At 39.1% G+C, this 72089-nt stretch overlaps 3 protein-coding genes and 1 non-coding gene across 7 annotated transcripts in view; 2 read left to right on the top strand and 2 right to left on the bottom strand.

Annotated features, from left to right (window-relative positions):
• CTNNA3 (catenin alpha 3) overlaps positions 1 to 18911 on the bottom strand; it is a 480821-nt gene extending 461910 nt beyond the window's left edge. For 2 of the 3 annotated variants that reach the window (XM_074924432.1, XM_074924434.1), the window contains exons 1-3: positions 14048 to 14151; positions 8766 to 8872; positions 1262 to 1454 (exon numbers count right to left, since the gene is read on the bottom strand). In XM_074924432.1, the coding sequence (XP_074780533.1) occupies positions 1262 to 1454; positions 8766 to 8872; positions 14048 to 14072 (325 nt within the window). In that variant the 5' untranslated portion in view covers positions 14073 to 14151. Of the gene's footprint in view, positions 1 to 1261; positions 1455 to 8765; positions 8873 to 14047; positions 14152 to 18784 lie in introns of those variants that run through there. The other variant, XM_074924433.1, reaches the window with a different exon arrangement.
• Positions 18912 to 28605: 9694 nt separating this feature from the next.
• Positions 28606 to 28687, top strand: TRNAS-UGA (transfer RNA serine (anticodon UGA)). The gene has a single exon. It is a non-coding gene; the product is annotated as a tRNA-Ser (tRNA).
• Positions 28688 to 35357: 6670 nt separating this feature from the next.
• On the bottom strand, positions 35358 to 47476 carry DNAJC12 (DnaJ heat shock protein family (Hsp40) member C12). Its single transcript, XM_074924427.1, has 5 exons — positions 45361 to 47476; positions 42217 to 42295; positions 39734 to 39873; positions 38332 to 38533; positions 35358 to 36502 (listed from the first exon to the last, which is right to left on the bottom strand). Exons 1-5 carry the CDS (start codon positions 45442 to 45444, stop codon positions 36408 to 36410), a joined length of 600 nt encoding a protein of 199 aa, XP_074780528.1. The 5' UTR covers positions 45445 to 47476; the 3' UTR covers positions 35358 to 36407.
• Positions 47477 to 50115: 2639 nt separating this feature from the next.
• SIRT1 (sirtuin 1) lies at positions 50116 to 71568 on the top strand. 2 transcript variants are annotated; one of them, XM_074924426.1, is made up of 9 exons: positions 50116 to 50563; positions 53201 to 53319; positions 54488 to 54729; positions 56057 to 56209; positions 58822 to 58969; positions 62194 to 62273; positions 66480 to 66666; positions 68032 to 68589; positions 69476 to 71568. In XM_074924426.1, the coding sequence occupies exons 1-9, from the start codon at positions 50130 to 50132 to the stop codon at positions 69796 to 69798; spliced, it is 2244 nt and encodes a 747-aa protein (XP_074780527.1). In that variant the 5' UTR covers positions 50116 to 50129; the 3' UTR covers positions 69799 to 71568. The 2 variants fall into 2 exon arrangements, with proteins under 2 accessions (XP_074780527.1, XP_074780526.1); XM_074924425.1 differs by having other exon boundaries at positions 50116 to 50613; positions 53203 to 53319.
• The last annotated feature ends 521 nt before the right edge of the window (positions 71569 to 72089 follow it).

The following is a 72089-nucleotide window of genomic DNA, read 5'->3' as shown; positions in this document are numbered from 1 at the left end:
AAAAAAACAAACAAAAAATCCTGATCAAGTTGCAACTTTAGTTAAGGCAGGGTGATATAAGGACCGGGTTTAAACGGCTAACACACAGTCCTTCAGGCACCAGGTTATCACGTGGCATATCACCACACTGTTCAAGACTGAAAACACAACTGAAGCCCACTTTGCCCCTTGATAAAACCAAGCCTGGTTGCTAGCTCGTTCGATAGCATGGCATGACAATAACTTATGGTACAGACCACTGTTCTTTGCTTAATTGTTCCCACAAAGCCCGGGAAGGCTTTCATCATCCCCTCTTCATCTGATTCCAGGCAACCCTCAGGAACCGTTTGTTTACAAAATTCATGGAGTACTGATGAAAGGACATAATTCTCAAATGACCAAGCACTAAAAGCATTACTCTTCTGTTCCTTTTTTTTTTTTTTTTTTTTTGTCTGAAACCTTCTCCTGAATCAATTTTCAAGGTTGATTTCTTCAGGAACATATTTTGGATGTCTGTCATCTGGTTTATTACTATCTGAGCCTGGTCTTCATATTCACCCAAAAGGCCCTGATTATCTGTGGGGACAGTAAAAAATCAACACAGAAGCAAAGTGGCTTAAAACAGCAGTCTCAGCAGATCATAAAACTGAGTCCTATTCTGGAGTCTGGTTGGAAATGTGGAGAAAGGTCCTGAGGAAATGAAATATGGCAAAACTCAAAATTGAGCTGCTCTATCAAGAGGAAATGACTCGTACAGTAGGTTAAAAATCCATCTTTCTACTGAAGTCTCAAAACGTACCTCCAAATGGGACTATTACACCTTCTCAAATTAAGTCCTTACTACTGCACGAAAGAGGGAAGACTTCTGTTTTTAAAATTTGTAACTAAAAGGCTTTAATCCCAGATTCAGGTAAGAAGTTATTTTCAAGACGAGCATTAAAGCATGCATTATTTTAAACTTGTGCTTAATAGCCACTATAATTAACAAAAGGCATCCCATCTTCACTGAAAAAAAAAACCAAAACAAAACAAAACACCAAAAAACCCACCAAAAAACCAAAAACCCCTCCACTGATGGAAGTGCTTTTCTCCAATGGGACTCAGCTTGCACACTTTACCTCCTTAAAAGTGATACCTGAAAACAGACAATTAGACAACTCAAAGTTCAGATATTTGCACATCAAAACATATTTCTCATGGATATCCTAGCTTCATTTTGATACCAGTGTTACATGGTTAAACTAATTCCTTATGGTGCCTAAATTATTTGTCATATACTTACTCTCTTTCTGGACATCAGCGAGTGCTGCGTGAAGTTCCTCTTTAAACACAATTGCTTCCTTAGCAATTTTTTCCCCCTTGTCCAACAGATTCCATGTGGCTTCTTCCACAGAAGCCAGCAAGACACGAGCTCTTTTGGAACGGCCCTTTTTCTTACTAGAAGGATTCTGTGGACAGTTCACTAGTGTTGTAACCTACATTTAAAAGAAAGAAAGAAGACAATAGTGGTATAAATTCTATAATAAGTGCAATTATATTTTAATTAATTTTTTTTTAAATCAGATTAATATGGTTGAGAATAAGCAATGAGATTCCCCTTGCTTTAGAGACACAGGCAAGCTCAGCACGCATACTGGGAGAGTGGGCAAAACTACAGAATCAAATTTGACAGATAATTTTACTTAATATGCCTCATCTTTGTATTCTTCTTTCTGTGTGATCAAAGTAAAATCAGTAGAAATCTCACTGTCATTTTAAATGTGATGCAAACTCCTGACACTGCTTATTTTAAAATTTCCTCATGATAAAAAAAAATTAAAAAATTACAATGCTATCCAAGGAGGTTTCAGCCGAGGCAGAAATTATAATCATTGTTGAATTTGCCCATACTTCTGGCTTAAATCTCCCAAGTTATCTCAGACACAAACACCCAAAATGAGTATAGACACATTTCAAAATGTTTGTTCTCCTTACAAAGGAGGAGCGCAGAGGTCAGAACTCAGCACCTCAGAATCCTCAGGGGGACCCTCAACATTGAAATTGTACATCATTTTACCCAGAATGTAGGTTTACTGCGGCTTTGCCCAAACTATGTTTTTTAACAATGCACTTCAACATCCATAAAGAACTTATTTTTATATAACATCCCACTCCACATTCCTCATCATCTGAGCACAGCCTCCACACTCCAACAGAATGTTTCTAACAGACTGTGCTCTAAGGCATTGCTTGAGCTGTCACACTAAGGAAAGACTCCTAAAAGATTTTAAAAGAGAAGTGTTATGTAGAGCCTTTGAAACATACTTTATTTTCATTAAGTTCACTGGTGTTTTTTAATTCTCCTTCTGTTCTGTTCTCTGTGCCAGAGCACGGATAACATAATATTAAGTACAGATCTAGTCTTGGAGCTCAATGAACACATTTTAGATGTCTATAATTGCTTCATTTTATTACATGGCATTCCGATCATCAACAATATTGTAGAAGCAAAGCAAAAGCTGTGTATGAATTTCTCAGTCTAGCAGGCAAACATAGCTAAGGGCTGCAGTACAGCCTGCGGCTTGAGCTGGTCTGTGGAAAAGGGCTCCACTGGTGAGGAGGTGTGAGCTCGCTGTGCCCCAGCTCACCCCCGGGTCGTGCTCAGGAACTCACACACTTCAGCGCTCTTCATGAATCAGTACTTTTAAAAGTAACTGACAAACATCCTCTGGGAAGCATTTCTACGAACACATCTTTGAAAGACAACAGCGCTGACCCCTACGTCTTTCATGTGGAATTTGGGGGGAAAAAAGCACCAGCCACTTGACATGGACTACTCTGGCACGTCACAGGGGAGACAGCAGCATAAATAACTCTGGCTCGGATTGTTAAAGAGGGCTTGGGTGTTTTTCTGACTGTGGCTCAAAGAAAGTAAATTAAATTATTTATTGCACATAAATCAGCCAGCTGGTAGAGAATGCACTGGGAATAAAAATCTTTAGTTCTTTTCTTTTTACAAACCCTCTAACGTTAGTTCCAGAGCATTTAATGCCGTTTCAATGATCATATTTTTGAGAGTGAGTTAAAGTGATTATAAACTGATAGTTCCAACAAGAAAGGCATAAAACACTGTTTAAAAAAATTAGAAGTTGCCCCAAAAACCTATCAAGTAAAAGACATTTTATTTAATCACCATTCCCAGAAAATAATATATTTTATTTCTCAGATTTTTTCTGTAGTCTCTTTTTAATATAAAATACGATTCTATTTACTGTTCATTCATAGGTTTTGGAGGAGGAGGAAAGGAAACAAAACAAATGGAAAAGGAAGAAAAATAATCATTCTTGCAGGTGAAAACTCTTGACTGTAAAACATCCTTCAGCAGCAGCATCTCTGTCAGGAAATATCAGAAGCAGCTTCTAATCTCAAATATGAGTCAAAATTTGATAGGTAGTTCTTGGCTCACGGAGATTAAGGAATGTAGAAACACTACCCTTGAATCCTCTAACAGAGAATCCCAATGAGGAATGCAAAAAGCTTTATGCAGATCGTGCACAGAAAGAATGGAACTACACAGTAGTAATATGATGTGTCCTTTTGCTTGTACTGTAGGGACAGGATACACAGCCAAAATTATATCATTATAAGAAGAAAAAACAAAACCAAAACCCAACATATCCCCATTAATCCTGCTCCTGCCCGACTGCATTTCCCAAGTATTAACATCTTCTTATTGTCATGTACAGCAGGTCTCCAGCATTCCACAGAAATCATTGACGAGAGGTTTTATTCTGTATCTCTGGTAGGAGCAACAGAATTGTGCTAGAGGCACAAGCCCATATGCCATCACAGTTGCAAAGCTGGATCACGTAGCTATTGCCTGTTATTGTCGTTATTTATTAGGCTGAAGGGGTGGGATTTTTTGGTCATGATTATCCCAAATACTGAATTCCTAAGGAACTGTGCAGCAGTCCTTCCAATGATCTATTCAGTTCCTACCAACCCTTACAGACAATCTTTTAATATCGCACTAGTTAAAAAAACAATGTCTTGGTAGCTTGAGTTTCAAAAGATTTGGTTCACCTTTGACATGAATATGAAATAATTTTAAAGAATCAATCATAAAAAATTTTTTTTTCTTAAAATTCCATTCAGTGCAATCCCTAGACATTTGAAAAAACAAGACATGAACGCAGCAATCTAACGACAGCAGCAGAACCCTCTGCTCACTGCTTCAGATCCCAGGCATTGCCCATACAAATCCATACTGGTTAATCACTTCCAGGGTGTGAAACTCAACTCGCCATACATAAAATTAAAGCCAACAGTGTATGTTTCCTGGGTGAGAAAACTTTTGTCGGTGTGGATGACAGGTGACAATAAATGCCTTTCAACTTGCCTATTTTTCATCAGTGAAGCAAAGGACTCATAAAATACGTGGATGTTTCTACACGTTCTTTAAAACTTACCCATCTTTTGCAGCCATAAATGTTCCTTAGCCCACACGTATGTATAAAAGATTAAAAGATGGAAGCAAGAGGTTTGGCAAGGAAAAGCTCTTACAAATATTTGCTTGTGTGTACATATACACATATAACATATATATTAAGCATGCATGTGTGTGTATACATAGAGTTTTTGCTACAATATCCAAATAAGTAGCAAATTTACAGTTTTGTAAATAAGACTTGCAATGACTGCAAAGGCAATTATGAAGTGTTTCCTGAATGAATTAATGAAGCTATATAAATCTCATCAAACATATATTTCAAAACTTGTACATAAATTCAAAAGGAAAAAAGTCTTATTATAGTTTGCTACAGAAGCAAATTTATACCTAGCCATAACTGTAATCACTAAATAGTATAGAAAAGAGATTAAACAGACTTCAGGCACTGAGGATGAGATAAAACAAAAGGACACTTTCCATTACATTAATTGTTATATTTTGTGAGTAAATCTAGCACAAGCATGACAAATATTAGACATCAGCTATGCAGATGAAAATACTTTATGATCTACTGATTGCTTCACACTAATTGCTCCATGACAGAGTGCAAATCTGATAAAAGCCCAGAATTAAGGGAGGATTTTTTGTCTGAGCATGTACCCAATTCACATCAAGGCAGCTGTCATCTGAATGATGTCAATTTTGACAACTATCATGTTTAATGTGCCAGATGCAGTGATAGAGAACCTTATCTAAAAGCCTTCCTTTCAAAACTAACGTCCTCAAAACATGTGGCATAAAATAAAATAAAGGCCACGGACAGAGTGAAGCTCTTCTGGTGAGGGGGCAGTTGGACAGGATTAAAGAAACTTTTTTGTAATACATAAGAAACAGAGTGCATCCCCGTGAGAGTACAGCTCATAAGGTTGGACACAGAATTACAGTAATGCAGTTATGCCACTTCCAACATCGGAGTTTCTATCTCTGCAGAGCCCTGCACAGCACTAGTTGAACTCACCGCTTTGTGTCAGGCCACTGTTTGGGATGCAAAGTGGGAAATGCTCTGAGACTGCTGCCCCTGCAATCCTCCAGACATTGTGATTTCGGGGCATTGTTTTATTCCAAGGATGGAGAACTTGCCAAGTCAGAGAGGGTTTTACACAAAACAGTGTGTCATACTGTTTTCCAAGTTTCAAAGCGATCACCGCTGTCAGCGGCAGATTCCAGGGAAGAGAGAAAATCTAGCAAAGTCATTTGCAAAGTTACTTCCACAGAGGCTGGTTTTGCCTTCACTTCCTCCCATATTGATGTCGTTAACCTAATGATTGCTCTAACACTTTGCATAACTGGCTAGGACCCATTTCTTGAGAGGCTCAAACATTTCCACTGCCTCTTTCCTACCAGAGCATTACCAGACTATTAAATAAATAAATTAGAACATAAATCTCCAAGTAAAGTTAAAGTACGTTCAAACCAGCAGCTGCTAAGTGAATGTGGCCAAAGCATAATACTATCATTGTTATCTCCAACTCTTTCTAATCATAGATCAGTTGTTGTTTATTGCCTTTCCAGCATCTCAAGCATCCCTCATCGAATATTAGTTTTAATCCCTGCTTTTGCATTTTCAACATTTTTTCTGTCTCCTTCCCACTCAAAATGCAAGTTTCCCTTCCACGGTTCTGTTACGAAACAAACAAAGCATTAAGGCTGAGAGGGGGAAAAGACAGCTAAAATCGTACTCTCTTTGAACCAAAGCATTTCCATTTTTAACAGACTCAAGCTTTTTAAAGATGTTTGAGAAAAGCTTTTTTTTAAAAAAAAAAAAAAAAAAAAGGCTTTTTTTCATTTTATTGTGGAACTATGTTTCTTTCATCCTGCAAAACTCAGGCCAAAATTTACATTTCTTCATCTCCTTTAAAAATAGTCACAGCGTTACAGCTGCCTGAGCACAGTGTGACCTCCTGGTATACAAGAGAAGGTTTTAAAATGCAGTCTATCAAGACATCTATTCCTACTACTCTGAAACTTATTTTATAATCCATCCACATATGATGCTCCAGCTTGACGACTTCCCACAAACCACTGAACTGTTAACTAAGGTTTTATACACTGTCAATCACACACAGGCAAAAATAAATAAATAAAGGCAGAAAAAAATGAGTGAGAGGCAGCTCAGTTAATACCACCTGGAAATGAAGTAATGATAAAAATAAAAGGTTGCTTTCTGAAGAAAGTCTAGAAGGGACAAATGTGTAAGGCAGGAAAAGAAGATAAGTCAAAAATAAGACAAGAAATTTCGAAGATGGTATGGAAAAATGAACAAAAGAAACTGGATAAGTTAAAGAGATAAGTTTAAAAGTTTCAGATGGGGAAAATACGACTTTATCTGTTAAGGAGAAAATTCTTTCAATGAATTAACTGGTTTTTAAAAGCAGCATTTGTTATAAAACACGATCATCTTTTCCTAGCTTTTAGAGCACATACAAGAACTTCTGGAATAAATAAAGGACTTTTCCAACATGAAAGTCCAGATAAACATAAGAACCATCACACCAAACTTACTCATCTTTTTATTGTCCTCATCTTTCATCACTATATTCTTTTCCCCTCCAATCATAATGCGCTGCCTCTTTATTTATAACCTGACTGTTCCTCTGCATCAGCTGGTCACCATCCTTTGGCAAGCCCAGGGAAACAGCATGCAAAACACCCAGGACAAAGAAGGAAAGATGTCATCAGAGCAGTGTGTGTGAAAAGGATTGCATTCCTGAAATAACAAAATTTACCATGTACCTCAGTGCCTGACTGCAGTCAAATGAAGCTCATGATTTGTAGAAGAAAAAAAAATTTTTTCTTTAATATCTGTCCGAGTACAATAATAATTGTTTTATTCGACATTAAAATTTTATTTATCTCTTTTTTAAAATACAAAAGTTGCAAATTGAAAAAATTGAGATAATAGAAAACTTAGTAGATATGCCCTTACCTTTTTTTGATAAGCTGTACATCCCCAATTCTTATATGTAAATAAACAGAAAAACAGCCAGCGTACAGTATTCAACCTGACTTTACTTACCAACGGTCATCCTCCTACTAACAGTTTTGTTTGCTGATTGTTAACATAAACTATTTAACAAAAAGTTATTGTCTTGTCAGAGGCCTTACTCAAAGAGCTTGGAAAGATCTTAATCAACCAACCACTGAAACTACTCCATAGCCATTATAAATACCTAACCATCTTCACAACCCGAAAAACAACAAAGTATTCTTTGTACATTACAATCGAACGAAAATTCTGAATGAAGTCACACCTTTCTGTACCTACACAAACTGCAGCCAGAGTCGTGACCGCCAGTAAACCTCCCCTCAGGCACCAGGACAAGAGTAGTGAATACAGCTGTGGCAAGTAGTTTGATCTACATCATCTTGGCAAGGTTGAAGGAGAGCGATGACCTGGCATCCTTGTGCTATGTCTAAGTGGCTAATTAAATTCAACATCTTTGTTCTAAGTACAATGAAGGGAAAATTCAAAATAGCTTGAGTTTCAAAACAGAAGATGTCCATTCTGTTCTTTACCCTGCAACATATTGCTACGGAGGCCTTTTAACGCTTTCTTAGTTATACACATTATCTGCAAAATGAGGCCAGGTCTTCAAGTAGGTCCTTTCCATTGTATTAAAAAAGACATTTCTAATCTATGTCAAATATAGACATAATGAGAGAATCTTTAACACACTAAGCACTGCATATTTAACCAGTGAATCCTTGAAATAGAACTGGACTATGCACTAAAAGTGTGCCTCCTAAAATGAAAGTTTTATCGACAAACCTGAAAGACTTTTGTAAAATCTTCAGTCTAAGTTTTCTTCAGTTGGAAGGAAAAGTATTAAAATAGGTTTATACAATATGCAACAGTTGCACTGTTCTTAGGGCAATAGAATGCCATTCTCTTCAAAATTCAGATAAAGAAACTCACATACAGATTTCAAGGCTCTTCTTTTCTACTCTGTCCACTACTTACAATATGCAACTTTTCCTGTGTTGGAAGTCCATTTGCAGTGTATTCTTGTATTCTACATTTAAACATCCACTAGATAATGCTGTACAAGACACTAGCTAGCACATGCAGCATTTGCTACAATATACTGTGTGGCATTTGCAAAAATGTAAGTGACTAAATGAATTACCAAATCTGAAAGATGACTGATCCCCCTGGGCAGTTTTTGAGCCAGAGTAAACTACAAGCACAGAAGAGCTGTGGGTATGTCTTTCATAACTGTGTCCTCAGCCAAAGTTCTTCAGCCTTAGTCCCTTCCCTCTATGGTTGTCCAATTTATTTTCTTCAGTACTAAAATACCTGAATTATCAATGGTTCCAATAGTTTCTCCACTGTAAACGTCTGGATCTGCAGATCCTGAGGATCAATTTTCAGTTTGATGTTTGGCACTTTTGTTGACATTTCACCTAGGTACAAAACAAACAAAAAAAAAATTGCAATAAGCAATTATTAGCCATGACCACAAGTCTCATTGCCCTCTGTCAGAGCTCAGAGACTGACTATGGGAATACAGACTTGGCTCCATAACAGGCTTAGGATTTCAAAAGATAAAACAATTTTTTCTGATTCCTCATTTCTAAATTGTGAAAAAAAATGCAAATACTTGCATAAACTGTAAAACAATAGATTTAAAGTACTTTAAAATAATGTAAAATCATAAAGTACATTTAAAATGTACATTTAAATCCTTGTCTTTTCTTCCAGATTTCTAAACTGACCATATATTAAAAATACACAAGTATAATTGCATTAGAATACTTTTGAATATAAATTCTCAAGTAGTCAATAAAAAGGAGCTTTGAAGTTAAAAAAAAATATATATTACATTATTGAATTTATCACAAAACAAAAACATTAATGCTATGTGCACAACGCCTGTATCTTATTCCATGTGCCAAATTACAGTGGTCATAAGAAATACTCTAATAACAAAAATATATACAGTAGCCCTTAAGGGTCCTGGCAACTAATAGCAGGAGAAAGTAAAACATTTAGTTATTTTACACCCTGTAATAACAAATATTTCTAAGTGTCAAGACAGATTAAGCCAAGAAAGCCCGTTACTGAAGTCAATAAGATGGAAGTAAAGCTAAGTAAGGTCTTTAAAGCAAATAAATCGTTCATTAGGAGCTTGATCCAAAGTCCACTGATGTTAATTTAAGGGTTTTCACTGAGTTCACTGGGCTGTGGTTCAGGCCTTTAGCTGCAGTGAAATGTGTGTGTGCCAACAAAGAATTATAACTGTGCTTTAGTAGGAATGCAACTGATTATTGTCCCAAAATAAAAGATGTTTTAAATTTTCCATTAACTTAACTTCCCATAAAACATAGCTCAGCAAAGCCCTTTTAGGCAATAAAGACTTCAAACACACAAATAATGGATACCTGTCTTTTTTAAGCAGGACTTATTACAACCATTGCTGCTGTATAATAAAGTAATAAGGTACTGCAATTGTGCAGGCTAAAGATATATATCGTCACCTTCCAGTGAACCTAGCATTGATTTAATACAGCACAGCAGGTTTAGGGTTTCCATAGCAAGTTGTGTAGAAATGGATCCAAATTGTTTATCACAGAATAGTTATCCACATTTCACTTGCAAGCAAAGATAACACGTACGGTAATTAAAGAATCAAGGTTAAAGGTAATTTAGGGGTTTCCCGTCTTTAGTAATGTTACACAAGTGACAAGTTTATTCTGTTATTACAAGCTATATTAGTCACAGCCCTAAGTTCCCACAGATTCAGCTGCATAGAGTCAGGGGATAGCATATGTAAAGAATGAATTTTTCAGTTTTAATTCTAAGTCAAAAAATAGAAAGAATAAAAACTTGAGATCAGACTAACTAAAAATTACACCTTTCCTTCCATGGAAAATGATAAGAGAACCCTAGAAATGCCAATGCAAATTATTTGGCCATATTTTACACATTTAACTTTCGGATACTTGTAACAGACCCCAAGGAAATGAGATTTGAGGCTCCCAAAATCACCAGTGACAGTGGTTCTCTTTTGTCCAATGAATCAGCAGTTTTGTAATACTCCGGTTTAACTTATCCCTCTGTTTGAAGGGAACTGAGTCCCCCATCACTCACTATTTCAGAAACAAGTGGTGGCTCCTGGTCAGGAAAAGGCTCGCAGCCCTTCTGCTACCCCAAATTGTTATGTATTTTCCCTCACGTGATGAAGTTGTAGCTATGCAAGTGCACAGAGAGCATCTCTTATTCACAAAGGCTCACTGCAGCAGTTACAAAGTGCTTTGAGATGAGTGACTCAGTATCTTCTGTTGGTTCTGTTCTACTGGGTGTAAAACACTAATTTATTCACTGAGCTCAAAACAAAACAGGCTGAAAACACAGCATAGCTGCTGAGGCTGGTGGTTAGAGCATGTTTCCATAAGGCAAAATATTTTGTTTCCAAACTTTGCTTCACTAATGTTTCCAGAATTTCAGACCAAGTTGAACCACGAGAGACAGAAGACATCAAAAGTCAATGAACTCAAGATATCTACAAGCACATTCAACACAGTAACTGTCCTGCTGAATCAGATCAACAGTCCCTCTAGCCTAATATGTTTGTTATGGTCAGGCCATCAATTCTTGATAATACACTGAATATGCAACAAAGCAAGAAATAAGGCAGGCTCTCTCCATCTGCTGTTCAGTGGAGGAATCACTAAGAGACAAATTCACAATCACCCAGAGGGCTTCGTACAACTTAGGTCATCATGAAAGTGCAAGGCCTCCTGGTTTCTTTACATTGTGTGTGTGGCATCCTTGGTGAGCTGAGCTCTGCGACAAGAGCTTATTCTTACAGCTCAGGCCAAAGACCTACCCACTCACACAGGCAAGGGTTTTTTTTACTTTTTATTTTATCTATAGTGGTTCTTACTGTTAGCACCCTTTGGTTCTTTGTGTATGGAAACTAAAAACAAAAGTTAAACCAATTTCTCAACCATATAATTATTTGGAAATACACTAAATATGTAATGATGTAGGTAAAGTCTCTAAACCTCAAGAGTGAGAGGTCTAGTACTAAATGCAGTCTCAAAGGGCCAATGGCCATTAACTGCATGGTTTTACTGAACGATGAATATTCAGACAGGTTCTGTGTCTGTAAAGTAGATTAAAATTCAAGCTTTCTTATAGCTACAGCTATATAGTTATTTCCAGCAACATTTGCCATACTCGCTAGGGAGCTATCAGTAACCTGGCTCCCACCGACATCCAGACCTGCACACAATCTCTTGAATTAAAGACAGCAAATACTACAGGAGATTCTTTTTAACCCATTAAAGTAAGCTTTCCTACAGTACTAATAACCTGCTCTAAAAGCCACAAATGTCAGTCCTGCACATCCCTGCTCTTCTCAGCTTCAATTCCAAGCTGCACTGCTATTTCATAGCTTCTCCAACTGCCTCTCCCATAATAATGAGGTTTTGGTTGGCTGTTGTGTTGGCTAATGTGCCTACCTGTCAGCATGTTGGTGCAGCCCATGAACGTACAGCAGAGAAGCACCCACCCTGCTGAAGAGCTGTTTCTGCTGTGTCCACCCCTGAATCAAAAAGCCTTTGAATTCAACAAGATACGCTCCTCCAGCTTCACAGGGATTGCATCAAACCACATCATTACACAGTCCTGAAAAGACAGACTTTTTCTTTTTTTTTAATACCATCTGCAGTTCACCGGTTCTCTAAATCTTTGGCCGTCACTTCAATTAATCTGTCTTTTATTCACATTTAAAAATTTATCTTTACACTTAATTTATCTATGTTATCTAAACGCATATCTTTACGATATTGCTGGTTCACAACCCTTATCTTTGACATTTTCACAAGTCTTTCAGTATATGGGTGCTTCCTGAAATCCATCACAACAGTTGCAAATAGATGGTGTCGACTGTGCTGTGAAATTTTTTCTGGTCAAGACATGTATCAGTTGCAAGGGGACAGGTAAGAACTGGATGGAGATAGCACTTCATGCTTCTACTGAGATTTGAAGAAATCACTAGATGATTTTCAGGTGATTTTTTCTGCAGATACACTCATGCTTTAACTCATGCACAGTGGCCTCCCCTCAGTTCCTTAACAGAATGGTGGTAGCAACTGCTTTACCCAAAATTCAGAAATGTTTGCTGCTTGCAACAAGAGCTGCTCTCTATTCTCACAGCACAACTCCAGGTCATCTACAAGGATCACATCTTCTCTAAATTATAGCAGACAAAAATGTAATTGTGGTCACTTGCTCTTACCAGAGATCACAGTGCTCCAGAATCCTACCACTGAGCAGCCTCAAACATGGGAAATGCTACAAATCCAATCCCATTTTTACAGATCAGAAAAATGTGAATCCTTCTGCTGTGACTTTCCCTTTTCTGGGTTTTGGGGTTGCTTTGGGCTTGATTTTGGGGGGGTTTTTTGACCGTAGCATATTGTTTAACATAAGCATTTTTATTCTTTGCTCGAGCCCTGGCTCAACTGGCTTTTGAACTCAACAATAGCTTTTCAGGGTCAAGCCCACAGCTTATCATTTACTGAAAGTCAATTGCAAAAATTACTGATTCTGAAAATGTCAGTTATATTCTAATGTATAAATAACCTACTTGAGGGCTCACTTGCTGATTCTAGTCTTTTTTTTTTTTTTTTAAAGTAAAATTCTAATGCTTCCTGAAACTTCCTTAAAGCAGCCAAAATATGAAAACAAGCTTGCAAGCCAAGGCAGTGAAAACTACAATATCTTAAATTATTCTGATATCCTGACTACATGTTTTTAACTTACCAAAAGAAAGGACCCTGCTCTCCTTACTGTTATTTACTGTATTAGCTAATTAGTATTTAAATAGGATGATTTTATTTTTTTCTTAATTAAGGCAAGGGTAATAGGTGACAGAAAGAAAAATATGCAGCCAGTAAAGATGATTCTGGGGTTTTCTCTGATATTTCCACTTAGAAAGTGAAGTTCTATCCTTCCAGATCATCAAAACGACAAATTTTGGTGCTTGCCTCAGGAAAAAATGAGAATCACAGTCCATCTTCTATGGTTTTAAAATGCATATGTCTACTCCAGTAGAATATGCCCTCTAATTACAGCAGGGATCTTGACTGCGAGATATTTTGGTCAAAGGCTGCTATAACCTCGCACTCGGTTATATTAACCTTTGCAGCAGGCAATTTCAGCACTGTAGCCCAGCAGCTCTTACAACACTTCAGATGTTAAGCATGTGTCACAAGATACAGTTGTGTCTCAGAACAGCCACAAAAGAAACCACCTGCACACTCCTACCAAGTGCTACAAACTTTAAGAATTTTTTGTCTTTTCAGCAGACGTGCCCAAACTGAAACTGCTGAGCCTTTTGGTGTAAGAGAAAAAGACCCTGGAAAAACAAAGTCTGTATCCATCTGCAATACAATGTGAACAGAGTACCTGCAGCTTTTTAAATAATCTGTAAGTACACTGTATACAGACATAGATTAATTAGTGTCAGAAAGCAGAGCCAAAGATATTCTGCGTAAATCAGAAAACGTTAACTTTAGAATAATCCATTTCCTGCTAGATCATTAGAAAGCCAATAGCACATCACTCACCTATCCTAGAATATAAATGGTCCATATTCAGCACTAAAGCAACTGTCTATGTAATTTCCTTGGGTTAGGAACTTCAGTACAACTGCTATGGCTCACTATTTGGCTTCTGAGGCATCTGCCAGGGACTGCCTGACAAGCTCTCCAGTGTATTTCAGGATGACTGACAGGACACAGTGGCTGCTGGAGGGGTGGCAGGGGGATGGGCATCCTTAAAGCTGTATACTAAAGCACAAATACGTCCAAAAAATTTAAAGTCCAAAAGATTTTGAGCAATTAGATGACATGAAACATGTCCTTACTGGTACTTCTGGTGCTTATTCTTGGAATTTTCAGCACAGCTACTGTTTTCCCATACATTCTGATTGTATGCCAACTTCTGTCTCGAGGCAATGACTCAGTCTCAGACTTTTGAGCTAGACAGCAAAGGGATTCATAAGGCTCTTACCCAGTAACTTGGCACCAAATTTGTTTTCTTTGGTTTTTTTTTTTTTCTATTGTATGTCACTCTACACTGAAAACCAATATATTATCCTATTGATTTCATAAAATGCACAGGCCCATTGCCTTCTAAAAAACAGGGGAGGCAACAAAAAAAATATTAAAACATAGTCTACATTAGTATTTTCAGACAGGATACACATGGACAGGACACTCAGGGACTTCCAAGACAGGAAACATTGCTGAGGATATGTAATAGAATGTATTATTTGTTTTTACTTTCAGTATTTACCACACAGCTTCATCAACTGGTGCCAACACCAGCCTGAGAATAAAATTTGTCAGTCCTTTTGCTAGAGTCAGCACAACAAGTGCAAATCAGGTTTTACAGAAGGCACAAAAACAATCACTGCGTTTTTCTTTACTCCTCTGGCTGATACATGAAATAAGGTATTGAGTATGCAGAAACGTGCCAGGTCTGTTCGCAATACAACAGCACGGACTTTTTTTGCTTGAAGACCTGCTGTACTTTGTGGGCCAGACCATGCCCTGGAATGGAGCAATGCCTCTGACCCCTGGGAAGGACCTGGCCCATTTAACACCAGGGAAAACCTATCATACACCTGCCAAATGATTTAAATTTCTACACAAAGCTGTCAGGTTACACTCTAACCACCTTGGATTTTATCACTTCATATCACTAGTAACAGGAAACATGTCTGTTAACGCAAAGACACCACAAAGGAACAAAGAGCTGGAGAACTGAAGAAAGTGGCAAGATTCAGATCCCTTAATAACATTTATCCACCGAAGGCTACTTCACTTAAACAGGCTTTCCATTTGGGTGCAGATTTGCAGTGAAGCAACTGGAAGATAATTTTTGATGCTGAGATTAAAAAAAAAAAAAAACAAACCAAACACCACTTCTTTTTACATTTCCTTTCACATCCCCCTGTGTCTACTTTCTCCCTAGAGCAACTTTTCAATCTGTTGGCCAACTTCAACCACATTTGAAAAGCAGCTAAAATTCCCAAGTGCACAAGATTTTCACCAAGTTCTTCAACACAGTTCTCAGTATAAATAGGGTCACACGTAATCCCTTATAATGAATCTGCCAAGGAAAAGAACACAGCCTAAGCCTAGTTCTTACTGGATACTGGCGAATCCACATGGCAAGGAACAGGTTGTGACTGACCTAATGGCATGAAAAGCTTTAATTAAGGTTTATGGGGGGAAAAAAAAAAAACATTTGAGATGGGGGCAAGCATTACACCTCAATGAACTTGTCTCATGTAGACTTTCTGATGTCTAGTGAGATAACAAATGAAGATTTTTCCCAGGGTTATAACATTCAGAACATGCTCTCTTTTCCTTGTTTAATAGTCATGTCTACTTTTTCTATAGTGTATTCCATCAAAGCACTTTTTCAAGCAGATGTCATCTTCCAGTATCACATAAGGAAATAGAATCACAGAGGAAAAATTATTTACTCAAGATCACACAGAATGCCAGTGATGGCATCAGGGATGGAGTGCTGGGATACAACCATCTAGTCACTGGAGTACCTTACTCACACTTTCTCTAACTGAGCCCAATAAGCCAGCTAAGAAGAGTAAAACATTTCCAAATACAATTTACGCCATAAATCTAAAGATACAATCTTATCTTCCATACTCATGTCAAGGTTACCCAGATACTAGTAATTCTTATTCTTAGTAAGGTCAGCTAACACATTCTTCTCCCTTAAACATACTATCAAAATCACTGCCTTGGCTGAAGGCAGGCACTTCCAGCCAGTTTCAATGCACTGACAAATTCTAGGAGACGTTCCAGCAGAGGTGTGAATCCTGCAGCCTGACCAGCTGCAGAACTTTTGGCTTTGCACTAACTTGACAGACTCTGCTTTTCAACCCACAGCTATCCAAAAATGTGTGTTACGGTCCTGAGCCTACAGCCAAAGCAAGTAAAATCTTCTCCACTTAAGTGTAGCCATGAAAACTTGTGAACCTGACAATGCTCTCACTATATTAGCAGCAAACTAAATAATTCCAGTGATATCAATGAAATTCTAGTGGATATACACCATAATGGATGACAGCAGAATCAAAACAATCCTGTTTGGTTTAGAAATGCTTTACCAATCTTCTCTTCACAACACTTCTTCCTGGTACATTTTTGCAAGTACTGGAGGTTTTGGTCTCAGAACTGCAGTTGTAATATTTAAGATACTGCAAAAGCATTTATTTCAAAAAATACAAAAAAAAAAAAAAAAAAAAAAGGTGGTGGTGTAACATCAGATGGCAGTATTTCATTCAAAAAGAAACGGTTATCATCAGTACTCTTCAGATCCATTTCAAATTCTTGAAGAAAAAAAATCCTTTCACATGAGTCTCTGTGCTATTTTCACAGCATGCACTTTGAGCACGGAACAAGGATCCCTCTCTATTTAAGTGGCATGCAGCTCCTACATAGATGGTTATCCTGTGCTGGTAACGATAGGTTAAGGTCTGGCTCCAAGCCCTCTCTTTTGTTATCACTTTTAAAGTGTTCCTATCTCTATTCAGAACCAGACTCTGTTTAAATAAAGTTCAAGTTGACCTTCCACTAAAAATAGGATACTGTTCAACTCATTAAAAAAAACAGCCAACAAAAAAATTCCATAATAAGCTAATAAAAGTTTATTAAACTTTATTTTTGTTAAATGCAATCCCCTCAGTTCTCCTTTTTGTTATTTGCTGAGGGTTATCTATGGCAACATTATACTACACTGTTTTGCTTAACAAATGTCTCTCTCTTACTCAGTTGCAATGAGGTAAAACAAAGTTTTTCCCTTCTCTTTGTAGACCTGCTACTCTTGCCAACAGATATTGTTGTTCCACACCCATGCATTACCCCAGGATGCTTCACCATCACGTACCATTTTAGGTAACTATTTTCAAATTGATATAAAGGTTTGTGGTTTTTTTTTTTTTTTTGTCCAGAGACGTAAATAGTGCAATTCTTCTACCCTGTTGTCTATAGACACGTATAAAACAACCTCAAAATCAAGAGTAGCACACGTGATTGATATTTCTTAAGTATATATTAACTTTGAGATATGCACGAAAATAAAAGAGAAATGCTTCTCCGAAATAGCTTCATTTTGGATGTTAGCAAGCAGCCAGTTAGCTAGCACCTACAAAAGCATGATCTATAAAACAGGTGACAGAAAAATAGTATTTAAGCAAAACCATAATCCCACTGTGCTATGCCTGTAGACATGGACAGACCTCTGACGTACAGATTAATTCTTCCAATGGGGTTCCTGGTGCTGTGTGGCACCCTCTTTCCTCCGTCAACTCAGACAACAAGTTTCAAATCAAAACATGGCTCAGAAGAGACGCTCTACTTAGTTCATACATCATTTCAGGTGAAACGGCTTCAGAAATGAAGACTAAAGACATTCCTGCCCATTTTGACCTCCCCTCTCATTCCAAGTCAAAAAGAATTTGGTTAAAGAGAAACCATTTAAAATAAAACAAACCAAAACACAACCAAACTTTGTTCCAAGGTGGATTAGTTTTCTAACATCAACCAACTCTTTAGGAATAGGAGAGAACAGCAACAATTCATTATGCATTTTTTCTAAATATCTGTCGCCAGGCCTAATTCCTTGTCGTTAGATGTCTTTTGGGCTTCACTAGCTCTGAACATAGCTCTTGTCTTTAGTAAGAGGAATCCAAACGGATTTTACATATGGAAGATTGTTTTACTGTACATAAATTTTTTTAAATATGCCAAGAGTTATACTGAATATAACAGCCCTTCGTTACCCCTCATAAAAGTGCTTTTTATATTTTAAAATAAAAAATAATTGTACAAAATTGCCTTGTACATTAATTTAGTATTTTCAACACTGAGGTGATAAATGTACATATGTATAAGCCTTCATTGCATTAGATGCAAAATCCAATAAAGTACTAGGAGGTAAATTAAACTTTTAACATAACAGCATCCATGCAACGTTTTATCCTTCCTTTTCCAATATTCCTATATGTTTTTTTCGTATTTCAGAAATACACAAACACATTGCACAACTTTGGCTACCGGCTTCAAGTGACAAGACCATGATGATTTAAAACATTCACAACATTTTAAAAATCATGTTTCAAAGATCTTTTGCTAGAAAGTTGGTTAAGAAAACCAGCTTTTTAACTCAAACTTTTGAGGCAGTTATTTCATTAAGCAGCTATAGTTCCAGTCACAGCCTCGTGTACCTTCACCAAGTGGAAAATTCCCTTAATCCCTCTTCAGTCTTACCTTTTGAATCAAGAATCTAACAAGAGAGCCTAGAAGCAGCCCTGTGAAGAACTCCTCTTGATGCAGCTTGGTTCCAGAGGCACTGACAACGAGACAGCAAATGGTTGCCTGTCATTCCTAGTCTATGAGAAACAAAACAGGAGGGGAAGGGAGTCAAAATGGGGAGGGCAGTACCCATCTGGGACCTCCTCTTAAACTGTTAGTTCCCGGCTTCACTGACAACTTGCTACTGAAAATAGCACTTACAGAGACCTCAAACTATCTTTCGGAATTTTCACCAGGAATATTTTTCTTAAGTAGGAAATGTAGGCTATAAAGGTGAGAACAGCCAAAGGTCAAAAAATTATTAGAATATTCATGAAGATCACAATGTTCTCAGAAAATTCAGCAAGAGCAACTTATGACTGTGCTGCTCCACAGGCAGCCTACCAGTGACAGAAAGCATCAACAATATAGGCCTCTAAACATCAAACTTTTAACCATGACTGTTAATACTGTATATCCTAGATTTCTGAACAAGCAAAATGCTATCAGCAGATGTGTAATTAGTAGAACTTCTAATATTGTATAACAACGTGTATGTAGAAGCTTAGTCTGAAACAAAGAGGACATTGAGCTGAAAGCTCCATGGTAAATTGACTTTAAAGGATAATCAAAGTTGCATCTGTTCTGTTAATGAGCTTTAGCTTTCCTACATTCAAGATCTTATTATTCACAATATACAAAGTATTTGATTTTACACATATAAAGAATTGCAAAGGTTTATTGCTACAATCTAATACTGAGGCTTAATAGGAATTAGAGCGGTCATTTACCCAGGGTAATCTATACATAGATTTTATGTTTAGGTACAAATGTGTGTTTCAGGGTTAAGCCAACCACTGATCAAAATGAAGATTTTCTGAGGAAGGGATTTTTTCATAATTGCCCACTATCTCATTTAAACTTTCTCACAGAGCATCTGTTAATACATTTATTAACACTAAAGGCACCTACTGGTTTTATCCAATATCATAATTCCTCTGTGTAACGACAATGACAAACATAACCTGTAAAACTCTGCAAAATCACAGTTTTAAATTACAACTATTAAATAGACTCTGTATATATTAATTTTACGGGGAAAAATCTATCAAACTGGAAAAATATGATTAAATAAATAAATAAATAAAAAGTTCAGTATTTTAAGATTTGAGTCATACAAAAGGGAAAAACTCTTTGAAGTAAATCAGGGTCTCCTACATAGGGATTTGAGCTTAGAACAGAGACAAAAGTAATACAGAATGGGAGCCAGAAGCATATTTTATTTTCATACAGGTTGTAACTGTTACTCTATTTATGGTGTTGCAGATGCATTGTGAGAGCCAGGTCTATTTAATAATCCTACTATGAGGGTATTTTGGGCACATAGAGCTGCATTTTCATATGGTCTTTAGCATACTCTGATTTTGAAAGCATATCCACTTACCTTGTTTCTGTTTTCATTAAAATGTAGTAAATGTGTGTATAAAACAGCTGCAAGTAGAAACATGGAATATGCTTTTTGTATAAAACCCAATAAATCTGGTAAAAACACATTAAGGAAAAAGGCTCCAATCCAGTTGTACACTGCACACATGCCTAAATTTAGTAGGATTATTTACTTAAGAATGCAAATAAACATTTGGCTGCACTGACACCTACAACAACGTTCAGTGATATAATCTGATAATCTTGTGACACTGAACATATAATTTCATTAAAATTTACGTAGAACTAATAGCATCTTTCTAAAAAGGATCCCTTACTGAACATATGAGAGGACTAAAGGGAGAAGCAGACTTTATCGTCCGTTAACTTTAAGAGTCACATTTGCAAGAGTTGGATGAAAGCTTCAGCACAAAATCATGTGCCTCTTTTTGTGCATGCGTGGATGTTCGGACAGGTAAAGTAATATTTAGCTGCACGAGCAGGATTTGCAAACAGTACATGTTTATTCACATACGTCCGTTGACAGATGTCATACTTCCCCCTTTTAAAATGTTGCTTCAACAAAGTTGATCAAGCATCTGCGAGCAAAGCCAGGCAGATGCACAGGGAACATAACTATCAGGAATTTTTTGTTGTTTTTCTAGATAATGTCAATAAAAAACACCTTGTGATACCAGTTGATTCTGTGGAAGCTGCCCAGCAGCTATTCTATCGCAACAAGCTTTGCCGTCACTGACAAACTGACAAACAAGGAAGAGTTCCACAAGTTCATAACCAGGGACTTGAACCATGTGGATCCTCCAGTTCTTGGCATCCTCTAGTTGCAGTTCGGTCCCAGAATAAATTCCACGTTCACAAAAATTACAGCTATCTGTAGCAGAAAAAGAAAATAACATATATTCCATGAGAACCTTTCCCCATTTCAGGACAGAGAAGGTTTTATTAGAGCTGTGTCTCAGAGACCATATTGGTACTCACTGTTCATATCTGAGGGAGACCAGAAGAGAGGAAGCCAGAGCAGGGCTCTGGCTTTAAATAGCAAAGGTGCTAAAAGTTCCTAAAAATGCTACCAACCCCCAACCAGTAATTAATGTCCTAATCTCAATAAAGGAAAGGGGTTCAATTTTTTCCATTATCCAGATAAACATCTGCAATATCCATTAAATTGCCTTTTGGTTTAAGATAGCAGCATTCCATTCAATATTTCTAATGCTAATGCATGAACACTAGATCAGATTGTGTCAAGTCTTAAGCAGTTTGGTTGACTGAAAAGTTCTCTTGCATTTTATCATGCCAGAAACAGCCTTTCAGCCATTAGCAATAGATCTTGATGCCGTAAATGTGAAGTCAAGCAAATAAAGCAAAGTGGGTAAAATACTTCACAAGCTAGCAATCCCTTAAGACAGAATTTTAGTAGACTTCTTGTCAGAATGTTTTCAACCAAACAGAAGAAAAGTGGAGCAGCATTGTACTAGCCCCAGCAAAGACCCAGGAGCCACAAAACAAGGCAGCACAACCCAGGGGAAGGGACTGACTGTGTTTGACAGCAAACAGTGAAGAGAAGCTGAACTAGGAAAGGAAGCAGGAGACATACCCATGTCCTGAAAGAATCACCTAGGGTTTTTGGTTTTTTTTATACGAATCGTGCCAGAAATCATAGTGTGATGAAATGCAAACTCCTTGAAACTTGACAACTCTATTGACTACTTCCTTTGGGAGAATTCTCATAGAGTGTGCAGAAAACATCACACTAAATTAGTATCTGTTTCCCAGGTAAGTTAGTTTGGTGTAGTGGTTATAATTACAAGTGATGAATACTAGCTTTTCATTTGATTTAGTATTCATATCTAATAATAGTCTCCAGATGTCTTAACTAGCAACAAAAACCTGGGGAAAAGCTAAACAAATCACCCTTCCCCAAATGATCCTAAATTATTATATGGATATTTTAGTATTTTAAAAAAAAAAAAAAAAAGCACACCAGAAATAACATGCATTTAACATCAGTCTTACACCAGGAATATATCTATTATATATAAGATAGATGGAAACAGCAAATGATCCCTAAAGGGCTTTTCAGTGATATCAGAGAAGCCATAAGAACTCCTGAAGTTTAGGGTAAATAAAATAATGTTTTAACACAGAGGAGTACTGTTAAAAACTGATTCTATATTTAAGAATTTGAATGTGGACTAAGAGTAAAGGTGTACAGTACAGCATGAACAAAGTACTCTATGGGGGAGTTTAGGAAACAATAGGCTATAGGGGCAGGCTATAACGTGATTATATAGCAGCTCAAAAATGCAGCCACTTTTGATTCTGTACCTGACACTGGTCCCCAAATCCATTCTTCGGCACACAGAATAGAAAGGGCTAGCCCTGTAAGATTTTCTGAAGTAAATTCTTATTTTTATTCATTGTATGGTTTAGGCATTCAGCTTTGTTAAATGATTTACAAAGCCAATAGACAGTATGAGAGAAATACACTTCAGTACGCAGCATCATTTTTGCTATTGTTATTCCTTAGTCTCTTCAGTAAGAAAACATGAAATGATGGGATCTAGTGGTGCCAGCATTATCTGTGGCAATAAGCAATTTGCGTTGAGTTTATGAATTCATTCACTTTCTTCAAGGGAGATGTAAAATTTACTCTTGAATATTCTACGTTACATATAAACACAACGTTACTGTTCCACTGGCATTGCTGTGTTTCTTGTTAACTTAGAATCTCATCAAATTTTTCTGTTGCAAGTGTCACACACATAACAGATTAATAGATTTCTAACAGGAATAAATGTTGAAACTATTGCATTTTTTTTAAAGCTGATAAAGATTGATTATCCATTGGGAAATTTTCTCTGTTATCCTGTGTTCCTTTTTGACCAGTTAAATCTTCACTGAGATATGCTAAAGCTTTTTTAGTGTTTGCTTCACATTTAGCACTGCCATGAAGAAAAATTCTAAGTGCTAATGGTTTTTGTTTAGCTTGCATCTCCAAAGCAAGCGCATTATATTTGCATCTTCAATTTATGAAAACTTTCTAAATACCACAACACTTCATGAAGGCTGTCAGATGCCATTTTTATTCCCATTTAAAAACAGGTTCAAAAATTCTAAAATTATAGAACACCACATTCATAAAGCAAAGTTATGTGCGTAAATTCTGATAATGAACTCATCCTTTGACAATATCATTGCATGCAAATTAACCTCATACGCATAAACATTGCTAACTTTAGCCTATGACATACCACATGCTTTAGTTAGGCTTTTAGTCTCGGATCTAGTCATCTTCAGGGCTGCTCAATGGCTACTGGAAGGTATTTCTGAGGAATTGCTCATACCATTCTGAAACAGGTGAGCTTACCTGCCCACCCAGGACAAGGATCTCCCCCTCCGATGTCTGCAAAGATGACCTGAGTGTCTGGCTGAGGCATCCACAAGCCAAGTGCCTACCTGCACGCTGGTGGAGCTCCATCCTACTCACACTGCCCGAGACCAGTTTTCATTTGACCTCCCTCCCCCTACATTGCCTCAGCCTCTTAAACGTAGCCAAACATCTCGTACTTTAAGGTCTTTACAACACAATTGTGTACAGTAGGTAGCACGCTTTATTAATTAAACACCTGTACACGCAGTGGCTCTCCAGCTCCTGGCAACGGAGCTTATCACATTTCAGGAATTTCAGAGTTTTACATCAGGCTTGTATCTCGAGGTTTTAAGGATTTTTTCAGATACTGCTGCGTCTCCCTATCTCAGTATCTAGGACCTAACACTGCAATGCTATTTTAGTTGAGGTTTTCTTTAGAATATTTTTAGGGATTTGTGTTGGAGTCTTCTGTCTTGGGTACACAATAGCTTCATTCATGGTGAAGCGCTAGAATTCAAATAGCACTCTGCAGATGATACCATTCTTTCCTAACCCCTTTCTGATCGCTACTCATCTTCAAAGATTATTATATGAAAGTGTTTAAACCTTCTCCTTCCTCATGCGGTACCTGCAACACGTCCCATTTGCTCTTTTACTTGCAGCTTGCACAAAGAACACTGGAGGTCACTCTAGCATAGCTCAAGTAACAATTTTCTTCAGAGAGACAAGAGTTTTTCAAGATTCAGTTGAATGTAGAAAAAAAAAAATGTTTCTTCTTAGTCCTGCTAGGAAATAAAGGCTCCTAAATTCAAAATATAAAAGTTAGACATTTCAAATTGTCTGTTTCCAGGTTTCAGTGGCTCAGGATACTGCATGTACGTTTTAGACGTCTCTTTACTAGTCTGTTCATCGCAACCTGGCAAAAGCCTGGGATGGTCAGGCTATAGGGTTCCACCTTCCCAGGAAGGCCTGACAGAGAACAATGGAACTCAAGTGTTCCCTCAAGCTCCAGCGCCAAACCCTCAGACCTCAGTGGCCTTCGAAATGCATTGGCTGTTCTTGCATGGCTGTCACCAGCCAAGGGCTTCCAGGTGGACAATTCCTAAGTGGTCTGTGTGTCCTTGTGTCACTGCCCAAAACTGTGCTCTAGTACACAGGGCTCCAAAGGATGTGGTCTTACCATTCCTGAGCCCAGACCGATAACCTTCATTTTGGCATCAAATAAGTTTGGTTTAAAGAAGCATCTGGGATTTGCTAGGAGGTAGCAGGGGCACCTCCACCGAATCCAAAGGCGGAGTATAGTCTGAGCTCTGTATTCAGTCAATGTCTATAATCACCCCTCTCTTTCCTCCAAGGAAATAAGTTCTTTTGCTAGCGAGACCACACTGTAATTTATTTTTTGCTGTGTCTTGTCTGGGTTTTCTGCATGGCTTCAGAATATAATTGTCTTTCCGGCATAATTTCCAGTAGATTTAAAACACATGTCTTGACAAAGAGATCAAACAGAAACTGCAAAACATAACTTAGTACTGATGCCAATTAACTTCATTCCTGAGACACAGGAATTTTGCTATTATATTTGGGGCTATTAAAACAGAGGTGAAATAGCATGAGACCTCCAGTGATGTGAATATTTGCATAGGACAGACATGAATGACACCATTCACATTGATCTTGCTTACTATCAAACCAATGTAAAATAATAATGAGCACACCTATTCTTCATTTTCTCTTGAACACGTTCCTTATTCAGCTCTCTGTAGATAAGTAACAATTTTCATATTTTCTCAGCTTACAGAAGAATAGTTTTGAAGAAGAATTGTTTTGAACACTTCAGTCAAGAAAAATAGTATTTTTAAAAGACTCCTTCCATAAAAGACAGGAAAATGTTGTCTAGAATTCTCAGAAACCATTGTACCAAGTACTTAGTACTAAGCACTACTTCAGTAGAATTAAATACAAGAATTGTTTCTGTAGTCTAAAACCAGAACCATTTTGATTTAGTCTTTAAGAACATTTTAAATGTGTGACTCCCAGTAATATAATGGACTCTTTTTTTTTTTTTTTTTTTATGTTTCTTCAGTGACAGTAACAGAACAAGGCATCTGGAAAAGCAGGGAAGGCATACTTTATCTCTCATATAGATAAGGGGAATTTTTCCCTTTAACAAACTGTCCTTAATAAATGGGCAAAATTCAAAACACGGAGCACTTAAAAGTTTTCTGTTAATGTTTTCTGTGTAAAATGACTTTCAGCAAATAACATAAAAGACCCGGGTGGTAACGTCATTTATTGCATGGATCTCTAGGTTATTAAACAACCTGAAGTGGCAAAAGGCTTTCATTCATGAGCAGAATATATGTCTAAGTTACTGCCCTTTACTCATCCTGGAAATGTCATCTATTCAGAAGGTGACGATGTTGGATAATCATCCAGGATTTATAAATATCCAACCTCAGCCCATCATGCATGTGCTGTGAGGCGAATGCATGTAAGAAGCACACGAAGACACAAAGCACATATGCATAAATTTCTGTCCAAGGGTGTGAGGGGGAAGCCAGCCAGAAAACAACAGCTGTGGTTCAGTCCCTTCAGGAACAGTCAGAACAAATACCCTTACTTGAAGGGGTATTACCAAATTTGAACTTTGATGTGTTGTTATAAATTGGTTTCCTTTGGCTTTGAAGAGCAAAAACATTCTTGCATTTCATAAGATCTTCCTAAACCAAATTACTAGTACGGATTTCATATAGTCTGTTTTCTGTAAAGAAAATAAACCTGTGGCAGATCCATTAGCGTAGAAGTAAACAGCTCTGCTCCTTGTCCTCAAATCAATTTAAAAGAAAAAACAAACAAACAAACAAACAAAACACACACAAAACCCTTTGTATTAAAAGCCCCAACAAGTCTTTCCTGGCATTAACACCTTGAGAAATACTTGTTTCTCCACCCGTGAACATGATCTCTGATTGTCTCCACTTCTATGTCTGTACTTTAGGAAGCTCCCCTTGGCTATACTGAGGTATACTGAAGGCACTTTTCCTTACCATGCTCTTCACACATTTGCTATTTATATAATCATAAAATTCAAAATCATTTGGTATAATCATGCATTTTGTCTTCATGAAACCAGGTACACCATGGGATAAAGACAGCATTTCACTGGGCATATTTATGGGACTTATATTTACTGGCAATTTATGAGACTCTTACCCAGAGACACAAAACCACATGGACATCAGCAAAACTTGGGGTATAAGCACGTTAAACAAAATGAAACAAAGATTATTATGATGTTAAACTACTGAGTTGACTAGGGGGATACAAAGCAGGATAATAACCATTTTATATGTTGATTTTTTTAAATATTCCTCATCTAAAACACAGCAAATAGCACAAGCATAAACTCTAAATGAAGTTTGATTTTTTTAATAGATATCCACAATATCAAAAAAAAAAAAAAATACAGGAGAGAAAGAAGATATATACGGATAATATGATCAGGAACATCGAACCCTATGCACTTAAGTGCAAGGAAAAAACACTAACATGTAGTATCAAATTTTCCATATCAATCCAGCCTTTTCCTGTCTAGAGTGGGGATTGAAGAGGGATGTTACCACAACAGGCCTCATGCAGCGAAGGGACCAGCTCTGTCTCTACAGGTGGTCCATAAATACTGTTATTCCTATCATTTCACATTGAAATTAATGATAAATTCTACATTGGTTTTGATAACACAGAGCCGAGCAGTCATAGCTGAGAGTGAGCGCAGATCACCCTAACTCCCCATTGCTAATGAGCAATTGAAGCGGAGGATTCAAAACCTGTCCAGAAGTTGTATTTCCTTAAAGGGTAAAGAGAATTGAATAAATGTTGAAGTCCAACAAAATAATTGAGTTTTTAAAATTATAGAAACACCCTGTGCTTTCTAATCCTGCCTTTTCTCTACATTCCCCAAGTCAGGATTCAGAGAAAAGTCCCTAAAAGACAAATTTCATACGCCTGTTTTAGGATCTTTATTATCCAGCAATATTTTTGGCACTGAATAAAGTGCAAGGATTATTGAGTGCTTCTTGAATGGTAACTCATAGAAACAAAACTGGGGGCATGAAGCACAATCATCATCACTCCAGCTATTTAAAATTAATTAATTAATTAATTAACAAAAGTTGTGACTAAAGGAGGGAAAATAGGGTAAAATTCCTAGTGCAAACATGCTCTGTAAAAAGAATGGAAAGGACAAATAATATTTTTGTCCATTGTAGCATAAAGTCAGGTTAGATTTAATTTCCATTGTAGTAGTGGACTTAACTATTGCTTTAACAATTAACTATTGCTAGGGTTAAAAAAAAAAATACCTACAGTGACTGAAATGAAATGTAGAAGTGATATGGGAGACAACTTTTGTAATAGGAGACAGAATTAGTAAAAACAGGGGGAAAAAAAAAAGAAAAGGTAACAGCACTGTAAAAATGAACGCGCTGCCCGGCGGCTGTTGTATCTCTGTAGTAGTTACTCTGCCCGATGGCTGTTGTATCTCTGTAGTAGTTACTCCGACTGCGCTGCCCGGTGGCTGTTGTATCTCTGTGGTAGTTACTCTGCCCGGCGGTGTTGTATCTCTGTAGTAGTTACTCTGGCCGCTCTGCCCGGCAGCTGTTGTATCTCTGTAGTAGTTACTCTGCCCGGTGGCTGTTGTATCTCTGTAGTAGTTACTCTGCCCGGCGGCTGTTGTATCTCTGTAGTAGTTACTCTGCCCGGCGGTGTTGTATCTCTGTAGTAGTTACTCCGGCCGCTCTGCCCGGCGGCTGTTGTATCTCTGTAGTAGTTACTCTGCCCGGCGGTGTTGTATCTCTGTAGTAGTTACTCCGACCGCGCCGAGCGGCGGCGGCGCCCATTGGCCCACGCGGGGCTGGGGGCGGGAACTTCCGGCGCCGCAGCGATGACTAAAGGGCGCGGCGCAGCTCTGCCCCTACCAGCAGCAGCGATGGCCGAGTGGTTAAGGCGTTGGACTTGAAATCCAATGGGGTCTCCCCGCGCAGGTTCGAACCCTGCTCGCTGCGGCCCAGTGGGGGTTTATTTTTTTTTTTTTCTTTCTTTCTTACCGTTTGGTTTTACTCCTCACGTCTTCTCTCACGCTTAAAGCGTGCCCCTTGCAGCAGCGAGGGGGATTGTGGAGGGTTTATCGTATTACAACACTGTAGGTCGTGCCTACACACTCCTCCCCTGGTTCTGTCAAGAAATAAAAGTAATAGCAAGGCAGCGATCGGCGCTGGCACGTTTCAGCGTTTCAGGAGATGGGAGAAGGGCACGTGGGGATCAGGGGTGTTTCACCGCTCACCCTCCAGGTCCTCTGTAGCCAGGGCAGGCACTGTCCCAGTGCAAAACTCGGGATTAACCCAACGCGTTACACACAGAGAGGGTCCCGGCTTGCCCAAAGGGCTACTGTCCTGCCCCCCGCGTCCTAAAGCGAATAAATGAAATCTTTTGTCAGCAGCAGGGTGTTCTACACCGAATGCATTTTTGCTCAGTCAAAACCTCCCTTTCATGAAGGTCTGGTTACTCCTAAAGCTCCAGCGAGGAGGCCCCAAGTCACCTTTCCCCGTCCTTCATGGCCTGCTGCACAGGGATGAAGCGCACACGCACGATCTGGCAATGAGGGGGGAAAAAAAAACAAACCCACAGAAGTTATTATGCAACTAATAACGAAAGATGTAAGAACAAGGCACTTCCCCCGTCATACGAACGCACCACCCACCCCCTCTTTCTGACTGGCTTAGACTGACCTTTCACCGCTCAGATGTGTCAATCCTCTCCCATGTGTGACCCCAGCGCTTAGGGAAGAGCCGGAAAATTCATAGTCAGGTAAAAGAAGGCTGGAAATAAGAAAAAGGCCATCTCACAGAGGCCAAAATAGGCTAGAATAGGAACAACCTCTTTTCTTTCTTACCTCTCCTAAAGACAAGGCAAAAACCCAACACAAACCCATTCTTTCTAGCATCACGGTCTGTTAGCGCAGCTTCATTTAACCAGAAAATAGAGGTGGGGAAGAAGAAAAAACATTGAAATATCCCTGCTCAGAACAAAATAAAAGAAAGAGGGGACAAACGAACAATTGTTTAAGCTGGCAGCAAAATGAACATTTCAAAGTTCTCCCTAAAAAGGTGCCCAGGGGTTTCAGATTTGGGTGTTTCTGTCAGGGCACATGCCAGTGTTCGAGGTTACAATTTGGAGGGAATCTTAAACTGGTAAATAACTGACAAGGGTACTGTGTAAACGCACATGAACATAACATCAGGCATTTGCCTTAATTTATCAGATGTGAAGGTATGTGCCGAGGGATACTGAAATCAGACCACTTACCTCATGTTGCAGAACAGGCAGTTTTTAAATTCAAGAGTACCGACTTAAGCATCTTTTGTTAAGGTGCAGTACACATGCTACTTTCACCTTAGCGTACTTGTATTCTAACAGCAGCTTAAAATTGTGTGCTTAGAGCAGTACAAGTTAGTCGCTCTGAAAAATACCAAAGTTTTTAGTTTCAGATAAATTAAAAAATTTTCCACATATAAAGCTTTATTTTGTTTAATCCATCAGGAATCAAAACTCTTTTTTGTTCTTTTATAACTTGAAGATCCCACCCATCCCTGTAATCTGGAACAGATGAGAGAAACTCCATTTTGTGTTATGCAGTTTTAGGTAGCGTTCCAAATTAATAAAAAGACAGTATTAAAAGAGTCAAAATACTAAACACAATGGGGAAGCTTTGCACTAAGTCCTTTTCCACTGCATCGCTGAAGACGTTGTCAGTATTTTTAACTGACCACTTTAAGTGTCTTATTTCCAAAAGACATGTTTCATTGCTTTAATAGATCTAATACAAAACACCAACCCAATAAATATTTATTAGGAAGTTTGCAACTTCAGTATGTCCCTTTCACTGGGACCTTGCTCAGGATTTATATGTCAAATGACCAACAGGAAAAGATGTGGTTATTTTAAATTTTATATTGAAAAATAAGACAGCAGGCTGTCAGCAAAATAACAAAAATCTCTAAGGAAGTCTTTGCATTTGGTGAACCATTTCTCCTTGAAACTGATTTTCCCTAAAATTTCCCTAAAAAAAGGGCTGCAACAAACACCCAAGTTGTTTACCCCACCCTCACCCTTCAACAAGATTTCATAGAACAGTTTGGATTGGAAGGGACAGTAAAGCTCATCCAGTCCCAACCCCCTGCCATGGGCCGGGCCACCTTCCACCAGCCCAGGTTGCCCAAAGCCCCGTCCAACCTGGCCTTGAGCCCTGCCAGGGAGGGGGCAGCCACAGCTTCTCTGGGAAACCTGTGCCAGGGCCTCACCCCCCTCACAGGGAAGAATTTCTTCCTCCTATCTAATCTAAATCTGCCCTCTTTCAGTTTAAACCCGTTACCCCTCATCCTATCCCTACACCCCCTGATGACGAGTCCCTCCCCCCTTTCCTGCAGCCCCTTTCAGCCCTGGGGGGCCGCTCTAAGGTCTCCCCGCAGCCTTCTCTTCTCCAGCTGAACCCCCCAACTCTCTCAGCCTGTCCTCACAGGGGGGGCTCCAGCCCCTGAGAATCTTCGTGGCCTCCTCTGGCCCCGCTCGAGCAGGTCCGTGTCCTTCTGCTGTTGGTGCCCCAGAGCTGGACCCAGCCCTGCAGGGGGGTCTCACAGAGCAGAGCAGAGGGGGAGAATCCCCCCCCTCGCCCTGCTGCCCACCCTGCTCTGGGTGCAGCCCAGCACACCGTTGCCTTTCTGGGCTGTGAGCACACGTTGCTGGCTCACAGTCAGTTTTCCGTCCACCAACACCCCCAAGTCCTTCTCCTTGGGGCTGCCCCCCATCCACTGCTCACCCAGCCTGGGTTTGTGCTGGGGATTGCCCCGACCCATGTGTTTCATATTTATGAAAATGTTCCCATCAAGGCACTAAAGGGGAAGAACCATATGGTTTTAATTGCAGTTATTTTTTGTAATTACAGAAGAAAGTAAGGACTGCCAAACAGCCTACTAAAGCTATATACACATCAGCAGCACCCGTGTTCTGGATTCAGTGTGCTTCTCTTGACTCCTATCAGTTTTCATCTCCATTTTGTAGCAAAGAGTTAAAGTGCTACCGTTCTGACCTGCTTCCCTTTTTAAACCTCAGCTCTAAGAGTGAGAAAGAGTAAGACAGTAATGAATCTGGTGCTGGAGTCCAGACCCCATCTCCTTAAAAAAGCCATCTGCCTTTGGTGCCAAGAGTCCTGCGATAATTTTGGAGAAGCAGTTTTGACAAAGCAGCAAGCAAATCATTTTATCTAAAGCACTGAGAAGCACATCGCACATCAAGACCAGAAACCACCTGAACATTGGCAGCAAATTTTATTTTATAGAAGTAACCCCTCTCCCTTACTGCCCCACTATAAGAAGGGAGCAAGAGCAAACCACTGGAAGATGGAAGAGAGAGGATAGAAAATTCATTTTCTTCAGGATCCATCACCTGTGACAGGTTATGATATGCATCAGGGACCTAAAAGATGTAAATGTTCCCAGTCTATATTGTGCACCACTGTAATGACTCAGACACAAGCCTTTCAAAGCTGGGACAAACAGAGCACATGAAGTCTCATCTTCATTACCATGGCAGGGAGAAGAGACTAATATAGCAAAGGTGAAAGAACAAATACAGGCAGTGCCCACCATCGGGGGGAGGCCTGGCAAATCTGATGACAGCAGGATGAGCATGTACACTGGGCTGCAAGAAAAATACCCAGCGTAAACTAACTGATAAATATCACCCCATCTTGACAGTGCCAGAGGCTGACATCTTACTGAGTTGCTTTATCTTTGGCTGTGTAATTTCATCAGCTTTACAACAGCTTCACTGCTTACCTTCCCAGCAGTCTCGTCTCTCACTGCAGGATATGAAAGTGTAAGATAGCAGTGTTCGTGCTCAGGAAATTAAAGCTACCCAGTATCTCTTTTAATCATCAGCATACTTGCTTCTATTACAGAACATATAAACTGCCTTTTGCTTTTTTTTTTTTTCCCCTTCTCTCATTCAAAGACAAAAACAAGCATTCAGGAAACAACCTCACCTATCATTCAGCATTACTCAGCCTGAGATTTTAAGGCATATACTACCTTTAATCATCATCAAAACCTTAACTCTTACATTGCCACTTGGGAAATGTTGGCAAAACAACTTGCCAAATACTCGCAAAACAAAAAGTCTGCGAAGTACTAGAACATTCTCAATCTTATATGTTCAGAACTTGCACAAGAATAAGCATGACAGCAGTAATTAAAGATATATTAATTTTATATAATTCAAGACACCCCCCCCCCAAAGCTGTTCAGCTTCATTCTAAACAGCTGGCTAAAGAGTTGCTTAATTCCAGATACTGCAAAACTGGTTGATACAGTTTTAGAGACCTAAAAACACACTATTAGACAACATGCCCTATTCTCTGTATTTTATCATCATCATCTACCTTCAACCCCATCTACTACCTCATAACTTCCAGTTTACATCTCATCAGCCCAGTTATGGCCAAGTTTAATCGTTCCTTTTGAGTAGACTCTAGAGGATCTGGGCTCACTTCACAGGTCTGTTTATTTTCACAGCAAGCTAAGCTAAGCCATTTAGAGGGGTAGCTAACAAACCACTCAAGCCTGGTAATGCTCAGTCCCTGTGTAGTGGAGGCACACACCAACTCAGACCCCCTGGATACCCAAAAGGTTCAGGACCCTTTGTTACATCCCTGAACGACTCACAGCAAGTGCTAAAGGAGAAAATGAGACCTTACCATCCTTTGCAGGTAGCCACCCTCTCCCCCAGCTTGAGATTCACAGACCCTAATTCCAATATATAGTATTTGGGTTTGTTGCAGCTGTTCTCCACCCCCACAACTGTCCTTTTGCAGCTCTACTTTGCAAAGAAAGTTAAGTACTCTGTTGGCTGCTGAAAAAGCAGGTACAGCTGACTCTGTTGCCTCTTAATCACATCTGTGAATAGAGCTTGAGATCTACCTTACAACCCCTGCTCCAATTAATTTTTAAGCATGTTAAGTTTTTTGTGTTCTTACCAATGCAGAGGCCACGGCACATCACTGTTGATAGTCACATGGGACATTTGCTGGATCTTTTCATGCAACTAGCAAAAAAGGTGTAAAAATACTATATATTAAAAAAAAACAAACAAACAAAAAAAAAATTATGCTTGGGGGGTGGGCCCTGAATGATCTAACACCGAGTAATTTGTCAGGTCCTTATTTCTTTCCTTTCTAACATGAGGGAGAACTGGGCTGCCCACTTACTCCAGTTAACTGCTCTCACTGGCCAACAGGTCAGGTCCCAGCGATGCTGTCCCAAAAGCAAACCAGGCTGCTCAGCTTCTTCTTGCTTTTCAGTACTGCTGGGTTTGCTCTGCTAAGAATGGGTTAACCCAACTCTATTTGCGAAATACAGAAAATCAGACCATTTCAAGATAAATATATATATATAGGAAAAGAGGCTGTATCAGTGTACTAGAACACCAGTTAATAATCCATCCCCTTCACTAGGGCAAATATAATTTTACAGGACTGATCTCTAGCAGGTACGTTGCAAAATGCAAGTTTTGCCATCAGCTTTTGCTGGGCTGAGTCTTCCAAATATCTGCAAATGTTCATCCAGAACAAATATCTAAAGGTGCTTTGCCAGAACAAACCATGTAATAATTGGCCAATAATTACACCGGTTTTAATGACATGAAAAATGAGTTTGCTGTTCGAAGTCTGTTGTATACTCACTTCTCAAGGGAAACCAGCTGCTTAGGTGCTACATCATCCATCCAACTACCCCCTTTTACCTTTACAAGCAAGTGAAACAGGGAGAGGAGAATCTGAGCTGCCATCTGATTCAAAGCACTACAGCTGGTTGCGTTTCCATCTTTTTTTGTTAAAGAGAGAAAAATTATTTTGTATCATTCACATGAACTAGGGTTTCTTCTGTTAAGGGCTGTTTGAAGTGCTTTACAGTCCCTCCCTATAAAACGGTTTGAAAGGCTTTCTTGAGCAAATTACCTTTGTATGAAGAAAAGCAGTATATGCACTAGAAGAATATTTGTAATTACATTTATCAGATATAGAGAATTATTAATCTCTAAAATGTTTTTAGCCACAAAATATACAAGGGAAAAGCATGTAGAATTAAAAAAATATGTATTTCTGATAAGCTGGATGACGTGCTATAAAAATAGCTATTGTTACTGATGCCATCAAATCTAGGATCAATGTAGCTGTATCAGCAGAACACCAGTACTCTGAGCTTTTATATAAACTGGTACAAACACAAACAGCATTAACACTGGTATCAGCCCCTGTAAAGAAAACTGACACTAGAATAAATATACTAATGAGATTAATAAGATACACGTATTATCAGGGTTCCGTTGGCAGGCACTTGTGTTACAGTTTCTAGCAAACAGGCACCAAACAGGAGAAGCACAGTAGGTCAGACAGCACATCACACCCCTGTCACTCCAGGGAGAGACAGATACCATAATATTGTTTCCATGTTGGGAGAAGACTGTAGTTTTCAGATTAGATTTTCCACAGAGATGCCCAAGATTGACAACTGGACTCCCTTAAGCTTTGATCGACTGAGGGGACAAATAACAAGAAATTCAGGAGCGATCTCCATGATGGATAGAAGGATTTCAATTTTTAAAAATGAACACAACCCCTTTCTGTATGCATGCAGTTTTATTTGTTGCTTATGGAATTACTTGTCTGCACAAAACCACAATGACAATACCTGGCATATTAGCCAGGTTTACAAAGAAGAAAGCAAATACAAAATAAACACAATGCAGACTTTGAAAAGTTGCCCAAAATATCAAAAACCTTTCATGTGAGACTCTGTACACATTAATGCTGACTGGCCTGATTCTTCACCATACAAGACCCTGATAAGACCCCGTCTACCAGGCCAGAGCAGGGTGGGAAATTACTCTTAAGCCACAGGACAATGCTGGCACACATACAGGGGGTATCAGTTGCCCACCAATAAATCTTAAGAAGAAAGTTGCTAACTGGAGAAGTGAAGTTCTGGAACTGCCTTCTGAAATAAATAGCTGGTGCAAAAAAATGTACTTGTTAAGAGAGAGAGCAAGTGATTTTTAAGAGTGCTTGACCTACGACACTGACCTTCTTGGGTAATAAGAGGGTTCTTACTTCATCTATATCTTAAGATCACAATTCTCCAACAAGTTAAGTTTGTAATAGTATCGTGCATGAATGCATTATAAATCACTGCAGTGAGCACAATGCAATGGAGAAATGAACCAGAGTAGGTAGTTCAGAAATAAGCACAGTTTTGCTTAAAGTTCATTGTCATACAGCTTTGGGAAGACCATCACTGGACAGGATGATATGCTGGAGTCTAACATTGACTTTTGGTTCTACTGAGAGTACATTCTCTATAAGATCACCGTATTGAGAAAAATATTATTCACCACACAATATTTAAGAATACAAGAAACAACATATGTTAGGTAACTTCACGGTATCACTTCATGTTAATACTGAAAAGGGCTTGGCTTATTAAAGTTTGCTTATTAAACAAAAAACACCTCCATCTGTAATGCTCATAGCATGTGTGTTAAATCAGTATTAAGACATTTATTCAAACGTTCACATCACGATGAATGAATAACAAATACAAATTACTTATAACTGCTGACAAAAAAAAATACTGAACTGTTGAACAGATGATCTCATGCTCTTGCACATTTTGCCTTTTAGATCTCATAGTTTCTGAATTTCCTCAGAAGCTCTGATGGAGCATCCCCTGACCAGCGGAAACGCAAGTGCCAGTAATTTGCCTCTGAAAATCCTGAGTAAAAAAAGAGAAAGAGAAGTAAATTATTACAAGCATGTATAAAACTAAGTTGTCTGAAATAACACTTGATAACCTTCCCTCAAAAAAGTAAAAAAATTGGTGACTTCCAGTGCTCTTGACTAGCAGGGACAACCTCTGTATTCTTGGCACTGTTTGAACAAGAACTCAAGCAAACACCAAATTACAAGATATTCATCAGCTGGGAAGAGTACAAAGGAGAACAGCAAGAAGAACAGCAGTCCAGAAAAGAGGATTTACAAAAAAAAACTGAACAAATGCATTTTCTTGAAGTAAAGAAGAAGAGATAGAGGGTGACATGATAAATCTCCAAGCACGTGAAAGGCAGCAGTGCGGAGGGAAGGTACAGATGGTCCTTTCCACATACAAGGGACTAATGGAGTTTTTCAGACCCTGCGCTGTGTTTTTATGATCTATGGGCTGTTATTACTAAAACGGGATCTTCCTGTATCAAGAAGCTGAAACTTATTACCAGACTTAGTGTTAAAATCTCTTCTTCAGGCTGAAATAGCTACGTGGAGCTGTAGTCCATAATTCTTACAGACCAGCAGACGGGAACTGAAAATACCCCAGCTTAAAAGTGGAATCCAATATAATAAAAATTTTCCTGGACCAAACCAGAAGCATTGTCAACATCCTAACATCAAGTCTGAACACTGAAGTGCATACAGGCCCTGTCAAATAAATATATTCTAATATTAATTTATTAATATAAATATATGCCCACTGGATAAATTCAGTAGAAATTTGATTGGCTTGATATTTTTTCCATTCAAATCTAAGGAAATTAAATTAAACCATAAAAAACATATGAGACAGAAGATGCCTGCAAAGAAAGCTCACCATTACAAGGAACGAGATGATGTTTTCTTTACTGTGAAATATTCCTGTTCTACAAAGGATACAGTGATGAATTAATTACCAAAACCCAGCATATAGTATCATGTTGTAGAGTGCAGTTTTTAAATACATTAGAAAATTTGTAGAATTTTCTTATCTATTTTCTTCATTCCAGAAATGTTTGGGATTAAATTAGGTTTTGCTACCCTCACAGTTCAACTTAATTTCCTGTTTGATCAAACTGGGAAGAAATGACTGGGAAGAAGTGACAAGACTTTGTTTTCTGGAAACATAAGCCTAAAATCATGAAAATCCTGAAGGACCAAGCAGAACAGCGGGTGGATGTTGTGGTAAGTAAACTTTGATTCAGGCATACTAACCTAAACAACAGACAGGAGCTGGCCAACTGACAGCTTTTGAAATACACATTTATTATGGTGCATGTACATTTTTTTTAAAACAACCATGTTCAAATATAAAAGAAGCCTTCAAGTCTCAATTTTTAGTCCTCATTAACTCATCAGATGCAAACTGTGCAGACGTACTGAATGCTGGATTAAATAAAAGAGAATATAACACCTAAATATTTTATTTAAATGTTTTTAAAGCTGTTTTTTAGAAAATAACTTAAAATAATTGCCTTTGGTTTTTTTATAGAGCAGTAAAATAGAACTTTCCATTTTGGTTTAAGAATTTTATTTTTTTTTTCTTTTTCTCCGGTTTTCAGTTTTACTAGCAAACAAGCAAGTAAACAGGGAGTAGGGAGGAAGAAATGTCTGAAAGCTTCAAAATTAAATAAATAATAAACAACATAAAACCTAAAACAAAACCCCAACCCAAAACCACATTAAAAGACCTACCCGTTACACATATTATTCTGGAGAAGAATTTCTCATGACTAAAAGCCTCCATTTCAGGCCAATCCCTAGATACTGCAATTTTCTGTAACTGCTGGTTTCACTTACTTGGGGAGTCTGGACTCTTTGAAGACTGTGCTTTCACATCAGGAATTGCAACATCTTCTTGCTCCCTGCTCCCTTCTGACAACCCATCTTCATTGTTTTCAGTCTGTTGGGTCCAAATCTCATTAGTTTTGTTGTTGCTATTATTCAAGTCAGGAGCTTCCAGCATTTGGTCCTTCTTACTTTGGACAGCCCAGTGCATTGACTAAAGAAATGCAAAAATAACAAAAAACCCCCAATTAATTCCTATGCTTTAAAAGATTTTTAATGGACTTTTCTTTCTTATATTGGTGAAATAAATGGTTAAACAAAGCACATATTAGAGAAGATTGCAGGGCAATGGGATGGGGGAGAGCACGGTTATATTGCAGAGCATTTGAAAGGACAGCTTATGTCAGGTCAGGATGAAGAACAAAACGTACAAGTGCCTCAAATAATCCTAAGCATCTTTTGTCCAATTTCTTCTGTCACAACCTCAGATACTTTTTTAAGAGAGCTTGAGTGACTTAGAAAATGTCCATTTTCAAAGGTGTCTTTGACTTCAAGGTGCCCTTTGAAAGCAACACAATTTGGAAAGATTTACTACTAAAGTCTGTGGAATGACTTCTGTTTTGAACTGAACCAAGCTTGACGGGATACTTCCAGCAAACGTTTAAGCTCAGGCGTAACGCTGGTTGAAGAGGCTCTCAAAATTTTCTCCTGAGTAGAGCTGAGGTGAGCAAAATTGGCAAGGGAAACATTTATTCACCTGCCATATCAGCATGCAGACTTTTAACTATCATAAGGCAGAAAAATACCCCCAAAACATTATGGAATTAGGATCTTCTAGGAACATTCTACCAAATTATCTCACTAGCAAGGGTAACAATCCTCAGAACATCTATCTGCCAAAAATCACCCCACTCACCTAGCAGGGCTGCTCCAAAGAGGCTGTGTGAAGCCCACGGTTCCAAAGAAACTACCTTCTAGGTTTCTCTCTGAGCTCTTTATTTAATCAGATAGCATGAAAACCTATCTGATAAGTAATATACCAAAAGCAGAATATATTATACAAAGGTCTGAGCTTTAATCTAACTCTGAAAATAAATAAAAGGTTCCTACAAAAGCAAAGTGTGCTGAAGCATTTGAAAATTGCCTTTAAGATAGTTAAAATTCATACAATACACATAAAAGCATGATAAATTCATTCTAAAACTACCAACCTAAAACCCTTCTGTGAATGGGCTTCTCTAGCCCTTCAATTTTTCCTGAATTTCCTTAACATCCTTAGTGCAGGAATCACTCTGCACTGTTCCCATCCCCTGCAGAACTGTCCTAACTCATCCCCTCAATCGCTGCAACACTTTCTCCTTAGCAGCCCTACCTCCCCCTCCTCCTGATGGCCCAAACTTAAGACACCACCAACCATTTTCACAGAACTGCTCAGGGCCTCCCATTGCTGGAACGGAATGGTAACTTTGCTTCGTCGCCAGTAATCGTAACGTGCTCGACTCTCTTCATTAGTAAGAATCTCCTTGGCTTGCTGCAGCTTCTGGAAATTCTCCACTAAAACACAAACCAAAAAGATACTAAAACCAATACTTGTTTTCAAAGAAATTCATTCAGATGTGAAAGGGGAGCTGCCAACAATGGCTTGGAGCAGAGTTGAGGAGACAGAAGGAGAACTAAGTGACAAAGGTACGTGGTTGTTCTGCTCTGCAGCTCTGCACAGCTTTAGCTGGCTTCAGGATCACAGCACCTTTGGTGGACAAGTGATACCCTTTCAAAGGAGGGCTAAAAATGCTCATCTGCCTACCGGCTTCAAAATCACCTAAATTTCAGAGAAATTTAGACAGTACGGCAGGCAAAAGGCACAAGTCGCTCCCTGTAGACAACTTTAAAAAGGGAAATTTGAGATTAATGCTTAGAAGGAACACACATGGAAGTCAGAGCAAAGCACAACACCAAGAAAACATCAGCAGGATGCGGGGGGGGGGAAAGAAGCAAAAATTGACAAGCAAGGAGTCTAAATATAGTTCAAATTAATTAACTTGTGCATTTTATTAGGTATGTTTTCTACATGCTAAAATGTTGTCTTGAATATCAGACCGCATGAATGACAGCTCCTATTTTTCCCTACAGGGTAATTTTTCATTAAATGGTTACTAAGGATGCAGCTGCATGTTACTATTTGTAGAAGGGTTATAAAGATTTAGATTTTATCTATGAGTCACCTATGTTACAGTGATCTATAGTATTATTATTCATTTATTCCAGTTTACAAATTAGAGAGATTTCTTTTGAAATACACTAAGCCCAAACACTAATCAGAACTCGTAACTGTAAATCAAACAAGTTGAGGGGGTAGTTCTATTCCATTTCCTTTTTATAGTGCTACTAGTTTTCAACAAATAAAACATCTATTTTAATTACTCTTTATTGAGCTTTAAGCTGATTAAATTAAAAAAAAAAAAAAACAACTTTCACCACTACTGTTAAAAGGTATTTAAAGTAAATACAGCATGTTCAGGTAAAAGGAGCATTAAATATTTCTTCTTGACAAAACTGCTCCAACATTTGGCACTTGGCTTCCCTTTTTGGGTTACTCAGTTTCAATTATTTGGGGGTGGGTGATGGACTGTACATGTTCTGTACAGACAGAACAGGACAGCACTGGGATAGTCTCTTGTTTCCCTGCTGTAAATGCCAGAATTTTCTGCAGACGAAGTTCATTGCCCTGTTTTCACTATCATTTAATTTATATTAAGTATTAGTGAGCAGGTCATTGTTAATAGATGGTAGATTGTCTCTCAAACACCAGATTGCAGGGAATTTCAAAGTGAAAAAACCCACGTATTTCACCTTTTAAAACCTCCTCCTTGTCAAGTGTCCAATTCTAGGCTAGGATGGCCCAGCAAGGAGGCAAGCCAAGCTCTGCTGAGAGCTCTGAGGCGATGGAGTGTGAGTCTCATGTAACATCTGCTGTATTCCCTGCTCTGCTATCTCAGTGTGGAGGGTGTGGATGAGGTCAAACTCACACGAGTAGGTAGGTCGGCGTTCAGTTTCTGCTTGTGCTGTTCAGTTTAGAGTTAAACTCATAGGAAGAATCCAAAGGAAAAGTTTTGTGCGTTAATCAAAATGAGAAGCATATTTCATTATTCTACAACAAAGTTTTGATGGGGACCATAATTATAATCAGAACAACCTTGATTCTAAGAATATAAACTATTCAGACATCAGTGACCACTGTTTGGATCTAACTCGTGGTTATGAATGGGTAAGACTGTCTACAGATAACTCAGGTGCTGCTTAGCCGTCACAGGTATGAACTCCATGCTGTCACAAACACAAATGTTAGCTGCTCTTCTGCAAACAGATGGTTACTCATGTCGTGCTGGCTTCTCTTTATTTCCAGTCATTAAATTACATTAAGAGAAGCTAAAGTACGTTTAATGTGTTCCTGATGGGCTTGTTCATGGAAGCAAATTAACTAGTTGACGCAAGTATGGCACTTGAATGCCACTGACCGTGGAAGCAGGCCAACTTCATAGGTCTAGAAAGGGATACACTCCACAAATAATTTCTGGATTAAAAGATTTTCTACCGTAGAAAACAAAAAAATTTAAAGTCCTAGAAAAAAAAATAAATCACAGAGTGTCTTCCTGCTCTATCACCAAGGAGTGTGCAAGTGTTAGAAAAGAATATTAAAGCTCACTATTTAATGACAATATGCTCAATATAAATGACAATTCAAATATATTGGGGGAAGAGATATTTAATAAAGTTTTAAGGCTGAATTTAATATCTTAGTCATGTTAATATTTAAAAAATTTATATTAATTATAAATATTTATATTAATTATATTAATAGAAAAAATAGATCATTTTTAAACAGGGAAGAATACTTACCTGCTTTGGGGTTTCCAGGATGTTTGTCAGGATGACATTCAAGAGCTTTAATCTTAAATTCTGCAACAATTTGTTCAACCTAAACAGAAAGTTGAGACTTAAAGTGAGTAAATACATACACACAGAAGAGATTTGAAAACTTGCTTTTTGAAAGGGGTTGGGAGGAACAGAAAAGAATGCTGAAAGGGGTTTTTCCTACTCATTTGTACAAGCAAAATAGGTAACAACCACTATCTATCAGTGACACTGCTTATTTAATTTCATTTCACGTGCACCCATCCTTATTCTCGTTTTTGTGAAGCTCAGTCATCCAATGTGGCAAGTTGGCTTTAAATGTGTAAAGGTCATGTGTGCAAACCCCCCGCCTCACATTTGACCACGCAGGCAAAATGCATCCCTTCAGTTGCTCTTCACTTTGTTTAATCAACTCTTTTAATGAAGTCTTACTGCAGGAAGCAAAGACTTTCTGTATTGCTGAAGATGCATTTGTGGGATTGAGTGGTTTTCTCCATATCCTCTCCATAGGAGATTTAGCCAGTACCACACGACTTTTCCATCTTGGATACCCCAAAGCTAGATAACTAGCAGTTCACATTCTTTCTGTCAAGTTAATTTTCTGTGCAAAAAGACTGATTTGCAATAGAATATTTTCATAATCAATATTAGAATACTGGCATGTATTACCTAATTAGTTAATTACAAGTTTCTGCACAGTTTATAGTACCATGAAGTATTACAACCACAAAGACATACTAACAGTCATCAAAATACAAGAAACCACTGGAGCGGGCATCAGCTTAGATTTTCACATTTTCAGATTTTTCAAAGTAACTCTCTTATTACAACTCAGAAGCCAAAACTTCTTCATATCATTCCAGTACAGCTTAAGCTTTCATAACAACTTGCCTTAAGACATCAATCAGCTACTATTCTTTCCTATGCTAGAAAGGCTGTTTATATAAATTCATCATCCTTCAAACCCTGATACCTATATATAATTTAAATTATTTATTTCAAAATTAAGGCTCGTAACATTTTTTCTTTAGAATAAAAATACAGTTCACTCAACTCGCTGCCCAAATTTTGTTATCATATGCTGGGAAAAATGTTGTCTACAATGGTATTTTAAGAATTCTACATTTTTTGCTTTTCTCAGCAACCTCTTCCAGAGGGGCAGATATAAGGTGGTATATTTCCTGTCAGCAAGATACTTAAAAATATATACATTGTACAGAGAACTTGTTGAGAATGCTTACTATTGATATATAGCCAGCTACCATCTCTAAAACTCAGTTATATAAAGGGGAAATTCAAAGTTAAAATTTATGTACAGTAACAGAGGGATAGCATGGAAGTCTTCAGTTTAAATTAAAAAAATCAGTAGAAGGAAAAGTTTATAGAAAGTTTATACAGAATATATTAAACTTATGTAAAATACGCAGTGAGATGTTTTACCACAAAAGGTACCCAATACCCACTATATATGAATAACCCTGTTCTTGGAAGAAGGATATAGATTAAATCTCCCCTCTTCCTCTCAAGTCTGAAAATGAACTAGGTGTCCATGAGCGCAATTCTGCAAGAATATACATGGGTGTTTACTTGAATACAGGTAAAAACTGTAGAAATCAAGACTATTTGTGCTTAAATTTAGCCAGGTCAGATCAAGACCAGAATATTCAGCAATTTAGATGAAAGTACTGCAGCTGGGAATGTGCTGTATATGCCTAAAGAAGCCTCTGCTGCTACAAATAATTGACTGTATATGCAAAGTCATGTGATTGCAAAACTCCTGTAATGCTTCAAATTTCTGTTAAATGTTAGAAGTAGCATGCACCATCCTATCTTGAGCGAAGGCAATCGTGGTATTCCATCAACTTGTGATCTCAGTTCCTACTCCCATGTCAAGAATAATCTAGGAGTATCTACTGCTTCTCTCAACGAATAATACTTGACAGATTATTTTTCAGGACCCATTAGCATTTATTCAATTTTTTTCATTTCGTTTTTAAGCAATTTGAAAAAACATTCTCGTATGTGCTTAAACTAGTCATTAATTGCTAAGCCCTTGAGGAATTAGTGTGAGGTAGAAAATAAGAAATAGCACCTGCGAAGCCAGTCTGCATAGAAACTTAACACCCACCGCCCTCTGCTGGGATGACTTTTTAGGAGTTCTCTCAGGAAAAGGTTTACATTCCCTGCTGTAACAGACAGAAGGTGTTTACTAGTATGCTTTGTGACAGAAAAGGCAGAGGTATTTTCCCAGCATTTGGCCACTAAGACAGATGAGAGCATCTGATTAAATTTACAGAGCAAAATACAGCTTTTATCCACACTGAATACATCCTTCATTACAGCAATCAAAACTCCTTTTCCAAAACTGAAACACAATTCCCGTTAATAGGAAGGCTAGATTAAAAGGTATCAGCATACCACTAACTCAGATTATCCAGAAAATGTTATATGGACACCGTTAGGAAAAAGAACACGTGTTTTAGGTACAAATCATTCAACAACTGTTTAGCCAGATCTCATTATAAAGTATGCATCTGTTACCAAAACAAATTAGTAGAAGTAGTATTTGAATGTCATTAAAATTTGCATTTAAAAATCATTATGATGAATATTTTTGTTTTTCCTCCCAATGAATAGTTTTTCCAAAAAATTAATACGCATAAAACCTGAGAAATTCAATAGCATTATCAGTGACCTACAGCTATGAACATTCACTGTATTAGTTGCATATAGATTTTTCACGTTTTAAAACTGAAAATATATTCCAAAATATTATTTGAATGTTGTCAAGCTTATGCAGTTGGCTCACGAATCATACCCGTATCACATGTTGAACTAAACTAATGAATAAACTGCATAACGTTGAACCTAACTAGTGAATAAACCGTTGTATCAGCTGTATCTATGACACAGTCCTGTTTTATAAAACATTTTTAATATAAGCCTTATTCTAGGATCTTAACATCGGAAAATTGAGCTTTACCGAGGAAGATACTAAAAGTAGTAAGACAGAATGTTCACAATGCATTTACAAACAGTCCTGCCTGCAGAGATAAACAACTTCACCCCCCCGCTGCAGGTACACAAGCACGTTCGAAGTGTTACGACCCCGGCGGGGAGGGCTCTTACCGTAGACAGTTCGTCGCATCCCAGCAAGTTGTAGTAATCCTCCAAATCATCCGGTCTGCAGTCCAGAATCGCGTCCATCTGCATCGGCCAGCGGGCTCCTTCTAGCCGCGGCCCGGCGGGTGTTCGAACTGACTGTCAATACAAAGCTCGAGCAACGGCTTAAAAGTATCTCGGGGAAAGGGGTAATTTCCACTCAGGTCTACGGCTCTCTCCAGTGCTTTTTAATACTGGCAGCTGACACACATGAATTTTCTGGAGTTCCCTGCCAGCCATTGGCCCCTGCAGGATGCCAATCCGGTTGCACAAACCTGCTCACGGCAATGCTCCCTGGGATTTGTAGTCGCCGAAGTCCCTTCAGCATTAAACCTAACTGAAATCGAGCTGCATTTAAGACTTGGATCACGCCGTCACGTGTACAGCCACTTAAAACCAGGCACGTACTTAAAGGCTTCCCTGCACTTGAGCCTACATATACTAAAATATATTCTCTGCTTAATTTTTAATTGCAACTTTGACCACAGCCTTTGACAAGGGGGTTATGTGGGTAATGATAGAAGAGAGAAAGGATTACTTTCAAAATAACGATTACAGGGCTGCAAACTTCTGAAAATGAAGTACCGACCTTGTCAAAGCCTCTCAGAGTTGTGTCAGTCACTTCAGCAGAAAGGGGTGAAAGGCTACCCAGGGTACATACAGACCACCCTTCAAAAACAAACAGCTCTCCTACACCGGTTGCACGTCTGATGAAATTAAGACTAGGAAAAGACAACATGAAACACTTACTGTCTACTATCAAATTAAGTAGAGACTCTCAAATTATTTTCAAATCGTGTCTCAAGGTTTGTATTGTGTGCAAAACACATTCCTTGTAAAACTCATTTTACACTGAAGTAGAATAGCTTTGATTTCAAACGGTGGTTAATGGTCAAAGCCTCACTCCAACAAAGCCTGCAGACCTGTTAACTGCAGCGTCTCCCCCGATCTATTGATTTAAAAAGATTACTTCCTACGTGTAATACCAACCACTTGCCATAGTCTTTCCTCTGGAGCCAAAGGAGCTGTATTTTTACTACTCCCATCCCTGCAAGAGCTCTGTAATCCAAGATGTTTCATATCATTAAACATTAGTGATTCTTAAACTAACACATACAAACATATGCTCTGAAGAGTTATACAATTTTAGATGCAGTGACCTAGCAGGAGTCTGGGCAGACCAGATACACAGGGAGTGACCAAGGCTAGAAGAGGTGTGTGTTCATCAGTGAAGGGCCTCGAGGCCATTCAGAACTGTTCATAAAATACTGAGTATATAATTCCTGCACTGACAAGTGCTTTATTTTATTATTGTATTATTATTCATCTTCTGAAATTATCTACATTAGTCTTCCACTGCTTTCTCTTCAAGGCTGTATTGTCTGAAATTTCCTGGTTTTGCTGTATGTTCCGATAGCCTATTAAGATTATAAAATATATGACACACACAGAGAAGAAGCAATAATATTAAACAGCAAAGTGCAAACCTCAGTCAAACAATTTAAATCTGTTAGAAAACACTACTCCCATATTTGTCAGAGTAAACAGAACAATGGATACACTTTTTCAACACAGTGGAAGAATTAGCAATCACAAATCTCTCCCTCTCCCCCATTCATAACTTAATAATAAACCAGGAAAGAAAAGAAAGCCTTTTAGCAAGAGATCATGTCAATATTTAAATAGATTGTACTTTGGGGGAGGATAAACAAACAGCTGTCCCTCTTCTCCAGGGCACTCCTGACATACCGTTCTTGTCCAAGTATTTCTTGCATATCTGTGTTATGGTTAAGGGAAGGCTCTTTAACCCTTTTCCCCTCCAGCCTGCAGTGGCTGCAAGGAGAACTGCAGGTCCAGGCGCTGGATTCAGACGACCAAACGTCAAGACTTGCAAGCTGCTCAGACCAAACAAACAAGGGCTTTGATCCAAACTGCAGTAGCAACCATACCTGAGCTCACACACACACACACCGAGATTTCCAGCGCTGGGGGCACAAGGGGCCCCACAGCACAGTCCGAAGGTTGGCGTGTGGAGGACTGAAAATACTGAGTAATAACTCAGTCTTTTAATGCTCCTACAGACGAATGGGACAACTCACAGAGCAAAGCATCACTAAAAAAAAAAAAAAAGGAGAGCAAGAGGACCTCTATATAATATGCAGGGAAAAAAAAAAAAAAAAAAAAAAAAGAAAATAAAAAGATTGCCTCTAGGACATAAACTTTATTTGAAAGAGAACCACAGTGCTGGAGATGGCACAGCCTCTGTGTCTACATGTTTTGGTCAGTGTTGCTCAGAACGCACAAACAGTGAGAAACTCTCACATTTGTTCTCTGTACACAACCACAAAAAAAAACCCATTTCTATTAATTCCTAACACATTATCAACCATTGTGCTTATGTAGAGCTGAATGAAACTAAATTCTAGTTTGGTATAACAGGAAGTTTAGCATCAATTTGTAAAAGTCAGAAATGGCCCTTTAAATAAAACAGCAATATCTGGAAATCTCTATTTGAATTTATTTACATAAAATACATCAAATCTTCCACGACCAATTCTCAAGTGACTTTAGTTGTTTTGCTTCTTGAGGGCAGAGCACACATTTTCAAGTTCAGGGGACAATGAGTTTTGCATTTCGTGCTCCATCCTTGTCCCCACACATGCTCAGAGTTGGAAATATAAGAGGACCTGAAGACTACCAAACTGACTTCCCAATTTAGGGGTAACTACTGCAACACCATCGTTAACATGGATAAACACTTGCAGTATTAGAGTCAGCTTTAGGACCCTTGAATCATTTCCTCGCCAATACCTTTGCAAAAAGCTTTAGATCACACACCCATATCCCTTACACATTTTTTCCTTAGGATGCAGTCTTTACATAAATAAGCACAATAAACAACACTGCTGAAGTCACACCTCTCCTTTATATGCTGACAAAAGCATCTTGCATGCGCTTTGTAAGAAACTTGAATCTTGCTTCACTTTCAATAAGGAAAGAGAATGTCTGCATGCAAATTTGCACAGAATAATAAAAAAGTTCTGAAAAGTGGCATGTACCTCTTTTTGGGGGTTGCCAATACCCAAAGGAACCAGAAAATAATTCCCCCCCCCGACAAATATATATACCCCCTATAAAGTCAGTTATCTATAAACTAACCCATGTTGAGGCCAGAAAAACACATATCAACAATTTTAACCCAAAGTTTTTTAAAAGCTGCTGTTATCAAGGCCTGCATGGGAGAAATTCTACCTGTCTAATCTTGGTCTTGCCACTAAACCTAGAGATTCAGTTGTATTAAATTCACTAGAACTATCCTGCAAATAGTTTGTGATGTTAAGCAGTAACATTAAACAAAACAGTATTTAAATTTATATCCATGAAGTTTAGATCAAAATCCTGTGTTGGTAGAAGTCCCGGGAAGGTGGCCAAGCTGTATACAGACAAGACTTCCAGGCAGAGACACTAAATCTAAGGAAGCCCACGCGTGGTACCTCTGTACTTACTATACAGCGATGGTCCACCATTAAGCATCAAGGTCGGTCGCTAAGGATTGTCTACGATTTACCTAAGGGAAGCAATCCCTGGAAAACCACAGGTCACCAGACCTACTGGTTGTGCACATCCCGCCAGAGAACGCTGATGTGGAAAAGAATGAATTTGTGACTAAGTGCAAATCCCAACTCTTGAATTTTACCATCAGGTCTCTCGTATGCTACGCAGGTTCGGTTCTTAAAAGAGCCGTTGTTCACACAGGTGCTGAGCACCCCAAAAACTCCCCGTGGCCCAGGAGTTCAGGTACCACGGAAATACATTTAAGCGCCTCCACCAACAGCTCAACCTGCAGGTGCCAGAGCCTCCCGGGCAGGCAGCAGGCACGCCAACAGCCCGGGCAGCCGCTGCCATCCTGTGGATCCTTCTTACCCTCAGCTTTGCATTTACAGAAAACGAGGAGCCGCCTCGAACCTCTCGGTAACGCCACTGTGGCTGGCAAACGAGCTCCCAGGGAGACTCGTCCGAGCTTTCCCTGCCGGGTTTCACCTCACCAGGCGCGGCACCGACACCCGCCAGCCCGACACGGTGCGTTTGCTACGGGAAGCCGGTGCCAGGAAGCACCGTGCGTTCCTCGGGAAGACGCGTTCTCCACCTGCCATCCCAAATGCCACTTCGGAGAGGCCCGAGGGTTTCTCAAAGGGCTCCGGTCGAGAGGAGCCGCCATTTGCCAGGAGCGCCCCGGCGGAGGAGCGCGCGGCGGGGTGAGCCTCGGGGGGGCCGGGGAAGCGGTCACACCACCCCCCGCGGCAGGCGGCAGCCGCCCCGCCCGTGAACCGCGCCCCGCAGTGCGGAACGGGCCGCGGGGGAGCCGCGGGGGGACGCGGGGGGACGCGGGGGGACGCGGGGGGCCGGGCCCGCCCCGGGGCTCTCCCCGCTCCTGGGCGAGGCTCGCGCGGGGACACGCGGCCACGTGATCAGAAACCACCATGGCGGGAGGCGGGGGGCGGCACGAGGGTCACGTGAGGGGGGAGCCCCGCCCGGCCGCCCCCTCTGCCGCGCTCCCCCGTCACGTGACCCGGTTTGTTGTTGTTGCGGCCTCCGCGGGGCGGGTGCCCGCGTGGGCGGCGGCGCGGTCACGTGACGGGGTTAAATCGCTCCCTGGGGGTGGGGGAGGGGGCTGTGGCGGAGGCGCTGCTGCGCGCTGCGCCGGGAGGGCGGGGGGCGGCGGTTGCTACTCCAAGATGGCGGACGAGGAGACTTCGCTCCTCCGGCCCCGCGACGGCGGCCCCGGCGGCGCGGCCGAGAGCGCCGAGCCCGCTCTGAAGCGCCAGCGCCTGGACTCGGAAGACGGCGGCGGCGGGCGGGGCGCGGTGCCCGCCCAACGCCCGGACCGGGGCGCGGGGCCGCCGCCCGCCGCCGTTCTGGTGGCCGAGCCGCCGGGCGAGGCGGCGGCCGTGAGCGCCGATGGCGGCGGCCGGGCGCGGGAGGAGGAGGAGGAGGAGGAGGAAGAGGAGGACGACGAGGCGGCGGCGGTGTGGAGCGTCGGGGACAATAGGGCCGGGCTGTGGGGCCTGCCCCGGGCGGAGCCGCCTCCGCAGCCGCGGCAGCGGGGCCAGGGGGAGGGGGCGGAGGCGGCGCCCGGTGAAGACGCGGCGGAGGCGGCCATTGGCTGCAGGCGAGCGCAGTGTTCAAACGGGGCGGCCGAGGCGCCGGCCCTGCATCCCGGTGAGGAACTACCCCCTCCCTCCCTCCCTCCCTTCCCGGCCCGCCGGCACAGGCCGCGGCCGCCCCGCGAGGGGCCGGCCCTGCCGCGCAGCCCCGCCGCGGGCTCCCTCCTCCCTGCGCGGGCGCTCGGGGCCGGCTCCGGGCCGGCTCCTTCCCCGCGGGCGCCTCGCCGCGGCAGCCGCCCGGGCTCTCCCAGTGCTCCCCTGCCGCAGGCTGTGCCGGGCCCGGGAGGCATCACCGAGCGCCTCTGTCTCCTTCCTTAACCGTACGTTGAGTGCAAACCCGAGCGAGCCGCTGAATCCCTTTTTCTAAACCTAATCAATTCTAATTTTAATCAGTCCTTGTCAGAGCCTCTCGTTTCTTGTGCTGAGCCTCGTAGAAGGAGATCGACTCGTCTCTCATGTCGGAAAACGTTTATTTTGCTGTGTTGCTGGCAACAAGTTATTAAAAACGAAAAATCATAAGCCCTGTTTGCTTTTCACAGTTCCTGCCGTGGTAATGATTTTATTTACGTTTCTTGGAAACTTGCACAGACGGCACAGGAGCAACGGTCTTGAACAATTCTTTAAATAACTTCAAGTTACAGTCCTGGTTAAGGTTTCAGTGTGCAGCACAAAACTATAATCTTCTAAAAAGTTTCTTTGCAGATGACGTTTGAAGCATACCGTTTGGACAGTATCAGTATAAAAGTACCTTCCATTGCGTTACTGAAACAGATAGCTGTTAAGAGTTGTTTGGTTTGGGTTTTTTTTTGTTAGTTTTGTCTTTTAAGGTAGGGCTGTGGAAAGACTTCTTAGAAGGTGTCATATACTGCATTCTGCCAGTGGAGTCTTTACGTTCTGTCCTGGAATGCAGTTAAAGATATTTTACCTTTAACTCCATAGTAAAACTCTACAGAAAACTTCAGCCTGTGCAAAAACCATCCAAAAGAGGACAGAGCTGTGTAAGTTGGAACAGCGTTGGTATTTAAAAACTTCATCGGAACAGCACAGGACTAAAGTTAATGAACTCTTATCATATGAAGCCTTTTTGTTCAAGTTACTGAGACCCTCAGGCATGTTTTGCTGCGAATTGCTGAGTTCTGGCAAGCGTTCCCTTTAGTCCTTTTAGGGATCAAACTAATGCACGGGGCGTGTTGTAATTTAAACTGTTCCTTTAGCCTGCTTGTTATCTGTCACTGTTTCTTAAATACAAGACAATGTGACTTGTCTATGATGAGTCTTAAACAATGTAAGCTTTAATTTTTTTATACAGTAGATATAAAGGTTGTTATAGTAAAATCTGCACTTCGCAGTTGCTGATATGTACTAATCAACTTTTTTTCTTCACCATTATGCTTTTTGCATAATAAGCTTACAAACCTCATGCATAATGAGATGGAAGTGAAATGCTGTAAATATGTAGATGAATAGTGAGAAATAGTAATGTCAGTGAACACCTGTGGTCTCAGAATAACAAGACAGCATATGCAAAAAGCAAATTTCTGACCTCTACCTTTTTCCATTCTAATTTTATGTCACAAGGGAAAGAACAGGACAACACAATCTTTGAATTATAAAAATTATGTTTTGTGGTGGTCTTTATTTAAGAGTGAAGTAACCTAGCTAAAATATTGTAGGGGTGTATTCAAATAGAGATTGAAAATTCTTACAGTGATTCTTTGCTTTAGAGAGCATGATTGAAACTTGTTCTCCTTTGTTCATAGTCTTAGATTTTCAACAAATTAAGTTGCTGTGTCTGTTTTTAATAAAGCAAATAAAGTTTTGTAGTCTAAATTCTAATAAGCTGCTCAGGTTAAAATTTAGATTTCCCCGTAAATGTTAGTTTAGTAATGCATGCTGTAAGACAAGTATCTCGTTCTCTTTGGACTCTTTCATCTAGATACATGATGAAGTTAGATTGAGTTACTCTGGCTTAAGGCCATGAGCTGAGCTGAAGGAACTATGTGGTACTCTAAGCCAAACCCAGCTGCTGGGTAAAATGGATGAGAGACACTTAGTGAAGGTGGTTCAAGGTAGCACATTTTCTGTCATAACTGAAATATCGTGTGTATGTGGTCGCCTGTTGCAGGGTAACAGCCTACGAAAATTCTGTAACTCAGTTGTGTCCAAATGGGTATTTGTGAGTTTCTTTTTAAGATGTTGTGCTCTTAAAACCTAGTCAAAGACTGGTCTATAAATGGTGACACATTTTCATTTTATTCAATTTCTCAGCTGAATGAAGTGAGAATTGTAAGAGAAAGGAAATTTTAATTGTACTTTTAAAACATTTGGATTTTTTTTAAAGATACAAAATCCTTAATGCTCAACACTTCATAGAGTGAAAATTTCACTAAGGTCAATATCCAGCCCACTGAAGCCCAGTATTAAGATAGCAAATCCTGCAGTAAATCTACTGAAGGCTTGAAACCGTATCTATAAAGTCAAAAAAAGGTAGAAATTTTCTGCGTCTTAAGTGACAAACCTGCCTATTTGTAATTCATTGCAATCAAATTTCTAAGCATACAATTTTAGGTTTTGTGATGTGTTTAAATATAGATCTGTGCCATTTGGCCCACGTGTAACCTGTCATTGTTGTGCTGTCTTGCAGATAACTTCCTTTTTAGTGATGAAATCATAGCCAATGGTTTTCACTCCTGTGATAGTGATGAAGATGACAGAGCTTCACATGCAAGTTCTAGCGATTGGACCCCAAGACCGCGTATAGGTAGAAGCCTATATAATGTTCTTAGATGCTGTTTGCCTTTGAACAGTTGCTTAATTCTTCCCAGTCTTCAAATTATTGCTTCTGTTACAAAAAAAAAAAATTGGCAATTACTGCTTTTGAACAGCTTAGAGTTGTTGACTGTATTCTATATGTTGTTTAAGGAGTTTAAAAATGAACCTGTACGTTTTTCATTAAAATTGTCAGTGTCTTTTGTGTTGAAATCCTGCTGTGATCCGTATTAAAAGCATACACACAGACTCTCTAAATTGAACAGATTTATGGCATATTTCTAGCTTATTTACTTAGTATTAATTCTTTAAGGAACAAGAGAATTCTCATATGATTTTAACCAGCTGTAGGGCTCACTGTGTTAAGTGTTACATCCGTTTGGGAATTATTAGTCCACATATATATTGCATATTAGCCACAGATCTGTGAAGCATGGCAGTTAGGAACACAGTGGAAAGCTCTTGCTTCACACAGACGAGATAACTGTGAAGGTCGCTTGTGATTTGTGTGGGACAGTGGCTTCCAGGATGAGGTGGGGTTGGGACTTGAGGTCTTATGCAGACATGATAACACCAGGGCATTCATTTTGCCAGTGTTGATAATAGCAACGGCAAGAAAATGCATGATGATAACACAATATTTCACTTAAAATATGCCCATGTGTTGTCTTTGTTGAGCCCTCATTATAGGATCACTGTTGGTACCTTTTGGGTAAATATCTATTAACAGTTGCTTTCTTTAGATGAGTTGTAACTAGCCTAGTGATTGCTATTTGGGTCCTCTTGGTTTACCTTAAGATTTACCTATTTTTCTTCCGCTCTAATCAGGAATGTTTCTGGAAAGATTGGTTCTGAAAATCTTGGTGCTAAATAAGTGAACTTCTAAGAGCCATCATGTTTGCTATGAACTGGGATTTCTGCCGTGACTAACTTTTGAGGAAATCCTTCATGGGTTAACGTAAAATAATAATAAATAAGTAAAAACCCTAGCTGTGCTATCACTTCAGAATTTAGAGCAAAACATACTGGGGTTTTGATGAATAAAGCATTAAATTGCATTAATGAAATTGTAGTAGCAAGCATTAATAAATGGATGATGATCATAATAATCTGAAATACCTGACTTAATTTAAATGTTTATAATTTTTTAATTTTCTCAGGTCCCTACACTTTTGTTCAGCAGCATCTCATGTTAGGTACAGACCCACGGACAATTCTGAAAGACCTGCTACCAGAAACAATCCCTCCACCTGAACTGGATGATATGACACTGTGGCAAATTGTTATAAACATTCTTTCAGAACCACCAAAAAGAAAAAAGCGAAAAGATATTAATACTATTGATGATGCTGTGAAACTTTTACAAGAATGCAAAAAAATAATGGTCTTGACAGGAGCTGGGGTACGTATTGCTGCAATGACTGTGAGAGAATATAGAGAGAGTTGTTAAATACTTATCCAGTGCTCTACAGCATGCAGGTGATGTGACCCTCGCAGTGCTTGTTATCAAATAATTGTGCTAGATGGGAAGAGCAGGCACAGCTCTCCACTAGAATGATGCACACTGCAAGACTGGAGCTTAAGTTGGAAATGACAAGATCCTGTCTTAATAGAAAATATTCTTAAACGGCTGCTTCCATGTGAAATAGTTACGGAATAAGATCACATCTGCCTGTTTCAGAAGATTTTCTATCCTAGTCATTTTTTCATTTGAAACAGAGGTAAACATTTTTTAAACAAAATGTCAGTGGATCTTAAAATACCTGATGGAGCTAGAGGGACTAGAAGAACAGAATAATTAAAAAAAAAAAAGAGTTCAGGGGGGAGGATTATAAGGAGAGTTTGATTAGGTTTCAGTAAACTGAGTTTTACTTTTAACATAGGCCGCTCTGTGATGGTAATAACATTACTCACTGTTTTACTAAAGACCGTTTTCAAACTGTTGTACATTTGCAGCTTTATACCTATGTACCAGATGATGATACAAAAGTCGATCATTTTTTGCTTCTGTTGTTCATACACAGAGGGTGTGACACCATTCAGAAAAGATGAGTAATTCAAATCAGCATGTTAAAAAAGCACTGCTACTTCTGTTACCCAACCTTGCTCTTTCTATAATTGCTATCATGCACCTGTTTCTCCTCCTCTTCCCATAGTATTTTGGGGTAGTCTGAGACAATAAGTTTTAGTCTCTATTGACTACTATACAATACTTTGATAGACAATGTTTGTTCATCGAAAGAGGTTTATTCATCAAAAGCAAGAATTTGTTACTGTGTTTATGTAAAAAAAAAAAAAAAAAAAATCAACCACCTTGAACAAGCCTAAGTTGGCAGATCAGTGAACACATAGTAATCAAATTTAATGCAACAGTATTTCAAATTTTTGTTCACTACGTACAAAACTTCCAGTAATAAAAGTCAGTTCTGGTGTCCTGTTACTGCCTGTACAGATTGTACTAAAGGGTTGCTTTGTCCAGTTGTCAAATTTTGTTTCTGTGCTGTTTCTTCTGCTTGTGATTTGGGAATTGTTACTTTGGTCCAAAAAAAGAAGAAGCAAAAAAAAAAAAAAGAAAAAAAATACAGAGAACCTAGACTGGTTTTGTTCTTAATGTTTCTGAGCACTGTGAGCATATGGAAATGTGGTTTCCCACATAGTTTGTATCATAGCAGCTCTTTATAGCTGAATGTGTAGTTTTACTTACTTCAGATTGCAAAAATATATTTCAGGTGTCTGTGTCTTGTGGAATACCTGACTTTAGATCAAGAGATGGCATCTATGCACGCCTTGCTGTAGACTTCCCAGACCTTCCAGATCCTCAAGCAATGTTTGATATAGAATACTTCAGAAAGGATCCCAGGCCATTTTTTAAGTTTGCAAAGGTATGGTTTTCCAACAGTTATTATTTTGGTCAGTGAAGACAGATAACAATATTAAATTGCATCAGTTGGAGATGAATAGAAATAGAAAAATATGTTAATATATTGAATTTATTTTAATGAGTGATCTCAGTGGCATGACAACCTCTCTCCTTGGGCAGGTCTTTGCAGTGTATCAGTTTTATATCTTCTCTGTTACTTCAGTCATATGCAACCATATATTAGCCTTATTAGAAATAATCAGCAACATTCTCTCTTTTCTTTTTAAGCTTAGTTTTTACTATTACTGTTACAAGTTCATTATATATACAGCCATTTCAAACAGTGTCTCTTAACTTTAGGGAGGATAATCAAAAACTTGTAGTTATTTGATTGACCCTCAATAATCTTAGATGCTTTTACTTTCTCTGAAAAATGCAAGAATATGAGAAATCTTTGACCAGCACATGAGTAATGTGGAAAGCTACATAGGAATTTTATATGCCGTGGCATGCTTTTCAGTGTCATACAATACATTTGCATTTTATCACTGTATTTACAGTAAGAGGACTAAAGCAGCTTCCTGCACTAATAAGTTTGTTCTTGTTTCAGGTTTTGATATAGCTGTCACAAGGATCTGTACATCTTAGAGAATTAAAGCCTTTTTGCAGGGACTGTGTCTGCTTAAAAGTGAGAATGCACCAGTTCTTGAAAAGATGTTAGTGACATTAAACAGTTCAAAAAGCAGGGAGTACATCTCCAAGACAAGAAGGAATTGTAGAAGCTGTAGACGTATGTAGAAACAAAAAAAAATTAATTGCATTTAGTCTGAAATTTCATTCAGACAAAAAAAATAAAAACTGAAATATTGTAAGAATTGCTACAGGACCAGTAAGGACTTGTGAAAATCAACCACTATTAGTTGTGTTCACTCTTTCTTCCCTTCACTCACAAGTTGTACTACTGCTCTGTTATGCTGTAAAGATTGGCAAAGAAAAATCAATGCATTCTTCACCTACTTGGCTTTATCTGAAAGCCTCCTATCCAGATACAACATATTTTGATGCTCATTAGTATACTCAGTCCCTTGGGTAATTAATATATATTTAAAAAAAAAAAAAAAGAAACCCACAACCCCAAAAATCCAAGTTATTTAAAGTGTGTCTATACACAGGTTTTACCAGAATAGTTCAAATCCAATTTGGCTGGTCCTTTTGTACTAAAATAATTTCTTCTTTTCTGTCCATCAGCTCAGTCAGAATAATTGATTTTATTTTATTTTTATTATTCTGTGGAATCTTAGGCTCCTTTAATTCTAGGGGCAAAGAACAGCAAATAAATTTGCAGAGCTCAGTGGCAGAACCTGTCTTGCTTTTTCAGACTATAAAAGCTGTTAGGAACACAGGAATATTTGATTATAGCTGCCTATGCCTAGTCATAATGTAGGCAATAACACTACGAGCAATCATTGATCATTGCTGCAGTTTAAGTCCAAAGACCCATGTTGCTTAAAAATAAGTAACTTGAAATATTTTGGGGAAAAACAAATGCTTTCAAAAAGTCTTTTTTTGTTTGTTAATAGGCTACATGGTAGCTGAAGGCAGAGCAGTCACAAAGTTCACTGTTGTGCTAGAACTCTTGGTTCAACTTAAGTATCTACTGGTAAAGGGAGGCTGCAGCTGCCTCTTGGCTGACTATCTGTGGGCCAGTGACTCTTGTGCTTTTTCTGTAAAAGAGCCTCACTCTCCCAGGTGAGGCTCCAGCCCAGCTGGGTGGTGAAAGTGCAACTGGTCTGGAATTCAAGTTCCTTCCTTAAATAAATAAATCCTCCTGAGCAGCAGAGTGGTGGTGGTGGTGCTGTCCTTGTTGCACAGCCACCAGAGCTGCCCCATGGGGTGCTCAACTCTAGACAGAGGTTCCTAGAGAGAAGCTTGCAGCTGGGTGCCCACATTTCATCTTGCCTTTTGGCAGGCTCCTTGTTCACTGTGAGCAAACATCCCATCATTCTACAAAAGTGCCTACATTTTTTTCCATATGCTCTGTAGTATACTGACCTCCTCTATCAGGCGCCGTGGAGTTGCTCTGCTAAGGCAGAGCATGGTTTTAGTTGATGATTGCTGTAACTGGCTAAATTGGCAAAGCTGGTCTGAGTACCACCTGTCTTGCCGTTTATATCCAGTGCTGTTCTGCTTTCTGAGCTTCCATCTTCTACGAATGGCTGCTGATCACAAACCAAACGACCAGAATCCAAATTCCTCATGAAATTTTTGTTGGACTGCAGTTAAACCATGTATGTTTCTAATAACAAACGTTGAGGTTACTTGACTATTACAGAGGAAGAAAGCTTTCCTATTTCATAGTTCTCAAAACCAAAAAAAAGATCTAAACCTTGCTTTTATACTGTGTGAAGAACAAAATACCAACTTGGGTGGAGCAATTCATCCTGATCAGAAGCTCAGCTGTTGAAAGAAGACTGAGAGAAATGGCAAAATGCAGAGTGATAATATTAACTGCTGGTATAAGCATTATTGATAATATTTAGCTCTATGTGAATTGCTGCAGTTGGAATAAATACATATTATAAATATACATAAATACATTATGTAGCCATTCTAATGTACTTCTGAATTCCCTAGGAAATCTATCCAGGACAATTCCAGCCATCTCTCTGTCACAAGTTCATAGCTTTGATGGATAAAGAAGGAAAACTACTTCGCAACTATACTCAGAACATAGACACATTGGAACAGGTTGCAGGAATCCAAAGGATAATACAGTGTCATGGTTAGTGGTTCTAGATTCACTTATTTTATGTGTAGGAATGATTTTTACTGGTCCATGTGACAAGGTAATCAGTATTGGAATAAATTTATTTTTTTTCTTTAATTAGTATCTCTTGGCAACAAATACTCTGCTTTTAAAATGTTGTGGTTTGGGGTTTTTTTTAGGTAGCTTATGTATTTAAATCCAAAGTGTTGCAAGTGGAAATATTTTGTTCAGAAATTATGCTTGCTAAATGGTAGTCTTTGTGTATCAGTGAAGATCCACACCCTGTTTACACAAGCTTAGACCTTAACATCTAAAATATATTTGTTGCTTCTTTATATTCACGTTTGAGAACATAGTGTGGAAATCGGTCTTTTCATAGGTGCCTCTCACTGTCTATTGATGAAACGGAGTTTGGCTGTTACCTGATTCTTTACTTAGGTTATATTCCATTGAAATCTTAAAACATCCTGATGCTTCAGTGACTTTACCTCATGTATAAAATACTGTGGATTAATCACCAGTTCAGTTCAGTTGAATTGAAGATAATCTTTTTACAGTGTCATACACATTCTGTAATTATGATACCAAATCAAGTGGAATATCTTAATTAGTTGCTTGATATCCTTTCCATTTCCAAGGACTTGCAAATGTCAAGCTAAGTCCAAGGATTCATTTTTAAGGAAAGGATGCATAAAATTAGTTCTTAAAGTGCACATTTGGATCATTTAGTAGACTTCTGATAAATAAATTGTTTAAAAGCAGTGTTGGCCTGTTTGTAAGACCTGTCTCTCTTATTCCACCTCTTCCATGGACCAAACTCACTTGGTTTCCTTATCTACAAAGCTTAGCTCAGTGCCAGATCAGTCCCTTTCATTTTTTCAGACAGAGCAAACATGGTGCTCTGTTGTGGTGACCAAACAGCACACAGTAGAATCCTACCTGTTGAATAATCTAAATCTAGTGCTAGTTTCCATTTGTGTTTAGTGTATCCTGCATTTTCTTTTGGTTGTCATTCAGCATGAGGTATTTATCATGAACTTCTTAGATATTGTGTTTTTGTACATCACTGCCACACTCAGGCTTCCCATTTTTTTTCATCTGTACACTACAGTAATTAGATTTCAGACGGTCTTTAGTGTATGTCCTGTATAAGTTGATTTTAAATTAAAAAATATTCTTTAAAAACATGCTATGGACTTTGAGATTGAGGCCTTTGGAAATTAGCAAAGGTTGAGCACATTGGGCTTTATCCAACATACAATATGCTGCCCTTTAACAAATGCTAGTTGACTAATGGCAGTGGCTAAAGAGAACCTGAAACTCTTATGTAGAAAGGTTCATACTGCTGTATTTATTCATTTTTGTATAGCACTGGCAAGTTAATAGTGACTGTGTCAAATGGCAAGGAAACTTGCAGTGATCTGGGGAGTTCTATATGAACTCTGAACCCCTTTCACACTGCAGGAAAGTCACTACTATGAAAACTACTGTATCTGAAATGCATTTTCTGAATTTAAAATTTCTATTGCATTCAGCCAACATGTCTGGAATTAGATCATATTCCTTGGCATTGCTGTACCTGAATGATGGAGGCAGCAGCCTGCTGGGTACATGACTCCTGCTTGGGGCCGTGTAACTGCTTGATCCTTCTGATGGTGAAAAATAACTCACAATTTAAAGTTGCGAGTAGGTAGCAACAGATGACTTAGGCTTAGGTCTGCTAGCCTGACAGATATATCCCTAACACTGTATAAAGGCCAAAATTATTACTATAAACAAAATATAATGAGCAAATAACTGTCATACTTCCTGTAGTCTTTGGAATCCCTCAGGTTCTGGGAGGCGCTGTGCTGAGCAAGTGTTTCAGAAGCTGTGCACTTCCCATGCCAGCAGTGATTAGCAGACTGAACATTAGAGCAATGACCTGCTCTTTATCTGGGTAAGACAAAGAGTGAATGCACAGAAAAACTCAATGTCCCCAGAGTGTATTTTGTTGTTGTTCTTAGCCCCAGAATCCCTTCATTTAGCAGTGTAAGTGTTGGTTGGCTGCTGTGCATAGGTTATGAGCAGGAGACATGGGTTTGGGTGGCTTAAAATTAAAGTCCAGATAAAGTTTTGGTACCAGAGGTTTTTAGCTGTGTTTCTAGCTTCCGCAGAGCTTTCAACACCTTAATGGTTATCTTAACGGTTCTAAAAGTTTTGTTTTGGAGAGAGGCTGATGTATCCCCTTGTACATTACTCTGTCACAGAGTTTTCTTAGTGCCCTTGTATCACCATTATAAATTAGAGAGCTCCAGATTTCTGCTGTATGAGTGGCACATTCCAGTGCAGGTTCAAAGACCCCCAAGTCTCTTTTTTTTTTTAAGAGAAAATCCATCAGTTTTTCTACTTTATTCTTCATCATTGTGTCAACTTACTAGTATTATTCCTGCCACAGATAAAAGGCCTTGAGGTGTATCTCTCCTGGACATTTGTGCACCCAAAGGTCACTCTAGTTTGCCACAAAGACTTCAACGCTGTATTTTCATGTGTGTGTTAGCCACCTGAGAAGGTTTCCCTTGAGATGGATAGAGACAAGAAAGCTCTACCAGATGCTCGGGCATCACCTTCAGCTGCTTCAGGAACAGGCCAGTGAGAGCTGCCAAGTGGCTGGGTGGGGCAACAACCTTAACACAGTCTTGCCAAGTAACAAACACAGTAGCTACGCTGGATACCCAGTTCAGAGCAGTATTTCAATTTGAACAATATAGCTGTAACTTCTCACTTCTCCTGAAAGGAACAGAACTGCTATTTAGTTGCCTCTAGTGAAATCTTTACTAATACATTTTCATAGTTATTTTGCCTTACAGCTTCTTGAGTTCCTGTGGTTTCATGTTCTGCTGCTGCTGTTTGCAGAGCTGTCGGCACTGTTGTGTAAAGAGGAAAAGGGAAGGTTCTGTTCCCCCCTCTTGCTATATGCTTGCACATAGGTTGGGGGAAGGAAAGGACACAATATAATTTGTATTCACATGCATGTGGTATATCACTACTCCTAAAACAAGATTTCTGCTGACTAACATCTGGAAGAACTACTTTTAATACTACAAGTATCTTCTCCTAATTTTACATTACTTTTTAATGACTGATTTTTTTTATAGCACTGCAACATAACAGCCTTTGTGTCAAAACAGTTTGGGCAAAAAGACCAAATCTGAATGACTGAAAATCCTTATTTCTACCATACGGGTTTTTCCCCTCAGGTTCCTTTGCAACAGCTTCCTGCCTGATCTGTAAATACAAAGTTGATTGTGAAGTTGTTCGAGGAGATATTTTCAATCAGGTAAAAAATTTACTTTAACTCACTGCAGCTTTCTAACAAGTAATTCTCTCTCAAAACAAACAACAAAAAATCCTACATCCCAAACCACCACACTTGGATTGCTTAGAAGATCTGCTTTTAAAAGGCTACAATCTTTGCATGCATTTCATAAAAGTTTCTATCTGTATTTTAGCATTTCCTCTAGTATTTAGAAGTATACTCAAATACTGTACTGCAAAAATGAGGTAATGGGAAAAAGCAGAACAAAACCATGAGTTCATTTTTAATGGCACCTCCGAGAAAAGTAGAGGTTAAAAAACGGTAAGTAGAAAGTTGGATTTCTATGTGGTTTATGTTAATCTGCACTCAGAGTCCCCCCGAGAAGGCGTTCTTAGCTATAACATCCGTCACTCTTTGAGCATTTACCTGCATTAAAAATATGTTTGAACAGTAGATGATACACGGAGCAATTGCTAACCACAGAGCAGCTGGTGAGCAAGGAAGAGGATAAGATGAGATCTTGGATGTTGCTTTCTAGGACTTCTGAACTATTCCATATCCTGAACTCCCCCCATCTGGGTGTGAAGTGCCCCAGAGCCAAGGCAGGAGTCGGTTCTGCTCTGTCAGAGCAGATAAACCTTTGGCTCGGCAAGACCCTCTGCTTTTCTTCCCCTTCTGAATGAACGGAGATGGTGATTCTCTGATCAAAAAGATTTTATTTATACAAAGGGAAGGTGACTTTTTCTGTAGGCTCTTGTTTTTCTGATAAATGCTTAAAAGAGTCTGCAGTTGCAACTTAAGGGATATAAATCTTTCAGGTATTACATTTGAAATAGAACTTGATGAGTACCTTTCAAAGAGATGTTGGAGTTAAAGCTTTAAGAAATATGAATCTTGTAAGCCTGAAGCTTTATAATACTGAAATACTGAATGTGAAATCTCATTTACTTTGCTATTAAGAATATTATTTTTGAGAACTTTTTATCTTACAGATGTTTGCTGCTCCTTTACCTTCAAAGCCAGATGGTTGGAGTTTAGGTTTTCTTCCTTCTAAACAACCTTCCTAAGCATGTTGTAATTTTCTGTTTTGATTGTTAGTGGTTGGGTCTCCTTTTTCTAACAGCACTTTAATCGTCGTGTGTTCATATGCTGAACCGAACTTGTGCCCCGATGGCCCGTCCCTGCTGGTGTCAGTAATGGAAGCATGGGGAAGTGAAGAGAGGCAGCTGGTAGCAGTAATTCTGCATAATGAGAACAAAGAGGGTTCTTACTCCCAAGATGGGACTGAAGGAGCTTTTCACAGTCTCTCATCCCTGATCTCACAGTACTGCTGCCAAGTATATCTTTCCAGGGCAGGCCTTAGCTTTAACTGAATTATTTTCATAATAGAATATAAATATGGCTATTGCCAAATAGCATTTCACACAAGAAATACAGCTATTGAAAGACAACATCCTTTCTCCTTTATGCCTGAAAAAAAAAATCGTTCTATTTGCCATCATTATCTTTACTCTGTAGCCTGAATTTCCCAAAGCAGTGCTATGCAGTTTCTTTTTCCACTGCCTCTCTAGAATATAGAATTTGGTTCTTTATATATCAAAAGAAACCTGTTCTGTACTTACGAAACCAAACACTGTCCATTTCAACAGCTTCATGCTCTAAGAAGTCCTCCTTCACAAATATGGTTTTGGCACCTGGGTTCCAATAGATGGTCCAGCTTCTAGTCTCTGCTGTTCTCCACTACTTGAAAGTTCAGTTATACATGGTCCCAGGTCCTTCGTTTTCCCTGAAAATACTACCTTTCCTTTGCTCTGGTCCATCCCCTCGTGGTCATAAGTGCTTCACAAGGAAGTGAGTCTAGTTAGCATCTTTCTGCCAGGATTTCTTTTCAGCATAGACTGAGAATTGTCCGAGAACATCGTTTTAGAAAACTACCAATTTCTTGTTACTGCTCTTGATTCTTTTGCCACTTCCAAGACAACACGCTAGTTCCCTCTAGCAAGATCCTTTCTCTTGGTTGCTGTACCCAACCATCCTTCTGGATGAGAAGCAGCAGCATTTATAAATCACACACAGAACTTCTGAGTAAAACAATTGTCAGTCACTTCCAAAAATACCACTTTTACTTTGCTTTTGATGATTTTAGGTAGCTTCAAGAAATAGTGAAAGCATCTCAGATTTAGGAAGAAGCAGCCAAAGAAATAGAAAATGTGCACCAGTTTTGGATATTCTTAAGCCAGTGTAACCTTTACTAATCTTGGGTTTGATATATGGATAACATCAGTAGTCAATGAGAAATTCCATTTCTCTTTCATTAGACAGACACATCCGCAGAGGTGGTGGGATTCTGGGGGAGTGCTGCTTCTGGAGGGAAAGAGGACCCCAGGCAATTGACTGGCCAATTATCTAGCTTTAACTTCTTGGTATCAATTTCAGCTCTTGGAATAGATCTTCCCCCTTACTGACGACCTTTCAGAGGATTAGCAGAGGACCTGGTGAGTAGTGTAGTGTTGAAATGCATTTATGGGCCCATTACAGGGACTCACATGATCTGGATAGGGACATCAGTTGCTCTACAGAGATCTGCTAAGTCACAAGTCATTGGACTTCCTGTGAGAAATGATGGACACAGAGTTAATATTATATTACTTGGTCTCTTTAAACCAAAAGTTAGAGCTCTTCATTTCATCTTCCTCCTAATACAGAGAAAATTATTTTTCCTCCTCAAGCTTCCAACTGAAAGTGCAAAGTCATCACTAACATCAACAGAAGAGGCAGCAGGGTAAAAAGCTTCAGTAAAGTTTAAGCTGTTTGTGTGTTATGAACTCTCTTTCTAGTATGTAAAGATCTGAGGAAAAAGCGCAAGATTCCTTCTACCCATCTGCTCTTTTTGGGGAATTCTTTAGTTGGTTTCCCTTTAGTGTGGGGTTACTACATGCTCTTCAGCTTGGGTATATGGTGAAGGTTTCCTCCATACCAGTTCCTAGTTCTTGCGCCATATTGCTTCTTACGCATCCCTCCACAAGGTTTTCTTCAAAGAAGGATTGGATTCTTTGTTCGAAGACTTAAATTTTTGGGAAAGGTCCTTTGACACTAGAGGAAGCCTTTTAGTTGTGATGTTTTCTCCTTCAGACAGCATTGTCTCTTGTCCTGCAGCAGGCATCCATAAACTAGTTGTTTGATTGAAGATAAGTTCTGTATTATTTCTTTCTGCATATGTTCTCTGTACAAGAGGGAGTTGTTATGCATTTACGTGTCAGTTTTCGTATATTTTCCTATTACAATAGGTAATATACATCTCTCTACACCTTTACATAGCACTGATTTGCTTGTATGACGGCTCTAGGATTGCAGCTACATTCAGCTCCTTAGATTCATTCTGGTGTATCGTATTTAAACACTACAGCTGAGAAGACTTGAACTATTTGAAAGAAAAATTTCTCAGTAGTAATTGAAGTATTGCCTGTGCACATATCTCTCACCTTGCTTTTCTTCTCTCTGAAAAAGTCTTAAGATAGGGAAGAGTTGAAAGAGGTTCCAAAGATGAGAAAATCCTCTGGTTTCAGGAGGAGAGGGATCCTACTTCTCCACAAACATAACTCTCATCCATTTTTTTTAGTGAATAAGGATTCGGTTCTAGTTTTGGAGGAATTAGCAAAATTTAAAATGGACCCCAGACGAAAGGTCTTTCCTCTGTCTTGACCTGTATGCTTTTTGCTAGCCACCTGCTACAGTGCCATCTTACGTGTGTAACACGGATACCCTTTTGGAGGAGAGGAGAGAGGTGAAGCTCTACAACATGCTCTTTGATGAGGAAGGGTTTTCTATCAGATCCTACAATGGAAGCTGACAGCAAAATCTACGTTTTTGTAATGATTAAACCCAGAAGAATATATTCCTGTCAAATAGGAGGTAATTATTGGTGCTGAGCATGACTTCTGGACTTTGGCTTAGTCGTCAGGTAATAACTGTAGTGTAGATCTGCGTGGTTTCTCCCTTTTGACTTAAGAGGACTCCCTCTTTATTCCTGCTGTAGTTGTATTCCTGTGTGCAGTTCCTGCAGGCTAGAGTAAGAAATGTTCTTGTCAATCTATCTGCAGAGAAATGAAGTCAGGCAATATCACTGACATTTGTCTTTTGCCAAAAGAAGCCACTGTGAATTGCTAAAATCTGAGGTTTCCAAGGGTGCAGCCTTGAATTGCAGTAATAGAAGCTGTTCTAATGCAGGTTGTACCTAGATGTCCCAGATGTCCACCTGATGAACCACTCGCTATCATGAAGCCAGACATAGTGTTCTTTGGAGAGAACTTACCTGAGCAGTTCCATCGTGCCATGAAGTACGACAAAAATGAAGTCGATCTCCTTATTGTCATTGGGTCTTCACTGAAAGTAAGACCAGTAGCATTGATTCCAAGTAAGTGACTCTGTCTGGTAATGTTTCCTTCCAGAAATTTCAATCAAAAGTGAAATTCTCAGTTAAGAGCTTTAAGAAATGCTTTTGACTTGATTCAGTGAATAAACTAGATTAAGCATCTAGTTCTGCAAGATAAAAACTGACTGCCTATGTAAACTTGGAATCCAGGGTAGAGGAAGTAACAAATTCTAACTTCTTTTTCTAGGCTCCAGGCAGATCTCAAGGTAATGAAATGATAATCTGAAAAAACACTCTCCTAAAACTTGAATGACTTTGTTCTGGGATAAAATTCATTTCTCTCCCTGCTTGCAATATGCTTTCAGTTACTTGAAAGACTTAGAAAGGAATCATCTTTAAAAAGATAAAATGTAGTATCAAAAAGTCGATCAACTACATCAGGTGTCTGAGCTGTACCTTATTTTAAAGTCAATATTTAATACTAAATGATACACAGTGGGCGTTATCTAGTGTGTCACCATTTGGATCCTTAACTTTTAAAAGTGATATGGAAAAACATCTCTGCTAATAACATGGTATAGAGAAATGCCCTCCAGGAGGGCTGGGAAAATACCATCAGGTGATTTATTTGCCTACTGAGTGCAAGACTTACTGGTACTAAAGAAATTCTCTTCACGTGTAAGCCTGAGAAGGAAGGATATGTGCTTCCTATCTGCTGTTGACTGGGAGCAGTACCACATCCATGGTCTCTGCAGTAGCATCCTCTTTGCCATAAAAGAGGCCGAACCTGGTGTTCAGGCTGATGGGAAATGCATAAGGACTAAAAAATTACAATCCACTACGCAAACAATTGCTCCTTCTGTGTCCTAGAACTGTATTGCATCAGTTGGTTACCTGAGGAGTCAATTCTAGGTTACCAAACTGGTGGTTTTGGAAGCCTGAACATGAGAAATGGATTGAGCAACCCCATAGAGTGTAGATTGTACCTGGAAATATTTTGGCCTAATTAAGAGGATGTCATTTAACAGCAGGATATTCTTCATGTGCACTTCAGTACATAAAATGAATGTAAAAAATCAACATCATTCTTCTGAGAGATTATAGTAGTAATTGTAATAAATTCAGCACTTGACCAAGCATTACTTGCAGTCAGTATTTCTCAGTAATTGAGGAACCTTTTTACTGAAAAAAATGTGGAAAAAAGTCTAGATAGGCTACGGCAGGCACAGCACCTCAAACTGCTGTCGTTACATTTGAGATTTGCCTGTCATCTTCCTGATCTGTCTGTTTTGGTCTTGTTGCAAGTGAAGGTATGAAGAGAAGTCTGAGGAATCAAGCTTTCTGAGTAGATCTCTGCTGAAAGTACAACTGAAGCAGCTACCTTTAAATTCTCTTTTCTATATATAGGTTCCATCCCCCACGAAGTGCCTCAGATCTTAATTAATAGGGAACCTTTGCCTCATCTACACTTTGACGTGGAGCTTCTTGGAGACTGTGATGTTATTATTAATGAATTATGTCAAAGGCTAGGTAGTGAATATACAAAACTTTGCTACAACTCGGTGAAACTTTCAGAAATAACAGAAAAGCCTCCACGAACGCACAAGGAGCTTGAAATGCACTCGTCTGAGCTACCGCCTACCCCTTTAAACATTTCAGAAGACTCTAGTTCACCAGAGAGAATGACTCCACCGGATACTTCAGTGGTGTCTTCAGAACAGCCAGCTGAATGTAAGGTAGAAAACTGTGATCCTGTCTCGGAAACTAAAGGGACCTGCACAGAGGAAAAGTTTCAGGACACAGAGACATCATCAGAAAATCCTGAAAATCCTACTAGTGAACTAATGAACTCTGAAACAATGAAGGAAAATGGATCTAACAGTGAAAATAAAGAAAGAAATGAAATATTGAAGAAGTGCTGGGTAAACAGATCTGCAAAAGAACAGATTAGCAAAAGGCTGGATGGTAAGTGTTAATTCATTTCAATATTTTGCATTTTTTGGCTGACACGTTTACTCTAGACTTACTTTAAAGTAATAATAAGTTACCCTTGAGGGAATCTGGGGTTTGGTGGTGATTTTTGTTCAGACAAGTGTCTACGTAACTCATCATTGTATCACTTAAATTCTTTTGGAGAAGCTGATAGGAAATGTTTTTGTAGTTCATAATAGGTTTTATAATCGGTGATTACATACCCCCTAAAAAGATGAAAGTTAGGAGGTTGAAGGTAGGTATAAAAAAAAAATAAATCTGTTTCTAACATTCTCAAATGAAGTTTCAGAAAATTAGTTTGATCCTCAGGTGTTAAGAAGCTGGTCACACTAGGTCAGAATTTGGTATGGCAGTAGAACTGAAAGAGGAGGCCATGGTAGGAGTTGAAAAGCAAATCTCACAGGTGGAGCCAAGCATATTTTAAAGGAAACTTTAGACTTTCCAAGGAAGCCTTCCAGTGTCCAGTCTCTTAACTGGTGTAAGCAGTTACCACACTAGAAAACCCATGGGGCTGAAGAACCAGGTATTAAATTGCAAATTTCCAAAGCCAGTGTTGGTTTTAAACTTTGCCAGATAGTCTGTGCAGTGGGTTCCAGTTCTGTTACAAGTAATGGAAATCTGTGAATATGTGAACCAGTGAAAAAAGCTGCTAAAGTTTAAATGCTCTTCTGTGTCAAAAGAAGGAATGCTGGGCTTTCCAGTGAAGCATTTTATGCTTCATAATAAATACACATAAATGGAAATGAATGTGTTTCTCATGTAAACTGATCTGTGAGTTAAGTTTCACTGTCAAAAACACTGTGTACCTTCTAACCAGAATTATTTTAGCCTTTTATTGACTTTTGAAATTCTGTTTCAGGTACTCAGTATCTGTTTTTACCACCAAATCGCTATATTTTCCATGGTGCTGAGGTATACTCAGATTCTGAAGATGATATCATATCTTCTAGCTCTTGCGGGAGTAGTAGTGAAAGTGGCTCGTGTCGTAGTCAGAGCTTAGATGTGGAGGATGAGAGTGAGATCGAAGAGTTTTACAATGGCATAGAGGATGAGGATGCTCCTGAAAGGGAAGAGGAACCTGGTTTTGGGGAAGATGGAGTTGAACAAGATGAATCAGCAGCTGATGAGTCAGCTTACACAAATGAAGCTACAGGGACTGATCATCCAAGCAACAAGTTGTAAAGTGATCACTGACTGGTTACAAGAACTTTCCACCAGCATTAGGAGCTTTGGCATGTCAGAATGAATGTTTACGTCTGAATTTAGAGCAACAAAAACATAAGGATGTAGTGTTTATAAATAACTAAAACAGATTTTCATGCTTAGTTTTTTACCTTTTTCAATAAAATTCTATTACTGCGCACTCAACACTAACTCATCTTTTTTTTTTTTAAGGTACTAGGAATATCTAAACAATTGTCACTATGTTCACTTTTAAGTTCATCTGTCTGATCAGGCATCCATGTATATAATACATATTTTTGCTTAATGAATTTCAGCTTATATTATTTTTAAACAGTTTTGAAAAAGCCATTGGAATGTTAAACTAATATAAAGGGAACAGCTAATTTAGACCAAAGAATGGTATTTTCACACCTCTCGCTTGTAACAGTTTGGTTTATTTAAAACCTTATGCTTCTGCTAAACCTTTCATTCTTGCCTAGTCTGTCATTAAACACTGGCATTTTCTAAGACCTACTGTGGCAGCTAATTTTTTGCTTTAACAGTTACTTTGTATGTTTGAGACATACTTAAATGTGAGTAGATAGTTAAATGGAAACAAGACAGTGAGCACTTGAGAAATCCTGTGATTTTTAGGCTGATCAAGAAGTGCTGTGAAAATGCTTAGGTTACTGAGTTTAATACTTCCTGTGGACATGAAGCGATGTTGACATTGGCTCCTTAGCAATTATAATACTGGTGTTCTAAACAAAATGGATCCCCCACACTAGAAGTTTTTCACGTGGTATACAAAAGTCAAATATAGTGCAGCTTGCATTAAAAATAGCATTTGATAAATTTCCACAGCTCTAATGTGGAAGCTAGGCTGCTGCAGAATAGTGTTTCTACCGGCATGTGAGAAGGCACAAAAAAATAAGCTCTTCCTTTGTACTTCCTGATGCAACAAAACCAGGAGCAACTAACTCAGCTAGTGAGAGCCTCTGCTTGTACACTGCTGCGTGGATGAAACACAGATGAACGACCCAACCTGGCAGCAGGCTGGTTTGGGGTCATGCCTCAGGTTGGGAAAAGCATTTTCAAACTGCTAGCTCCACCTTGCATATTAAAAGCAAAGCAGCTTCTCAAATTACAACATTGTATATTCAAGTGCTAGGCTGCCTTAAAACTGGATGTTGCAAATTTTCAAGTGCGGATTGTTTCCAAGCCTTTAGAACTATTTTGTAGAATTGCACAGTGCAGTAGTAAATGAAACAGCATTTTTCTATAAACCACTTTTTCAACGTTGGCCCAAATGAACTCTACGATGTAGATTATTCATATACTTTGCTTTAATATTTATTACATTTTGGAAGATGTATAGTAGCTGTTCTTTGAACATAAGATACATCAGTTAATAAATATTTAAGAACAGCCTCCTGTATTCATCAGAAAATGTTGGCATGTTGTCTCATTGTCCAGACTTAATACAGCTCTTATTTGGCTACACTAAAGAATGCAATATGTTTAGTTTTCACTTGCATGTCACAATGTATTAGTTTGTGCTATAGGAGATATTTTAAATTGAAATACTTTGTTTTAAATTATTTTTACAGTGAGGATTGTTTTCTGCTCTTTTATATTGTATATAGTGTCTTTTATGTAATCTACTGGCATATGTTTTGTAGAAGACTGTTTAAAATGACTGGCTATCTTCCTGCAACTTTTGAAATACAAAACCAGTGTTTTATACTTGTACACTCTGTTCTAAAGTCTATTAAAATTGTCATTTGATTTCTGGTTTCTGTTAATTTCTAGTTAGATCTTAAAAACTTAAGATACCCTATAGTCAAGGCATGCCCTAGCTATGTAAAGCAGTACGTAGTAAATCGCTTTTTTCCATCTGCCCCCATGGGGAAGAAGAAAAGCCTGAATGAAGCTATTCTGCACTGTTCTTGGTAAAATGACCTAAACCACAAGGCAGTGTTGTCCTTCAGAAAACTACTTTTCTCCTTTCAAGCCTTACATTAACTTCAGATGTCTCTGCTGTTCTGGGACCTTGCAGCTCTGCCGCCCATCCTCTACCCAGCCCGAAGCTTCCCTGAGCTTTGGCACTTGGTGCTGCCCCCCCAGCCCTGAAGGGCCACGTCTGGGAGAACCTTCCCACAAGGAACCGGCGCCACGCAGCAGCTGGGGGCATGTTTTGGCATCACCTACATGGGGGGGGTGTTACCCCTGCCTGGCCCAGCCCCAGGTGAGGCCCAACACCACAGCCAGGGCAGGGCCAGCGTGTGGGCTCCCTTACTAAAGGCACT

Source organism: Athene noctua, chromosome 21 (genome assembly GCF_965140245.1).
Source record: "Athene noctua chromosome 21, bAthNoc1.hap1.1, whole genome shotgun sequence".
Lineage (NCBI taxonomy): Eukaryota > Metazoa > Chordata > Aves > Strigiformes > Strigidae > Athene > Athene noctua.
The sequence above is the reverse complement of the archived record's forward strand: the minus strand, read 5'-3'. Positions and strand labels throughout refer to the sequence as shown.

Excerpts from the sequence above, each read along its gene's own strand:
- DNAJC12 (XM_074924427.1), bottom strand. The coding sequence starts at position 45,444 with ATGCAGATGGACGCGATTCTGGACTGCAGACCGGATGATTTGGAGGAT. Across the intron at positions 42,296-45,360 it reads GATGCGACGAACTGTCTACG|GTTGAACAAATTGTTGCAGA; the intron begins GTAAGAGCCCTC and ends CTTTCTGTTTAG. Across the intron at positions 36,503-38,331 it reads AAAGAGTCCAGACTCCCCAA|GATTTTCAGAGGCAAATTAC; the intron begins GTAAGTGAAACC and ends TTTTTTACTCAG.
- SIRT1 (XM_074924425.1), top strand. The coding sequence starts at position 50,130 with ATGGCGGACGAGGAGACTTCGCTCCTCCGGCCCCGCGACGGCGGCCCC. Across the intron at positions 54,730-56,056 it reads TGGTCTTGACAGGAGCTGGG|GTGTCTGTGTCTTGTGGAAT; the intron begins GTACGTATTGCT and ends AATATATTTCAG. Across the intron at positions 62,274-66,479 it reads GAGGAGATATTTTCAATCAG|GTTGTACCTAGATGTCCCAG; the intron begins GTAAAAAATTTA and ends GTTCTAATGCAG.